This window comes from Papaver somniferum, chromosome 8 (assembly GCF_003573695.1).
Source record: "Papaver somniferum cultivar HN1 chromosome 8, ASM357369v1, whole genome shotgun sequence".
Taxonomy (NCBI): domain Eukaryota; kingdom Viridiplantae; phylum Streptophyta; class Magnoliopsida; order Ranunculales; family Papaveraceae; genus Papaver; species Papaver somniferum.
The window spans coordinates 96,564,673-96,636,761 of record NC_039365.1 but is presented as its reverse complement, the minus strand read 5'-3'; the positions used below and the strand labels follow the sequence as shown (position 1 = coordinate 96,636,761).

The 72,089-nt window shown below is 36.4% G+C and overlaps 4 protein-coding genes across 5 annotated transcripts; 2 read left to right on the top strand and 2 right to left on the bottom strand.

Annotated features, from left to right (window-relative positions):
- The first annotated feature begins 43,999 nt into the window (after positions 1-43,999).
- LOC113302184 (O-fucosyltransferase 8-like) lies at positions 44,000-47,887 on the top strand. Its single transcript, XM_026551035.1, has 10 exons — positions 44,000-44,644; positions 44,851-44,943; positions 45,034-45,136; positions 45,236-45,306; positions 45,468-45,556; positions 45,946-46,066; positions 46,167-46,310; positions 46,479-46,813; positions 46,959-47,199; positions 47,293-47,887. Exons 1-10 carry the CDS (start codon positions 44,285-44,287, stop codon positions 47,599-47,601), a joined length of 1,866 nt encoding a protein of 621 aa, XP_026406820.1. The 5' UTR covers positions 44,000-44,284; the 3' UTR covers positions 47,602-47,887.
- Positions 47,860-51,338, bottom strand: LOC113302185 (nucleobase-ascorbate transporter 2-like). Of its 2 annotated transcripts, none has more exons than XR_003336682.1 (14): positions 51,038-51,338; positions 50,850-50,947; positions 50,581-50,757; positions 50,218-50,318; positions 49,995-50,070; positions 49,822-49,881; positions 49,537-49,721; positions 49,354-49,450; positions 49,177-49,263; positions 48,996-49,054; positions 48,816-48,907; positions 48,638-48,719; positions 48,385-48,545; positions 47,860-48,296 (listed from the first exon to the last, which is right to left on the bottom strand). XR_003336682.1 is itself a non-coding variant. In XM_026551036.1 (14 exons), the coding sequence occupies exons 1-14, from the start codon at positions 51,135-51,137 to the stop codon at positions 48,084-48,086; spliced, it is 1,584 nt and encodes a 527-aa protein (XP_026406821.1). In that variant the 5' UTR covers positions 51,138-51,338; the 3' UTR covers positions 47,860-48,083. The 2 variants fall into 2 exon arrangements, 1 of the variants encoding a protein (XP_026406821.1); XM_026551036.1 differs by having other exon boundaries at positions 48,642-48,719.
- Positions 51,339-59,189: 7,851 nt separating this feature from the next.
- On the bottom strand, positions 59,190-62,262 carry LOC113302256 (SAP30-binding protein-like). The gene is made up of 6 exons (XM_026551147.1): positions 61,865-62,262; positions 61,639-61,702; positions 60,740-60,981; positions 60,279-60,480; positions 59,677-59,808; positions 59,190-59,552 (listed from the first exon to the last, which is right to left on the bottom strand). The coding sequence occupies exons 1-6, from the start codon at positions 62,198-62,200 to the stop codon at positions 59,446-59,448; spliced, it is 1,083 nt and encodes a 360-aa protein (XP_026406932.1). The 5' UTR covers positions 62,201-62,262; the 3' UTR covers positions 59,190-59,445.
- An 818-nt stretch (positions 62,263-63,080) lies between these two features.
- On the top strand, positions 63,081-64,531 carry LOC113302823 (60S ribosomal protein L23A-like). The gene is made up of 3 exons (XM_026551781.1): positions 63,081-63,142; positions 63,336-63,510; positions 64,218-64,531. Exons 2-3 carry the CDS (start codon positions 63,468-63,470, stop codon positions 64,529-64,531), a joined length of 357 nt encoding a protein of 118 aa, XP_026407566.1. The 5' UTR covers positions 63,081-63,142; positions 63,336-63,467.
- The last annotated feature ends 7,558 nt before the right edge of the window (positions 64,532-72,089 follow it).

The following is a 72,089-nucleotide window of genomic DNA, read 5'->3' as shown; positions in this document are numbered from 1 at the left end:
CGTGTCGCATGAATGTTGGGTTACCTCCCAAGAAGTGCTAAGTTTAAAGTCTTCAGCCAAACTTAGGAAAAGATTAGTCAACTCGAACCATAAAGTAACAGACGAAATAACTGCGGGTCTTTAAAACCAAAAAGAGCTGACAAAAGGAAACTGCAGTGAACCAAGAAAATGGACAAGAATAGCATGCCCTTACCTAGTTTCCTGATAACTATCGCTAATTGCGGTCCAGGTTCTATGAAAGGGTCTAAATAGAATATTTTCATTGGCTGCGTTTCTTCATAGATGGGATCCGAATCACTAGGTCTTAGAGTCTGTAGAAACTCAAATATGATCTTAGAAGCGCACAATAATAACCTAAATAACTGAGGATCCTCTAAGTCAATAAGATTTGACTTACAAAATTGACCACAATGAGAGTAGTGGTCACTCTTAAGCAAATGTGTCGATTCTAATTTCCTAAAGCATTTAGGTTTAGTCTCACAACTTAATATTCGACACATTTGGAATATAAACGTTCCCACATTTGGAAGAAAACTATTTAATGGGAAAACAAAGTCAATTTGGGTATCATAGCCTGGGAAAACCACATCAACCAGAGGATGGGTTTCTAACGACTGAACTTCTTCCTGGACATCATTAGGTTCGGGAAAACGAGTATGAAGGTAATCTTGTAAAATTGTCGAGGCAGAGATATCAAGTCCTAAGTGAAGGGACTTTCTGAGAGTTAAAGGTAAGGCACTAGGAAGGTGATAATCACCCCCAAACTTAGAGTTTTCAGTGTCTCTAGATAGACTAGTTACAATCTCCCTAATTTCTGGATCATTAGATTCTTGAAAATGGTCAATTGATTCTTCTAATTTATTATCAGGTAGTGCATCTTTACTCATCTCTACGGGTATATCTTCTTCATCTAAGATTATTGTTTTTAAGTCGCTAGACTCTAAAACAACATTTTCGGAATAAACCCGTTCCTCTAAACCACTATCGGCTTCGTAATCAAAAGGAAAAACTACATCGTCTAAAACGGTGGTATCCCTAATCATAAAAATTATTTGGATTTGAACTGGAAATAATATAATCATTATAAAGCTCAATTGTATTAATAGATTCCTGATCACTATGCCTACATATTTCAGATTCTTCATTACTACTATCCTCATCATCATAATAGTACAAAGATGATTGAACCTTATCTAAATAAGTAGTGTCTTTTATTCTAGCCTCGTCCTCTAAATTAGGCAAATATTCACTATTGATATCAAGGGTAGAATTAGAAACCCTATTTTGGAAATTTAGATTATTTCGAGCAACATTAGCCAACTGTTCATTTTCTGCCTCTAGATGTGCCTAAATTTCACTGAGCATAACACTTATACGTTCACCACTCTCGTTTATCATCTCAGAATATCGTGTACACTCAATACTACAGTGTTCCTGATTTTCTTGCTCGTAAGACCAATTCGCGTGTGGATAGTAATTGGGCTCACCATGGTCATAAAACTGATGATGTCCATATTCAAATTCAGGTCGATACTCATTGTATTGGCTTCTATCATACCAGTTCGACATTCTTAATTGCAAGGGAATTCTACACAACCACAAACAAGGCCGACTCGACTTCACCAAAGCAAGCCTAAAGATTTCTAGCAAACAAAAAGCATGATGGCTCCACTTAGATTGTTTTATAGACCAGCTTCTATTCCTTCGAAAAGGAATTCGTTACAATTTGAGAACACCCCTCTGGAATCAATCCGAGCTAATGTAAGTTGAATCGAGGCGAGGGAAGCTTAGTAGAGCTTTGATACCCAAGGCCTCACCGCATTAGAAGGCGGCGCAGTCACGCATTCAACTCACAGAAACCATCATGAACTTTGAAGTGTGCTTAAAGAGCAACCAATATTTTTCGAACGAGTTTACTATTAAGCTCGTTACCCTATCAGTCTCGTTCTATTCCAAATTTTAAAGCTTGGGTTCGCGTTAGGTTTCGTTTTCCTAAGGCGGGCAAGAAGGGAGCGGTGATGAAATCCGAACCCTTATCTTGTATTGGCCAGGCCTTGCCCTTTACTAGGAATTTAAAAACAGTCCAAATTCGTCCTCAATCAATGAATCACCTTAAGGAATACAGTAACTCGCTTACAGGAGATTCGCGAGTGTTTCGATGGACTTACCTTCAGTACCAGACGGGGGGTGAACCGTTGAAGTCTACTCGGGCCACGACTCCTATGTCATGTACGAACCCGAGGGGCCGAGGTGATATTGTAATCACCGTCCTTCCCTGCACATAGTTATATTTAAACCACCCTTCCGTAGGGTTTTAAAAAAATTAATAAAAAAAATGTCCAAAGTTCATAGTCCAAAAGTCCAAAAATAAAGTGCAAAAGAAAAAGTAAATTACAAAATATTTCCTAATACAATTCTAAAAAAAATAATAAAACTAAATCCTAAAACAAAAATTGTCTTGTTTTTCTTCTCTTTTAGCTTTAAGCTTTGTTCCAAGTCCTTAGTATCCAACTTCAAACCTGCAAATCAAAGACACACCCAAAGAAACGTAAAGAGGAACAAATAAAAATAAAAATAATAATAAAAAATAAATCTAAAAAAAATGCTACCTACACAAATCCGCGTCGGCGACGCCAAAAATTTGATGGATTGCAAATAGTGATTGTAGTAGTGGTAAAAAGGTTCTTTTCAGACTTGTGAAGAAAATAATTTTTTAGATTTAAATTAAAAATAAAAGATAAAACAAATTCAAAATTATGTAAATATTTTGGAAAGACCAGGGTTTAGGATTTCACCATTCACCAAAATTCATGTGATTCAATAATAATTATTATCATGCAATTCTAGACATTATAATTCAAATCAAAAACAACTGTGATTCTAATCATTGCCTAAATCAGATTTTCAAAACATCCATTGTTAATCGCAAGCATGAAATATCAAAAGCAATAAACCAAGCATATTTCATCAAGAGAAAACACAATTAATTAATAGAAATCATTTATTCAATTTTCATTCGGTGCAATTAATCATAAAAGGATTGTATAAATAAATTTAAATGAATTTTACCACATAACTTTTGGAAGAATGGCTTCCTCCATCACCCCTGGGATTGGGTTTAGCTCCTCATCCCAAAAACACACTCACAAGATAAATTCATGGCTAAAATAGGTGTTTTTATTGATGTATATAAGATGAAACAGGAATTAGCAACGCTGTAGAAGTGTTACAGCGTCACTGTTACAAAGGGGTAAGTGCTATTGAAGACTGTTGTAAACGATAAGCCTTTACTGCTGTAAAAGAACGACACTGGTATTGTTATTTAAGACTGGTAAAGAACGACTGACTATGCGAGTCTGTTCTTCGTGTTCTTGAAGCTCTTCAATGGCAGCAGCAGCAGCATCACTGTCTTCTCTGTAATCGCTTCTCCTCGGCTCTCCTGGACTCTAAACTCTCTCCTAAGGTTTTATAACCCTTTTATGATGAAAACACAACTATTTATAGCTATCCAACTCCCTAGAAACTCGATCAAATCCGAGAATAATCTCATTATTCTTCTCGGGCAGTTTGGAGAAAAATCACTTTCCTGTTGATTCACGTGGTTCTGTTGGCTATTCTCTCGTATCCAAACTATTCTCTGACTTGGAATGAACTGAATTGGTATATATCCACGCAAGAATATCCCATAAATCTCTCTGACCAATCCCAAACCCTAAACAGAGAAGCCGTATCCTGTTGGGACTTTGATCAATTATTCCGACTTATCCAGCCCAATTGGATGGGTCTATACGATTGAATTAGGCATGTTATGTCTTCTAGAGTCCGTAGGTACCAAATACACCCGTTTAATCTCCTCAGAACTCGCTAAGAATTCAACTCCAAAATTGTTGTCGCTGCAGCCAATTCTTCCCGCCAATTTCTGTTTTGAATTTTGAAGATGACCTCCCCCTATCCAGTTCCGGTGTCCCTTTAGTACATGCCCTGAAATGGGGTGCCCCTTATCCAAATTAGGGGTGCCTTTATCAATTCTTCTGGGATGTTTTTTGCACTTTTTCAGGGTTCCTCCGGGGTATTTCCGGTACACTTCAACGACAATCCAAGGGCCACATTTTTAGCCAATTTTGCCGCAAAGCCTTATTTATCCAAAAACACCTACAAAAGCATAAAAGACCATAATAAGTACAAAATCGAGCACTAATAAAATATACAAATGAGATATATTAGACACATAAATGTGTGTATCATTATGTTGCAGTGGAAGGAAAAGGATTGCAGTTATGTGCAATTGTAGAGGGATTGTTCGTAATGGAGATAATATTGTTGGTGGTGATTCATGTGGAGTGTTGAAGTATTGAACTGTAGCTAAGATTGTTACCGGATTGTAGGTGGTAGTGAAGTTGAATGCCAGAAGTTGGTTTGTAGTGGGACTGAACTTGCAGTTATAGTGGTGTAGTCGTGTGTTTGAGAGTTGCAAGTAATCTGAATTGATAGTGATTGTAGAATTGCAATTAGTGTTGCTGTGAAAAGCTTAAAGCCTTTTCCATTACTATGTTCTCATACGCAGGAATACCCCCTTCAGCCGGCTAATTGAAATTTGAATTATAATGTGAATGAATTAATTGATGTAATGTATAGATTAAAGTTAAACTTGAGTAGTGTTGTAGAGTTGTAGAGTTAGAGCCTCAGCTGTGTGAGAAGAACCCTTGGCCTGTCTGATTGAGTTTATTCAGTCTGACTCGGGTTTGTTATTGTATGACTTAGTATCTGACTGAGTTGAATCGGTGTTAACTCATTGAGTTTCCCTATCTTGACCTGAGTTGGATCGCTAACTGATCCCTGTTTGACTTATTTGACCATTGACCCTGGACTTTGACCTTCGACGTTGACTGTTAGTTGACCCTTGACCGTCACTTTGACCTTTAGGGACTGTTAGTTGACACTGTTGGATTGGGATTTAGATTATTGGGCCGAGTTTAGTGAATTTGGGCTTAGGTTTAGTTTTACTAGTTCGATGATTTGGACCTTTTATGGTCCAATTTAGCTTTCGGTTTCTTCTACGAAGTTGTAGATACTTATAAGACCTATCTAATGGACTATAGAACCAACCTAATTCAATTAGTAAACCTTAGCTATACTAAAGATAGATAAATAAAAGATGTAGAACCTTAAATGGGTCTTAGAAAGACTTGTATGATTCTTGTGTGAGCCTTTTGACTAGATTTTTAGAATTCTTGTGTGATTAACAGTTAGTCTATATTAACAACGATCGATTCAAAGGATCACCAGTGGATCGTGGATCTCGAGGTAGGCGTGGCTTGTCATCAAAAGAGGTGGGAATATATTTGACTCTTTTGTAACATTTGTTGTTTCTTTTACAAAAGTTTATATTTAACAAACCATGCATTGTCTGTCTATGCATTCCATGCTTTACTTAAATTGCATTATGATTATTCTGTTGATTCTTTGAATCTTTCCATGAAATGGAAAAGACTTGTAAGGTATGTCATTATGAATTGTTATGGGAAATGAGAATTTCCACTTGTGGTATATAGGCTACGCTCCTTCACATTTATATCTACATGAATTCAGCTTTTATGCTTATATCGGTCGATGGTTTGCGAGTTCGAAATTGTCGACATCCATATTTACGATTAAGTGTGGATTTGCGAGTTCGGAATTGCACAACCATAGTATACATTGTTTGAAGAAGGAGTTTGTCCATATACATGTTTGTTTACTTCTGTGAGGATATGCTCTTTCACATTTATATGTACATGAATTCAGCTTTTATGCTTATATTGGTCGACAGTTTGCGAGTTCGTAATTGTCGACATCCATATTTACGATTAGGTGTGGGTTTGCGAGTTCGGAATTGCACAACCATAGTATACATTATTTGAATAAAGAGCTTGTCCATATTCGTGTTTGTGTATCTCAGTGACTTGGTCACTATTTAATGTCTGGGAAAAAATTATTGTTTTTCTTAATCTTGTTTATGATTACTTAGAAGTTAAATGTTAATTATTCCCACTTTCAGTTTTCAGAGACAGATAAGAGTTGCGCAGCGAAAGCCACAAGTGTTGACTCCGTTAATTAGTTAACTTCTGCTATGTTTATTATGTTGTTTATTGTATCTGTAAACCAATTGACTATTGTATATGTATCATTTGAGAGAAGTTCATGTATATATGTTCTGAGCGGGTTAGTTTTGGGATAAGTTTTGTAGCATATTTCTTAATTGAATGTTTAAGTATTTGAAATAGATTCGTAGTGCCTCTTTATTTATCTAATCTCTTGGATTAGTCAGCTGCTAGCTTAGGAGGCGCTACAGTGTTGGTATCAGAGCTCACTATTAGACCTTACATGGGAAAAGATAGAAATAGCCAGTGCCAGTTAGTGAAATAGATTAGTTTAGAATTGGGTTGGGTTTGTGAGATAAATCTTTCACTAAAAGCTATCAATAATTAAAAGATTTATTTGATTGATTTATTTGCTTGTTTGGTTGTTTGTTTGTGTAATGAAGTAAAAATTGTAAGGTACACCAATAACTTTAGCTAATAGGGATTTGAGAAGAATTAATATAAAAAGTATGAACACGTACACAATCCAATATTAGAAAAGCGGTGAGATTAACTCAATCGATAAATCTTAAGAATCACATAGAAATTTATTGAGTACCTTGACTTATATGTAGAATCAACAGTTTATAATCACATAAATGTTAATAATACTTTTAGGACTCAATAATAATTGGAAGACTGGTTAGAATAAGAGTTCGACCATCCATGTTAATAATAAAAATATTATTATAATAATTGTAGGATGGTAACAACAAAATGTAATTTTTATTAATAGTACAACTTAGAGATTATTTATCAATAATATAAAATTTAATTACGTTTAACTTTTATCGGTCTAAGAAATAAGAAATAAATGTTATAATAATAATAAAATATTAATACCAAACGATTATGACAAATTGTTAGTGGTTATTTACTTATATCCAGTCACATAATGAAATGACAAATAGATACATTGAAGATAATATGTAATAATTTAGATAGCTAAATTGTTTAAACTGTTGTGAACTATTCATATATTATACGAAATAAATTATAATAATTACACCAATTACGATAAAATTTTAGAGACTAATTAATTTTAATAAATTAATAATTAGTTAATCCAGCACCGGGGAATAGTGAAGGTTGTGTTTTCTCTATTCGTAGGAAGGCATTGTTGGGCTTGGCCAACCTTGACAGGGCAACTGCATTCAGAGAGGACCGATCATAGAAGTTTAGTATAATTATTTTTAGAAACCAATAGATGACTGATCATAGAAGCTTGGTATAATTCTTTAGGAAACCGATAGATATAATTTCACTTAGGAAGACTCATAGGAATCTCCCTTGTAATTTGAGACTAAAACTTATAGTTTTCCCATTATATAAATTAGTGTAAGAAAATTTAGACTTCCCTATTTGGTAGAATTTAAATCAACGTAGTAGAACCTAGAGCCACAAATTTTAATTATACAAAGTCATATAGGTTTGTGCTTTGTTTCATGTTGTTTGCGCTTAGACTAGAGATGGGATGATTCTATAAGGTGGGGAATTTTGAAGCCTAGAAGGTGGTTTGATTTTCGAGGACGAAAATGCATAAGGTGAGGAGAATGTAAAGACCCTCAAGCTTGTCACCGCTATTAGACCAGTCAACTGGCGAATTAGTCGACACGAATTAGCCGATAATAACTCGATTATTTTAACACGAACGTTAATTAATATAAATTAATCTAACAACGATCTAGTACTGTCGAATAGGTCTCGAAAAGTTAGGAGAGATGGACTACTCGAACGTGTCGTTCGGATACTGGATGAAGAAGAAATCATCAGATAAGCATAAAGGGTAAAATAGTTTTTTTTCATGAGACCGGCCTGAGCTTCCCTTATCATCGGATAGTGGGTGTTTAGTATTCCCCGTTGGTATTATCTACCAAAACCAAACCGAAGAAAAATCATTTCTTCTTAATTCTTATCTTCTTTTTCTTCTCGTTTCTCTTTCTTCTTCTGCTCCTCCATGTTCTTCCTCTTTCCTTTCTGGCAATCTTAATTCAAGGATTGAGTTTGATCTTAGTCGAGTGGATCTTAGTCAGCGTAGTATGTGGATGATACGAGAGGAAAGATGGAAGTATTGGAAGTTGATTTAGCGCTGGAAGATGAAGTAAAGATGAATTAAATTAGGGTTATAAAGTTAATTTAGGTTCTGAAGTTCAAGAGATGAAATTAGAGCTACGGATGGATGAAGAATCATGGGTATTGGTTCAATTGAGGATCTGAAGTTGTTTTAGAGAAGAGTCATGGAATTAGGGTTTCATAGGAGTTGCGGAATAGAGTGGGAAGATGAAATGGATGGGTAATTGAGTTTCTGATACTCAAAGAATGAAGGGGTTATCGTTTAATTGATGATGTGAATCCGTGTTGTTGATGAATCAGAAAGTTAGGGTTTGGTTCTGTTTTAATGAAGGTTTGGGAATTTAATTAGATTTTGATTGAGAACTAGTGTTGCTGATGAAGGCTAGGGATCGATTAATCAGTAAGAATATGTTGAAGCTATTGTTGGTGTTGATTCAAGATTCAGAAGGAAAGGGTAAGTTAAATTTAAGATTCCAGAATTTATTCTTAAGTTGTGTGTGTATTTGAGTTTAAGATTGAAATTCCTTGGTTGGGTCTGTTGTGTATGGTTAATTTGGTTTCTTACTGAAATTGCTGAGATGAGTATAATTGTGGTGGTGATGTTGTTGATATGACAGTGGATGAGATGTATATATGTGATGGTTCTCTATGATGACTTGGTGGTGTTATGGAGTGTTTGTGGTTTTGTGTTGGTGAATGGTTTGAGTGTTTGAGTGGCTCGAGTCTGAGATATTGATTTGGTGGTGTGATTATGAATGATATAAGAACTGTAGGTGAAGGTTGTTCTGATTCACAGGGAGTTGTGTTGAATTAGCTGGAATGGGTGTTGGGATTTGGATGTCGTGGAGTTATTTGACAGTGCAGTTGAGAATGGAATGTGTTTAGAATTGAAGATGAATTGTGGTTGCAGATGGAGTCGAGTTCCATAGTGGTGTTCTGTAGCTACTGATGTTGATTTCATGGAATTGTAGTGACCTGAATAAGGAATTGTGTTACAGAGAACTGTTGGTGTTGGCAATAGAGAACATGAGATGATGTTTGGGTTAAAGGTAAATGATGGAAGTGGTGAGATAATTAGGAATGTTGGCTGTGTATGGTTGTATTACAGTTAGTGGTGCAAGTAGTGGTTATGCGTGCTGGGAAGAACTGGGAATTGTTATGTTGCAGTGGCAGGAAAAGGATTGCAGTTATGTGCAATTGTAGAGGGATTGTTTTTAATGGAGATAATGTTGTTGGTGGTGATTCATGTGGAGTGTTGAAGTATTGAACTGAAGCTAAGATTGCTACAGGATTGAAGGTGGTAGTGAAGTTGAATGCCAGAAGTTGGTTTGTAGTTGGACTGAACTTGCAGTTATAGTGGTGTAGTCGTGTGTTTGAGAGTTGCAAGTAATCTGAATTGATAGTGATTGTAGAATTGCAATTAGTGTTGCTGTGAAAAGCTTAAAGCTGCAGTTCCAGGTAATTAGAGTTTATAATTGTAATTGAAATTTGAATTATAATTTGAATGAATTAATTGATGTAATGTATAGATTGAAGTTAAACTTGAGTAGTGTTGTAGAGTTGTAGAGTTAGAGCCTCAGCTGTGTGAGAAGAACCCTTGGCCTGTCTGACTCGGGTTTGTTATTGTAAGACTTAGTATCTGACTGAGTTGAATCGGTCTTAACTCACTGAGTTTCCCTATCTTGACCTCAGTTGGATCGCTGACCGATCCCTGTTTGACTTATTTGACCATTGACCCTGGACTTTGACCTTCGACGTTGACTGTTAGTTGGCCCTTGACCGTCACTTTGACCTTTACGGACTGTTAGTTGACACTGTTGGATTGGGCTTTAGATTATTGGGCCGAGTTTAGTGAATTTGGGCTTAGGGTTAGTTTTACTAGTTCGATGATTTGGACCTTTTATGGTCCAAATTAGCTTTCGGTTTCTTCTACAAAGTTGTAGATACTTATAAGACCTATGGGCCTAGAATCATTAGAAAGACTTTATGATTCTTGTGTGAGCCTTTTGGCTAGATTCTTAGAATTCTTGTGTGATTAACAGTTAGTATATATTAACAACGATCAATTCAAAGGTTGACCAATGGATCGTGGATCTCGAGGTAGGCGTGGCTTGTCATCAAAATAGGTGGGAATACATTTGACTCTTTTGTAACCATTGTTGTTTCTTTTACAAAAGTTTATATTTAACAAACCATGCATTGTCTGTCTATGCATTCCATGCTTTATTTAAATTGCATTATGATAATTCTGTTGATTCTTTGAATCTTTCCATGAAATGGAAAGGACTTGTAAGGTATGTCATTATGAATTGTTATGGGAAATGAAAATTTCCACTTGTGGTATATAGGGTATGCTCCTTCACATTTATATCTACATGAATTCAGCTTTTATGCTTATATCGGTCGACAGTTTGCGACTTCGGAATTGTCGACATCCATATTTACGATTAGGTGTGGATTTGCGAGTTCGGAATTGCACAACCATAGTATACATTGTTTGAAGAAGGAGTTTGTCCATATACATGTTTGTTTACTTCTGTGAGGATATGCTCTTTCACATTTATATCTACATGAATTCAGCTTTTATGCTTATATTGGTCGACAGTTTGCGAGTTCGGAATTGTCGACATCCATATTTACGATTAGGTGTGGATTTGCGAGTTCGGAATTGCACAACCATAGTGTACATTGTTTGAAGAAAAAGCTTGTCCATATTCGTGTTTGTGTATCTCAGTGACTTGGTCACTATTTAATGTCTGGGAAAACATTATTGTTTTTATTAATCTTGTTTATGATTACTTAGAAGTTAAATGTTAGTTATTCCCACTTTCAGTTTTCAGAGACAGATAAGAGTTGCGCAGCGAAAGCCACAAGTGTTGACTCCGTTAATTAGTTAACTTCTGCTATGTTTATTATGTTGTTTATTGTATCTGTAAACCAATTGACTATTGTATATGTATCATTTGAGAGAAGTTCATGTATATATATTCTGAGCGGGGTTAGTTTTGTAGCAGATTTCTTAATTGAATGTTTAAGTATTTGAAATAGATTCGTAGTGCCTCTTTATTTATCTAATCTCTTGGATTAGTCAGCTGCTAGCTTAGAGGGCGCTACAGTGTTGGTATCAGAGCTCACTGTTAGATCTTACATGGGAAAAGATAGAAATAGCCAGTGCCAGTTAGTGAAATAGATTAGTTTAGAATTGGGTTGGGTTTGTGAGATAAATCTTTCACTAAAAGCTATCAATAATTAAAAGATTTATTTGATTGATTGATTTGCTTGTTTGGTTGTGTAATGAAGTAAAAATTGTAGGGTACACCAATAACTTTAGCTAATATGGATTTGAGAAGAATTAATCCATGTTAATAATAATTGGAAGACTAGTTAGAATAAGAGTTCGACCATCCATGTTAATAATAAAAATATTATTATAATAATTATAGGATGGTAACAACAAAATGTAGTTTTTATTAATAGTACAACTTAGGAATTATTTAGCAATAATATAAAATTTAAATACGATTAACTTTTATCGGTCTAAGAAATAAGAAATAAATGTTATAATGGTAATAAAATATTAATACCAAACGATTATGACAAATTGCTAGTGGTTATTTACTTATATCCAGTCATATAATGAAATAAACAAATAGATACCTTGAAGATAATATGTAATAATTTAGATAGCTAAATTGTTTAAAATGTTGTGAACTGTTTATATATTTTACGGAATACATAATAATAATTACACCAATTACGATAAAATTTTAGAGACTAATTAATTTTAATAAATTAATAATTAGTTAATCCAGCACTGGGGAATAGTGAAGGTTGTGTTTTCTCTATTCGTAGGAAGGCATTGTTGGGCTTGGCCAACCTTGATAGGGCAACTGCATTCAGAGAGGACCGATCATAGAAGTTTAGTATAATTATTTTAGAAACCAATAGATGACTAATCTTAGAAGCTTGGTATAATTCTTTAGGAAACCGATAGATATAATTTCACTTAGAAAGACTCATAGGAATCTCCCTTGTAATTTGAGACAAGTATTTTATAGAATAGAAAGTAGTGTAAGGAGTTTAAAGACTAAAACTTATAGTTTTCCTATTATATAAATTAGTGTAAGAAAATTTATACTTCCCTATTTGATAGAATTTAAATCAACGTAGTTGAACCTAGAACCACAAATTTTAATTATAGAAAGTCATATAGGTTTGTTTTTTGTTTCATGTTGCTTGCGCTTAGACTAGAGATGGGATGATTCTATAAGGTGGGGAGTTTTGAAGACTAGAAGGTGGTTTGATTTTTGAGGACGAAAATGCATAAGGTGGGGAGAATGTAAATACTCTCAAGCTTGTCAACGCTATTAGACCAGTCAAGTGGCGAATTAGCCGATACGAATTAGCCGATAATAACTCGATTAGTTTAACACGAACGTTAATTAATATAAATTAATCTAACAACGATATAAATACGAAATTAATACTGTCGAATAGGTCTCGAAAAGTTATGCGAGATGGACTACTCGAACGTGTCGTTCGGATACTGGATGAAGAAGAAATCATCAGATAAGCATAAAGGGTAAAATAGTCTTTTTTTCATAAGACCAACCTGGGCTTCCCTTATCATCGGATAGTGGGTGTTTAGTATTCTCCGTTGGTGTTATCTACCAAAACCAAATCGAAGAAAAATCATTTCTTCTTAATTCTTATCTTCTTTTTCTTCTCGTTTCTCTTTTTTTTTCTGCTCCTCTATGTTCTTCCTCTCTCCTTTCTCATAATCTTAATTCAAGGATTGAGTTTGATCTTAGTCAAGTGGATCTGTCAACATAGTATGTAGATGATACGAGAGTAAAGATGAAAGTATTGGAAGTTGATTCAGCGCTGGAAGATGAATTAAAGTAGGGTTATAAAGTTAATTTAGGTTCTGAAGTTCAAGAGATGAAATTAGAGCTACGGCTGGATGAAGAATCATGGGTATTGGTTCAATTGAGGATCTGAAGTTGTTTTAGAGAAGAGTCATGGAATTAGGATCTGAAGTTTTTTGCTGAAATCATAAGGAGAAAACTTACATGTGAACATTTTGGAGGCGTTTTTCATTTATCACCACTACAAAGATGCTTCAATCTTGGTCGATCAGAGATCATGTCAGCAGGAGGAAACTCTCGTACCAAAGACATAGCAACCATTGCAAAGTTGTACAAGCGGTCAAGTTGTTGGTGAAAAAGCGGGGGTCTAACAACCAGACCCAATATTTTTCTTAACAATATGTATGGACTAATTCCAATATACTATTAAGAGAATCAACTAGATAGTCAGACTCAATCTTAATAAAAGTATATCAGAGAGTTATATCTCTTTCTCGATTCAATACTCACTCAAGCAAATGGAAATCTGTGAGTGTAATTGAATACAAGAGAAATCACTTGAACGGTACCAAAGACCAATGTTCAAGTATCAATCAATTTTAATCAACAACCAAAGGTTGGATTTCCCAATTGATTGATTCAACGCACAACCTGTGATACTTCAATTATATAACAAAATATAATGCGGAAAGGAAATAACACAGGCACCAGAAGTTTTGTTAACGAGGAAACCGCAAATGCAGAAAAACTCCAGGACCTAGTCCAGATTGAACACACACTGTATTAAGCCGCTACAGACACTAGCCTACTACAAACTAACTTCGATCTGGACTGTAGTTGAACCCCAATCAATCTCACACTAATCCAAAATACAACTTCGCTCCTTACGTCTCTGATCCCAGCAGGATACTACGCACTTGATTCCCTTAGGTGATCTCACCCAAAACTAAGAGTTGCTACGACCCAAAGTCGAAGACTTTAATAAACAAATATGCATCACACAGAAAAGTCTACGGTAATGGATAAATCTGTCTCCCACAGAAATACCTACGAGTTTTTGTTCCGTCTTTTGACAAATCAAGGTGAACATGAACCAATTGATAAACCAGACTTATATTCCCGAAGAACAGCTCAGTATTATCAATCACTTCACAATAATCTAAAACGTATGATGGAGAAACTAGATATTATAGAATCACAAACAATGAGACGAAGATGTTTGTGACTAATTTTATATCTTTCCTATCGGAGAAATCAATCTCAATCCAATCTTACGATTGTACTTAGTACCATAGAAACAACAAGATCAGATCACACAACTACAAGAAAAGTAGTATCGGTCTGGCTTCACAATCCCAATGAAGTCTTCAAGTCGTTAACCTACAGGGTCTCGGTATAAACATAATGTTAAATGAGAATAAAGTCTAGCTAATACAACTAGTATCACACAGGAGGTGTGGGGATCAGGTTTCCCAGTTGCTAGAGTTCTCCCTTATATAGTCTTTCAAATCAGGGTTTGCAATCAATGTTAGCTTAGTAACAAAGCATTCAATATTCACCGTTAGATGAAAACCTGATTAGATTCAAGCTAATATCTTTCAACCGTTATATCGAAACTTAGCTTGTTACACACAAATGAAATACACGTTTATCTAGGTTTGTGTAACCGTACCCAAACATGTACATCTAGTTGGTTCAACAGTAGTTAACCAAATGGTTAACCACATGAGCACTTTCATATCAACCATATTCTTCTTTACCATAACTAGTTCAAATGACTCAAATGAACTAGTTAGAGAGTTGTTCAATTGCATAGAAGTACACAAGACACAAATGAAGCAAAAACGATTTGATTCACTCGAATCGATTCCTGAACTTTATAGCCACGGTTTGCAAACTTGCATTCCTTAGTTAATATAAGTTTAAGTTCACGAATAATCGTTTTTAGAAATAACCAACTTAAGTACGCGGACTTAAGTACCCGGAATGAGTTTGTTTTCAATTCACAAACTCCAGCAGAAATTCTCGGGAAGAGAACCTCCGACAGTACGCGGACTCTAGTTTCGGGAAGAGAACCTCCGAAAGCGAAAGCTTACCAACATATATTTCGAGAAATAAATAAGCGAGATAAACTTGGCTCGAAATAGCAAATTGATGTGTTTTCAAAGTTGTTGTAGTAATAAATAGAGTTCGTTCAAGACTTGTGAAGGTTGTGCTTTTAGATTTAAATTTTAAAACTAAAGAAAATAAAGCAAATTAAAACTGATTATATTAGAGAGACCGGGGTTCAGGATTTCACCATTCACCAAAATTCATGTAATTTAATGTTAATTTTTATCATGCAATTCTAGAAAATATAACTCCAATCAAAAAAAATTGTGATTCTAATCATTGCCTAAATTAGATTTTCAAAGCATCAATTGTTAATCACAAGCATGAAGTATCAAAAGCCCTAAACTAAGCATACTTCATCAAGAGAAAACACAACTAATTAATGAAAATCATTACTCAATTTTCATTCGGTGTAAATAATCATAAAAGAATTGCATAAATAAATTCAAATAAATTTTACCACATAACTTTTGGAAAAATGGCTTCCTCCATCGCCCGGAAGATTGGGTTTAGCTCATCATGATGTTGGAAACACGCTCAAAAATTGATTTCATTGCTCAAAGTAGGTGTACAAATGATGAAATGGAGAAAATGATGAAAATCAGGTGTTTGCAACGTTTATAATTGTTGCAAAACATTGTTACAAAGAACGATAAAAAAGAAATGCTGTTGTTGTATCTCTGCGACCCTCGTGTGGCTGTCGTTTTCACTGTTGATAAACGACTGCCTCTGGTGGTCTTTTGTTCTTCGTGTTCTTGGTGCAGCAACAAAAACAAAGTTCTGAAAACTCTTGATTCTCGCCTCCTGAGATCTCCTCTCGACCCCAAACTCTCCGTCCTGGTTCTATGTGATCCTATGAACCTATTTATACCTAGTAGCACCAAGAAATCTCGCTATAACTCAAGATAATTCTCTCTTAACTCTGCCTTGATGAAAAATATTATGGGAATATTTTCTTCCCATTTTCACACGTCTTCTGAGTTATATGGTATATCCAAATCTTCTCATTTAATTGAGCCAAATAATGAAGAGAATATCTTCAATTAATTCCGTGAATAATTCCTTCCCTGTTTTCGAAAATATCCAAAAGTATATGATTTCCTTCCATTCAAGACACGTACAAAATCTTACTGTCATGGTAAGAAGATAATCATGTCTTAAAGACACAAATATCCCCATAATATCATGACCAGAATCTCACACAGTTGAGATTTCTTTTCCCGCCAAATATCTTTCCCGTGAAGAAGAAGATGGGTGCCCCCTATCCGGTCCTGGGGTGCGAATAGCAGATGCCATGAGGGGTGTCTATGATCAGCTGCTTGGGTGCAAATATCCTTTGGGTACCCCTTATCATTTGTGCTCCCCTTATCCACAAGTGAGAGTCTGAATAACACGTTCCTTCCGGTGCTTTAGACGAATTTTCGAGCCGATTTTTCCAAGAATGTTTATTTCCAAAAATACCTAAAAACACATAAAATACCATAATAAGTACAAAAATCGAGTACCAACAATACATGAAATTAAGGACAACGTAGATACAAAAATGTGTCTATCAAATACCCCCAAACTTATTATTTGCTAGTCCTCGAGCAAAACTAATCTAGAAAATAAAATGACTACACTTAGCACGTGCAGCAAGCCGTTAGACCGCTAGGTGGCCCTAGCGGCGGAGTGTTTTCTCCGGAGGGTTTACCAGAGGTGTACCCACAAAAGCTTTACTACAGACCCTAGCTATCTATGCAGAACCTTGGAAGGCACTAAAGAATCTCCTTGGTTGGCGTACAATCATTGACTATAGGAGGAAGTACCCTGATGCGAAATTCCAATTGTTGTACACGAGTTTGCACTCAGCATACTAAAATTCATATATAAGTGACAGAGCTCTACTCAGATAGTTTCTGTACATCATAACCGGAGTCAACCAATCATATGGAAAGATTAAGAAGATGGATAAAGAGATGGTTAAAAGTGAACGGTGTTTCCCATATCTGTCTGAAGGCCTCTGCCAAGGTGAACCTATCCTAATGGACTGAGATACCGGTCTGACTAATATCAACACATCTGGCATATACAAGGGGACCAGTGGTCGATAAACCTAACTCTAGGTCAACACAACTGGCATATACAAGGGCACCAGTGGTCGACTTTATTGAATTTATTCCGGTTGGTCTAATGGTATGGTCTCTATTTTTGCTTCTTTTTTTTTTTGGTTGGTATCTCAATCACTCTATTCCAACCTAGAAAAGGTAACAACTTGAATCGTGTGCCCCACCAAATCACTTAAAAAAATAAAAACAGAAGGATTAAGATTCAACGAGATATGGCGAAACTACCATGTTTTTTTTAATTCTAACACCTGAGCTCTGTGCTTTTATGAATAGACTCTTTAGATGTTTCCATCTAATCAGATTGGTTCCTCAACTCCTACAACCAAGATGTCCCCATCCACTTAGATTGGTTAGTGCCAACCTTAATAAGCATAAATTTCTAGGCTCTGGAGTTTATTTGTTGCAGCTAAGAGCTAAATAAAAGTTTCTTCCCCACCCCCAAACTTAAATCTAACATTGTCCTCAATGTTCTAAAGATGAAATCAAAAGCATGAAAAATAAGAAACTGTTACCACTTGATGGATGGAAAAAGAAATAAGGAAGGATATTACCGTAAGCATGAGTACCTCCCAGGAAATGCTAAATTTAAAGTCTTTAGATAGACATCAAATACCTCAAAAAGGATTGTCACCTTCCAAAGTCACATATCAATAGTCGAAACAATTGTGGGTCCACAAGACCAAATAGAGATAACACCAGTATAAGACAACTGCACTGATTCAGAAAAATGAAAAGAAGGAGCACGTCCTCATCTAAGGTTTCTGTCAAGACAACTGGGTTTATCCGCGACGCGTAATTGAGCTTCATATGTGTGTCTCGATAAATAGATCCATCCGAAAAACGGGTCTCTAATACCTGGGTTACCTCCTGGACAGTATCAGGAGGATCGGGTTCCGGAGTCTGAAAAGACTCAAGTAATATCTCAGATGTACAAGGATCGAGTCCCAAGTTAGGGACTCTAATTAGGGATACGATACAATCACTACCCCCGAACTTAGGGTTCACAGACAAACCTCTAACTATTTCTTGAATTTCCGGATCTTCAGAGTCCTTAAAATACTCAAGAGATTCTTCTAGTTCTTTACCCCCAAACTTAGGGTCATCATTATTCTCCGAAAAACCTAAAACTATTGCCTGAATTTTTGGGTCTATAGAATCTTTAAAAACTCAAGAGATTCTTCTAAAGATTGATCACATATCTGATCTAAGAGAACAGTTTCCTCAAAATCATCTAAAGAATCTACCAGTAAAGTGTCAAGCCAATTATCCTGAACCAAATCCTCAACTAAAGTGCTAATCATATTCACTTCTTCTAAATCATCGTTCTCAGAAGGTTGTCTAGTAACATTAAAGACATTTAGTTCAGTGGTCATATTACCAAAGGATATGTTCATAAGCCCAGTCTTACAGTTGATGACAACGTTAGCTGTGGCTAAAAATGGGCGACCTAAAATCACTGGGATTTGACGACTTGGGTCCTGAACAGGATGGGTGTCTAGAACAACGAAATCCACATGATAAATAAACTTATCAAACTCAATCAGAACATCCTCTATGACACCACGAGGGAATTTGACAGACTTATCAGCTAATTATAGTGTCATTTCAGTCGGTTTCAACTTACCAAGACCTAGCTGGGTGTATACATGATACGGGAGTAAGTTAACACTAGCTCCTAAGTCAAGTAAAGCTTTATCGACCATGTGATTACCAATTTCACAAGATATGGTGGGGCATCCAGGATCCTTATACTTAGGGGGTGTTTGGTTCAGAAGAATGGAAATTACCTGACCAGCTAAAAAAGCTTTCTTATGGACATTAAGCTTACGCTTTCGTGTACAAAGATCTTTAAGGAACTTGGCATAAGCAGGCATCTGCTTAATTGCTTCTAATAGCGGAATGTTTATGTTCACCTGCTTAAATGTTTCCATTATCTCGTTGAAAGTCGACTCCTTCTTTGTTGGGGTTAACAAATGTGGATATGGGGATCTAGGCACAAAGGTAGACCTATCAGGAATTTCTTGGGAATCCTTAGAGACTGTTTCAGTTTCCTCGTCCACGGGCTCTTCTTGGGAAGTAGAAGTTGGAACTACAAAATGTCCACTAGGCATGGCTACCTTATTGTCTACCGTTTTACCACTCCTAAGGATTGTTATTGAGTTCACATGGTTTGATGATTTCTCACCAGCTAAAGATATTTGATGGACTCCCCTAGGGTTGGGTCGTGGTTGACTAGGAAACTTTCCCTTTTCACTCATGTCTCATTTATCTGACTAACCTGGATTTTCAACTCGGAAATAGCCTGAGAGTTAGCTTGTACCATATTTTTATTTTCATCTAATCCTTGTGCAGCCGATTGCTGAAATTCTAAAGTGTTCCGAGTTAACAAGGAAAGAGACTCTTCTAAACTCATGATTTTCTTATCTGAAGGGATCTGAAACTGTGCCGGAGCTGAAGGATTCTTAGTATAGCCAAAACCTGGGGGAACCTGAGCATTACTAGACTGACCTTGATTCTGGCCCTTGGACCAAGAAAGGTTTGGATGGTTTCTCCAGCTAGGGTTATAGGTTTCTGAATATGGGTCAAACTTCTGTTGGTTATCAAACCTAGTGTTATTATAAAGAGCATTTGCTTGCTCTTCAACAGCATGGCCTTCCCAAAAAGGCTCATTTCTTCCACTACTACCACTATAATGACCTAATTCTAATGCTTCTAACCTTTTGGCTATAGCTGCTATTTTGGCATCTGAATCATAAGATCCTTCTACCCTATTAACATTTCCTCTACTTAGAAGAATTTTTTTCTGAGGTTCCCTACTATTTTCCCATTGTTGGGTCTTATCGGCGATTTCATTCAAAAATGTCATCGCTTCATCAACAGTTTTATTCTCAAACCCACCTGTGCATAATGACTCAACCATGGTTGTTGTTGAATAATCTAAACCCTCGTAGAGGATCTGAACTAACCTAACCTTCTCCAAACCATGATGAGGACATTGAGATATCAAGTCATTGAACCTTTCTAAGTACCTATATAAAGATTCTCCCTCTTGTTGGGCAAAAGTACATATTTGTGTCCTAATAGACGATGTTTTATGCCTTGGGAAAAACTTATGTATAAATGCAAAAGTAAGTTGGTTATAGGTTTCAATTGACTCAGAGTCCAAACTATACAGCCAAGATTTGGATTTATCTTTTAAGGAAAAGGGAAATAACCTAAGTTTCAACGCATCATCACTTAGGTTTTTAATTTTCAAAGTACTACAAACTTCCTCAAATTCCCTAACATGAAAATAGGGGTTCTCATTCTCCTTCCCTAAAAACATTGGGAGCATATGTAAAGTCCCAGGTTTCGGTTCATAATTTGCCTCGGTTTCAGCTAACTTGATACAAGACGGACGAGAGGTCCTAGTTGGGTTTAGCAAAGCTCTCAAAGTTGCCATTTCTGGCACTACCAAAGGACTAGGAGTACTAGGAGTACTTTCCTCACAAAGAGACAGATTCTCAAAACTGAAGTTTCCAAAAACGGGGTTCTCAAAAGAAGAGTCTTCGAGCTCCCCGTCTTCACAAGAAGAACTACTAGGTTTTTCACTAATCAAACGCCCTAGAGTGTTTCTTTTCCAATCCCGTTTAAAAACTTCGGGCATACACTAGAAAAACAAAATCAAAAAGAAAAGTCCTAAAACGGAAGGGATGTTCTATGCAAACAAAATCAAGGCTGACTCCACCATAGCAAACCTACTGATTTCTAGCAAACAAAAAGCATGATGGCTCCACTTAGATTGTTTCTAGACCAGCTTCTAATCCTTCGAACGGGAATTCGTTACAATTTAAGCAAACCCCTCTGGAATCAATCTGAGTCAAAGTAAGTTGAATAGAGGCGAGGGAAGCTCGGTGGAGCTTTGATACCCAAGGCCTCACCGGTATTACAAGGCGGCGCAGTCATGCATTCAACTTACAGAAACCGTCAAGAACTTCGAAATATGCTTAAAAGAGTAACCAATATTTTTCGAATGACTTTCCTGTTAAGCTCGTTACCCTATCGGTCTCGTTCTAGTCAAAATTTTAGGCTTAGGTTCGCGTTTGGTGTCGTTTTCCTAAGGCGGGCAAGAAGAGAACGGTGATGAAATCCGAACCCTTATCTTGTATGGCCAGTCCTTGCCCTTTACTAGGAAATTAAAGCAGCCGTTTTCAAGTCCTCAACATATATGCATACGAAGGAAGACAGTAACTCGCTGACAGGGGATTCGCGAGTGTTTCGACAAACTTACCTCCCGTACCAGACGGGGGATGAACCTTTGTAGTCGACTCGGGCCAAGACTCCTATGTCATGTACGAAGCCGAGGGGCCGATGTGATATCGTAATCACCGTCCTTCTCTGCAAACAGTTTGTATTTAAACTACCCTTCCGTAGGGTTTAAAAAAAATAATGTCCCAGAATTTAAAGTCCAAAGTCCAAAAATATAAAGTGCAAAGAAAAAAGAAAGTCTAAAAAAAAAAAAAATCTACAAAAATAAAAATGTCTCTCTTTTTTTTTTCCTCTTTTTTTTATAAAAAAAAAATCTTCTTCTTTCGCTTTGCCTTTCACTTGAAGTCTTTAAGTATTCACCAAAAGCGTTGGCAAAATTTTCTTTCTCTCCAAATTCCGAATTCTGTAAGAAAAAGACAAAAACCCAAAAACGTAAAGAAGAACAAATAAAATAAAAACCTAAAAAAAAAATCTAAACACTCTAGCTTAAAGATAAATCCGCGTCGGCGGCGCCAAAAATTTGATGTGTTTTCAAAGTTGTTGTAGTAATAAATAGAGTTTGTTCAAGACTTGTGAAGGTTGTGCTTTTAGATTTAAATTTTAAAACTAAAGAAAATAAAGCAAATTAAAACTGATTATATTAGAGAGACCGGGGTTCAGGATTTCACCATTCACCAAAATTCATGTAATTTAATGTTAATTTTTATCATGCAATTCTAGACAATATAACTCCAATCAAAAGAAATTGTGATTCTAATCATTGCCTAATTTAGATTTTCAAAACATCAATTATTAATCGCAAGCATGAAGTATCAAAAGTCCTAAACTAAGCATACTTCATCAAGAGAAAACACGCTCAAAAATTAAAGAATTGCATAAATAAATTCAAATAAATTTTACCACATAACTTTTGGAAGAATGGCTTCCTCCATCGCCCCGGAAGATTGGGTTTAGCTCATCATGATGTTGGAAACACGCTCAAAAATTGATTTCATTGCTCAAAGTAGGTGTACAAATGATGAAATGGAGAAAATGATGAAAATCAGGTGTTTGCAACGTTTATAATTTTTGCAAAACACTGTTACAAAGAACGATAAAAAAGAACTGCTGTTGTTGTATCTCTGCGACCCTCGTGTGGCTGTCGTTGTCACTGTTGATAAACGACTGTCTCTGGTGGTCTTTTGTTCTTCGTGTTCTTGGTGCAGCAGCAGAAACAGAGTTCTGAAAACTCTTGATTCTCGTCTCCTGAGCTCTCCTCTCGACCCCAAACTCTCCGTCCTGCTTCTATGTGATCCTAGGAACCTATTTATACCCAGTAGCACCAAGAAATCTCGCTATAACTCAAGATAATTCTCTCTTAACTCGGCCTTGGTGAAAAATATTCTGGGAATATTTTCTTCCCATTTTCACACGTCTTCTGAGTTGTATGGTATATCCAAATCTTCTCATTTAATTGAGCCAAAAATGAATAGAATATCTTCAATTAATTCCGTGAATAATTCCTTCCCTGTTTTCGAAAATATCCAAAAGTATACGAATTCCTTCCATTCAAGACACGTACAAAATCTTACTGTCATGGTAAGAAGATAATCATGTCTTAAAGACACAAACATCCCCATAATATCATGACTAGAATCTCACACAGTTGAGATTTATTTTCCCGCCAAATATCTTTCCCGTGAAGAAGAAGATGGGTGCCCCCTATTCAGTCCTGGGGTGCGAATAGCAGATGCCATGAGGGTGTCTATGATCAGCTGCTTGGGTGCAAATATCCTTTGGGTACCCCTTATCATTTGTGCGCCCCTTATCCACAAGTGAGAGTCTGAATAACACGTTCCTTCCGGTGCTTTAGACGAATTTTCGAGCCGATTTTTCCAAGAATGTTTATTTCCAAAAATACCTAAAAACACATAAAATACCATAATAAGTACAAAAATCGAGTACCAACAATACATGAAATTAAGGACAACGTAGACACAAAAATGTGTCTATCACAAATGTGTATAATCAAAGTCTATATAGCAAAACGACTTTTGTCACAAGATAGGAGATAGAGTATATAGACTTTTGAGTGATAGATAAGTTCAAGTGTCCACATACCTTTTAGTCGATGAAGTTCCACCATTTCCTTGAGTAGTTCGTCGTCTTTGTACGATGATCGCCATGGAGTCTTGAGCTCAACTACACTTTCTATCCTAGTCCGAGACTTAGCTATAAGTAGACTAGAAATTAAGACTTATAGTTTTGATCACTAACATTGACAAACATGCTTAAGATAGCAACGCATGCGAGTTCGACCGAGCAGTGCTCTAACAATCTCCCCCCTTTTTCAATTTTAGTGACAAAACTATCAATACATATGGAATACAAAAATAGATAAATAAACTTTTGTAGCTTCTCTTCCACATGCCTGATTTTCTTGGTTCTTCAACATTACTCGAAATCTTTGTCTCTTCCAAGTACTTTAATGATCCCAAAGGTTGTAAGTATAGTATCACCGTTGTTGAAAATCCGTAGTCATAACAATGAAAAAACAAGAATTCTCAATCATTGTTATACAGTGTCATAGTATTATTATACAACATCAAAGTTCAATTGTATCACAACTTCGACAACAATACTATGGTGATATGTATCACTCCCCCTTAGTCAATACTCCATATCACTTGGAAACCACTCCCCCTTATATAATGATCTGAAAACCATATGTATTTGTAGTGTGAACTACACATTAATTCTCCCCCTTTTTGTCAATAAAATTGACAAAGGTACGAAAACTAGTGGGATCCTAATGAAATTTCCATAGAGACATTTCATGACCAAAAGAAAGCACATATCAACTTTTTAGATGCCATCATATAGCCGAAGCTAAATGCATTCATCAAGGAGTTTATAAAGATACAAGATAACCCCTATAATATTCCACAGCCGCTCTCCCCACAAAGATTTGGCAATTAAGCACAAGTTCAATTAAGAACTCCCCCCCATAAAATGTCATTCCCGAAAGAATAACAAGAGCGACCTTACTTTCACAAGAAAAGAAGGATTTAGTTGGACACAACAAATCACATACGAATATGAATTTGAATCTAAAAATACTTAATTAAATTAACCACAAGAAAACCCATGATTAATTTAATCGGAAATACACAACTAAATTACCACAAGAGTGTGATCAATTCAATTGGTCATGCTCGACATAAGAGAATTTACGGATCTACATAGTATATACATAAAATATGGATCAGGGAAGATCAATACTGCGGAATAGACAAGGATTCATTCCATTTTCCATCACTATTTGCATAATGACATACAATAGACATAATCCTTGTAAACAAAAGTCCATCCTATCTTCCATCAATATTTGCATATGACATATAATAGGCTTAAACCTTTTGTAATGTCAAAAGCGCATTCATTATTTTATTAATACATGCATATCGACATACGAAAGACTTAACTTTTGACAAGGTATGAGACAATCATAGTTCACGGACGCAAACATACATATCCCATAACAAATTTGCAATATATAAAACCATAAATATTAATACTGCAAAAATCATCTTCCAAACAATCTTTTAGAATTTAAACAAATAAACCTAAAAACATGAAGATGAAAACGTTGGACATAGCTATGTGTAATCACAATAATGGCTATTCCAAACACTAGTTATTCTTCCTAAAAACACAAGAATAAAATTCCCATAAGAAGATTTACTAGACAAAATAACTCTTGTAAAGCATTTCACTTACTTTGAATACTCTTCCCATATTCTTTGTATTCATCAGGCTCATTTTCAATCAGATCAATTCTTGATTCCTGATTATCCATCTTTTCTTCAAGTCTCTTGGAAGAGGCTTCAATTTCATTTTTCAGGGAACGAACTTGTTCAAAGACGAGATTCATGGTTAAAGGAGAGCTTTTCAAAATGATAAACAGAGGAGTTCCCATCTAGAGAGGAACCATGATTATCAGGGCTCATCACATTATCTGAAGAATCAAACCGAATCTTCTTAGAAGGGAAAAGAACAATCCAAACATCACTTTCTTTGCTCGAAAGACTTGAAGAGGACATGATAAAAGAGAAAGAATGAAATGCTTAAGCAAAGGAGAAAAAAAAATTTCATCTTAAAAAGAGCTGAGTATAGGTGATAAGTATCCAAAAAGACCCTTGACCAAAAACCCTAACTGAATTTGGTTAACCTCAGAACAAGTCTTAAAAGAGAAAACCGTTTGCAAACATAAACAGTTCTAAAACACATCACAAAAATAATAAAAATATTTCATCACAACCCTCCTGAAGATTATGATTTTTGTCTAAGAGGGATAGACAAAGATCATCAAAACAGAATTATAGAATGTAATTGTTCCAATCCAATAAAACACTGGGTGACTTCTTACGAGGGGATGAAGTGTTTATTGTTTCTTGTTTATGTCTTGTTTTTAAGAAAGAAGAGTTGTGTACATCATTCTTTCTTCCTTTAAGCACAGTTTTGACTACCTTGATTGTTGATTTTCGCAAACTATGCAGTCTTTTGGAAATCTCTTTTACAAGGGACGAAGGTTTTGTATGAGATTCCATTTTCTTCTTCTGCAAACAACGTTAGACAGAGGGTAGCTTCTCCTGTTTTTTTGTGCTAACCGTTTTAAGATGATCCTGATATTCATATGAGGAAATCACAAGATTAGGTACATTCTTGTGGATTTCCGTACAATCCTTGTCGTCAGAATGACTTAAGAAAGATATAAAATCATGAGGAATTTGCTGACACTTTTTAAGAGGCAAAGTCGAAGAGGTTTGACATGTCTTATAAAAATCACGATTGCAATTGATCACTTCCAATTTTAAATTAAGCAGTTGGCATTACAGATCTTCAATCTTTTTAATTAAGACTTCCTTTTCTGGAGAAGTAAGATTGCTTATCATGGAATGATCAGGACTGTTAGGAGGACATGCGTGATTATCAGCAAAAAGATCAAGAGAACCATCATAGATATCATCCTCAGGACAGTAGTCAAGAGTGCTCATCCATGCTTTAGTTATCTCACTCAACTCCGTATCAGGACTCTTACAAGTATCATGGACACTTCTGTAGCACTTGAAACTAGTTCCGCTAATATAGTTTTTCTGAACTTTTTTATTGATTGACCGAGCCTTCTTATGAGACTTTCTTTTACTCTGTCTATGAGTTTTCTTAAGCTGTTGTATAAACAGTGACAAAGTCGAATTAAAGCAATTCTCATCCCTTTTATCAGTAAATTTAGAACGTTGAGGCCTACTATCAGAAGCAACAACATGGATGCTATACTGGTGACGCTTCTCTCTTTGTTCAAGTTCAAGATCGAATTTTTTTAGCTTTCCAACTAGGGAATTTCTGGAAAGCGTATCAAGGTTATTTCCCTCAACGATGGCATGCTTCTTAGAATCGTATCTAGATGTCAACGATCTGAGAATTTTCATCACAATCTCCTTTTCAGGAACGGTCTTACCCAATGCAAAAGATGCATTAACAATTTTAGACACTTTGTGATTAAACTCATCAAATATTTCTTCATCTGCCATACGAAGGTTTTCCCAATCAGAATTTAGGTTTTGAAGCCTAGCTTCTTTCTCACTGGTATTTCTTTCAAATACGGTTCCTAAGATATCCCAGGCTTCTTTAGACTTAGTGCACGTAGTCACATGCTGCTGAAGATTCGAGGTAATGGAATGTATGATAGCATTTAAGTCGTCAGAATTTTGCTTTGCAGCAAGAATTTTTCTGGACTATATCTACCAATATCCTTAGGTATAAGTACATCGTCTTCTGTATTAACCGGAGGATCATAGCCATTAAAAACACGTACCCATGTTTGAAAATCACGAGCTTGAAGAAAAGCACGCATAGAAATTTTTTCCACTATAGGTAGTTTGAGTCACCGAAGACTGGTGGTACGTTTATGGAGATAGAATTTTTGTCCATAGAGTCAGATCGCTAGAAACACAGACTTATAAGGTCTTTAAACATGTTTGCCTGCTCTGATACCAATTGAAAAGGCGGGGGTCTAACAACCACGCCCAATATTTCGCTTAGCAATCTGTATGGACTAACTCCAATATACTTTTAAGAGAATCAACTATACAGTCAGAGTCAATCTTATCAAAGAGTTATATCTCTCTTTCTCGATTCAATACTCACTCAAGCAAATGGAAATCTGCGAGCTTAATTGAATACAAGAGAAATCACTTGAACGGTACCAAAGACCAATGTTCAAGTATCAATAAATTTTAATCAACAACCAAAGGTTGGATTTCCCAATTGATTGATTCAACGCATAACCTGTGATATTTCAATTTTATAACAAAATATAATGCGGAAAAGAAATAACACAGACACCAGAAGTTTTGTTAACGAGGAAACCGCAAATGCAGAAAAACCTCGGGACCTAGTCCAGATTGAACACACACTGTATTAAGCCGCTACAGACATTATCCTACTACAAACTAACTTCTGTCTGGACTGTAGTTGAACCCTAATAATTATCACACTGATCCAAGGTACAATTGCGCTCCTTACGTCTCTGATCCCAACAGGATACTGCACACTTGATTCCCTTAGCTGATCTCACCCACAACTATGAGTTTCTAGACCCAAAATCGAAGATTTTAATAAATAAATCTATATCACATAGAAAAGTCTACGATAATAGATAAATCTGTCTCCCACAGAAATACCTACGAGTTTTTTTTTCTCCGTATTTTGATAAATCAAGGTGAACATGAACCAATTGATAAACCAGACTATATTCCCGAAGAACAACTCAGTAATATCAATCACCTCACAATAATCTAAATCGTATGATGGTGAATCTAGATATTATGGAATCACAAACAATGAGACGAAGATGCTTGTGACTACTTTTATATCTTGCCTATCGGAGAAATCAATCTCAATCCAATCTTACGATTGTACTTAGTATGATAGAAACAACAATATCATATCACACAACTACCAGAAAAGTAGTATCGGTATGGCTTCACAATCCCAATGAAGTCTTCAAGTCGTTAACCTACAGGGTCTCGGTAGAAACCTAAGGTTAAAGGAGAATCGACTCTAGATAATACAATTAGTATCACACATGAGGTGTGGGGATTAGGTTTCTCAGCTGCTAGAGTTCTCCCTTATATAGTCTTTCAAATCAGGGTTTGCAATCAATGTTAGATTAGCAACAAAGTATTCAATATTCACCGTTAGATGAAAACCTGATTAGATTCAAGATAATATCTTTCAACCGTTAGATCAAAAATTATCTTGTTACACACAAATAAAATGCACGTTTATCTAGGTTTGTGTAACCGTACCCAAACATGTACATCTAGTTGGTTCAACAGTAGTTAACCAAATGGTTAGCCACATGAGCACTTTCATATCAACCATATTCTTCTTTACCATAACTCGTTCAAATGACTCAAATGAACTAGTTAGAGAGTTGTTCAATTGCATAGAAGTACACAAGACACAAATGAAGCAAAAACGATTTGATTCATGATGTAGTTTTGAAAGTGGTAGTAAAGTTCGTTCAACTCGGATTATGTAGACTCGATTTTAGACTCAAATTAAAATAGAAAACTTAAAAAGAAATTGTATTCAAGTTTATAAAAAGCACTGAGACTTTGGATTCCACCAATCTCCAATTTTTATGTGATTTAATCTAGTCAATATTTATGCAACTCTTTACGTTTAAAGTGATTCTAATATTTTCGCCTAGACTAGTAGATTCTCAAAAAAATAGTTGTAAATCGAAAGCATGGACCATCAAAAGATTTAACCTAAGCATGACCCATCAATTGAGAACACAACCACTTAATCAGAATCATATATTCGATTTCAGTTCAGTGCAAATAATCATAAAAGAATTACGAAAATTAAATTAAATAGAATTTACCACATAATAATTGGAAAAATGGCTTCCTCCATCGCCTCAGCAATGGGGTTTAGCTCCTCATATTAATCACTTGCTCAAAATACATGTTTATAGCCCAAAAGTTGATTAAAAGATGAAATAGTGCTAAAGCAGTGAGTTTAAGACTGCCAGAAAGGGTCACAGAAGAACGATAAATTAAAAGTGCTGCTACGTTGTTGTTTTAAGACCGTCAGCGGCTGGTCGTAGTCACTGTTGAAGAACGACTGTCAGTGAGGGTCTGTTCTTCGTGTTCTTCAGCAGCAGCAGCAGCAGAAAAATATTTTGATCAAACTCTGATTTCTTCCTCTATGGCTCTCCTAAGGTTCCCAAACTTTTCGACACCTCTTCTATATGACCCAACCAATCTATTTATATCAAAAAGACCGATTAAATCTCTCCAAAATCTTCCAAAATCTCTTCCTTTCTCTTCACGGCAAAGTTGCGGCAATTTCGTGTTTTAGAGTTTCTACGCGTTTCTGAGCTTTCCTTTTGATTCTAAACTCTTCCTTAGATATATATGAATCTTTGGGAAGGTTTATAGCTCTTTAGTCTCTCTAGAATTTCCTAAAACAAGTCACACACGTGACTTTCCATATTTTGCTGTTGATGTAAAAACCCGTCGATTGAGCCCAAGTTAATCGTTTCCAACACCCATATTAGATTCCTAGACCTATAAGGAGTCTATCCTATGAAAATCAGAGGTTTAGTCGACCTCAAACTCCTCCAAATCACGCACAACAAATCTGCCAGAGATGTTTCTCTTTTCCCGCCAATTTCAAAATTCAAAAGGTGAAGGTGACCTCCCCCTAGTAATTAGGTTACCCCTTATCTAGGGTGTTGGGGTCCGCATAACACTTGTCCCTTGGGTGCCTTTAGTAATTTTTCTGGGATGTTTTCAACACTTTTTCGGGGTTCCTCCGGGGTATTTCTGGGGTGTATCTGGCATACTTCTGGGGTGCTTCTGGTACGTTATCTACGGAGGTTCAAATGCCACATTTTGAGCCAATTTCGCCGCAAAAGCTTATTTCTCCAAAAACACCTACAAAGACATAAAATAACCAAATAAGTACAAAATAGAGCACTAACAATATATACAATTGGGACAAATTAGACATATAAATGCGTCTATTAAATACCCCCGAACTTATTATTTGCTAGTCCCGAGCAAATCAAAACTACAAAATAAAATCCTAACTCACTGTCGCAGGCATCGTCGACTGCATTTAGCGTATGCAATAAGCCTTTAAACCCCTAGGTGTCCCTAGTGGCCGAGTTATAGTCTCGGGAGGGCTTACTAGAGATATACCCACAAAACCTTAATACTCCAGACCCTAGCTATCTACAACGAACCTTGGAAGGCACTAAAGAATCTCCTTGGTTGGCATACTTATTGACTACAAGAGGAAGTACCCTGATGCGAATTTCCAATTGATGTACACGAGTTTGCACTCAAGCATACTAAAATTCATATATAAGTGACAGAGCTCTACTCAGATAGTTGCATTATGGACATCATATTCGGAGTCAAACTAATCACATGGAAAGATTAAGAAGATGGATATAGAGAAAAACATAGATGGTTTTGATGTTTACTAAGTGAACGGCGTTTCCCATATCTGTCTGAAGGCCTCCGCCAAAATGAACCTATCCTAATGTATTGAGGTACTAGTCTGACTAATATCAACACACTGGCATATACAAGGGAACCAGTGGTCGATAACCTAACTCTAGGTCAACACAACTGGCATATACAAGGGTACCAGTGGTCGACTTTATTGAATTTATTCCTTTTGGTCAAATGGTCTGGTCTCAAAAAAATTTTTTCCAACTTTTTCAACTTTTTTTTTCCATGGTATCTCAATCACTCTAATTCACCCTAGCATTGGTAACAACTTGAATCGTGAGCCCCACCAAATCACTTAGAAACATATTTAAAAATAAAAATAAAAACAGAAGTGAAAAGGACTCAACGAGATATGGCGAAACTACCATGTTATTTCTAACACCTGAGCTCTGTGCTTTTATGAATAGACTCTTCTAGATGTTGACATCTAATCAGATTGGTTCCTCAACTCCTACGATCAAAATGCTTCCATCCACTTAGATTAGTTAGTGCAATCCTCAATAGGCATAAATTTCTAAGCTCTGGAGTTTATTTATTCATACTGCAACTAAAAAGTTTCTCCCATACCCCCAAACTTAAATCTAACATTGTCTTCAATGTTCTAAAGATGAAATTAAAAGCATGAACAAGGAGAAACTGTTACCATTTGAAGCAAAAGAGATAAGGAAAGATATTACCGTGTCGCATGAATGTTGGGTTACCTCCCAAGAAGTGCTAAGTTTAAAGTCTTCAGCCAGACTAAGAAAGGATTAGTCACCTCATGGAATCATAAACTAATAGCCGAAATTTCTGTGGGTCATCAAAACTAAATAGAGCTATCACAAATAAAAGGAATGTGCAACCTGTCAAGAAAATAAACAAATAAAGCACACCCTTCTCTAGTTTCCTGTTTAAGACAACTACATCTAGCTGTGGTTCAGGTTCTATGAAAGGGTCTAGATAAAATATTTTCATGCGCTGGAATTCCTCTAAGCTAAGGTCCGGTTCAGGTATTAGAGTCTAGAAAATCTCAAGTAAAAACTTAGAAGCACATAATAATAACCTGAATAATTGTGGATCCTTAAAGTCAATCAGTTTTGACTCACATAATCGACCACAATAAGGGTGGTGGTCTTCCTTAAATAAATGTGTCGACCCTAATCTCTTAAAATTAAGTTTACTCTCAAAACTGAATAATTGACACATCTGAAAACTACACGTTCCCACAATTGGTTGAAAAATATTTGGTGGGAAAACAAGGTCGATCTTGGTATCATAGCCTGGTCTAACCTCATCAACCAGAGGATGGGTTTCTAACAACTGAACTTCCTTATGGACATCACTAGGTTCTGGAAAACGTGTATGAAGATAATCTTGTAAAATGGTTGAGGCACATATGTCAAGTCCCAAGTGAGGGACCTTTCTAATAGTTAAAGCACATGGAGAATGATAATCACCCCCAAACTTAGAGTTTTCAGTGTCTCTAGAAAGACTAGTCACAACTTCCCTAATTTCAAGGTCATTAGATTCCTGAAAATGGTCAATTAATTCTTCTAAGTATGGTTCATCCTCACTCATCTCTACGAGTTCACTTTCTTTGTCTAAGACTAATGTTTCTAAATCGCTAGACTCTAAAACAATATTCTCAGAAAAAACTCGTTCCTCTAAACCATTATTAGCTTCGTAATCAAAAGGAAATACTACATCGTCTAAAACGAGGTTATCTCTAGTCAAATCTTCGTCCTTTTGAATTGGTGAATAATTATTAAAATTATTTGCATTTGAACTAGAAACATTATCATTATTAAGCTCAATTGGAGTAACAAATTCCTGATCACTATGCCTACTTATTTCAAATTCTTCATCAACACTATCCTCATCATAATCATCATTATAATAACATGAAAATGGTTGAACCTCATCTAAACAAGTAGTGTTACCAATTTTATCCTCGTCATCTTGATTATGTGAATAACTATCTCCATTTTCAAAGGTACTATTGGAAACACTACATTGGAAATTAAGAGCAGTTATGTTCTGCGCCTCTAACAAAATATTTTGAGTCGACTCACATGACTTCCTGATTGAATCTAGGAAAGAAAGTTCACTTGTTGCATTGCTTTCGTCCATAACTAAGTTATTCATTTCTGTTAACTTACGTATCGACTCAGCTAACTTACGTGTTGACTCTAGTAGAGAGGAATTTTGCTCGTATGACCGGTTGGCGTGTGGATAGTAATTGGGATCACCATGGTATGGACCATAACCTTCAAAAGTCTGATGTTCCCAACCATTATTCACACTATGGTCAAAGTAGTAACGTCCATTTTGAAACTCAGTCTGATATTCATTGTATTGGCTATTGTAATACCAGTTCGACATTCTATTGCAGGGGTGTGAGTTGTCACACAAAATAAAACCCACTGACAGGGGATTCGTGGGTGGATAAAGTCTTACCTCCCGTACCAGACGGACGATGAACCGTTGAAGTCGACTCAGGCCACCGACTCCGATGTCAGTGTACGAACCCGAGGGGCCGAGACAGTATCGTAACTGTCGTCCTTCCCTGCAAACAATTGATATTTAATTTTGACCCTTCCTTAGGGTTTAAAAAAATAATGTCCAAGAATGTCCAAAAAATAAAAATGTCCAAAAAGGAAAAGAAAAATTACAAAAACAACACCCTATTTACAGTTACTAAAAATAAAACAAAATAACTATATACAAAATCTTCTTTTTCACTCCTTTCAGATTCCTCTTTGCTTTCCTTCTTTGGTGATGCTTTCCTTTTATAACACTTTTTCTTCCCTTGTAGCTTCGCTCCAAATCTGAAAAGAATCGAAAAAAATACCAAAACGCGTAAAAAAGAAAAAAAAATAATAAAAATAAAAAGAAACCTAAAACAAATCTAAATACAAGTCCGCGTCGGCGGCGCCAAAAATTGATATAGTTTTGAAAGTGGTAGTAAAGTTCGTTCAACTCGGATTATGTAGACTCGATTTTAGACTCAAATTAAAATAGAAAATTTAAAAAGAAATTGTATTCAAGTTTATAAAAAGCACTGAGACTTTGGATTCCACTAATCTCCAATTTTTATGTGATTTAATCTAGTCAATATTTATGCAACTCTTTACGTTTAAAGTGATTCTAATATTTTCGCCTAGACAAGTAGATTCTCAAAACAATAGTTGTAAATCGAAAGCATGGACCATCAAAAGATTTAACCTAAGCATGACCCATCAATTGAGAACACAACCAATTAATCAGAATCATATATTCGATTTCAGTTCAGTGCAAATAATCATAAAAGAATTACGAAAATTAAATTAAATAGAATTTACCACATAATAATTGGAAAAATGGCTTCCTCCGTCGCCTCAGCAATGGGGTTTATCTCCTCATATTAATCACTTGCTCAAAATACATGTTTATAGCCCAAAAGTTGATTAAAAGATGAAATAGTGCTAAAGCAGTGAGTTTAAGACTGCCAGAAAGGGTCACAGAAGAACGATAAATTAAAAGTGCTGCTACGCTGTTGTTTTAAGACCGTCAGCCGCTGGTCGTAGTCACTGTTGAAGAACGACTATCAGTGAGGGTCTGTTCTTCGTGTTTTTCAGCAGCAGTAGCAGCAGAAAAACATTTTGTTCAAACTCTGATTTCTTCTTCTATGGCTCTCCTAAGGTTCCCAAACTTTTCGACACCTCTTCTATATGACCCAACCAATCTATTTATATCAAAAAGACCGATTAAATCTCTCCAGAATCTTCCAAAATCTCTTCCTTTCTCTTCACGGCAAAGTTGCGGCAATTTCGTGTTTTAGAGTTTCTACGCGTTTCTGAGCTTTCCTTTTGATTCTAAACTCTTTCTTAGATATATATGAATCTTTGGGAAGGTTTATAGCTCTTTAGTCTCTCTAGAATTTCCTAAAACAAGTCACACACGTGACTTTCCATATTTTGTTGTTGAGGTAAAAACCCGTCGATTGAGCCCAAGTTAATCGTTTCCAACACCCATATTAGATTCCTAGACCCATAAGGAGTCTATCCTATGAAAATCAGAGGTTTAGTCGACCTCAAACTCCTCCAAATCACGCACAACAAATCTGCCAGAGATGTTTCTCTTTTCCCGCCAATTTCAAAATTCAAAAGGTGAAGGTGACCTCCCCCTAGTAATTAGGTTACCCCTTATCCAGGGTGCTGGGGTCCGCATAACACTTGTCCCTTGGGTGCCTTTAGTAATTTTTCTGGGATGTTTTCAACACTTTTTCGGGGTTCCTTCGGGGTATTTCTGGGGTGTCTCTGGCATACTTATGGGGTGCTTCTGGTACGTTATCTACGGAGGTTCAAATGCCACATTTTGAGCCAATTTCTCCGTAAAAGCTTATTTCTCCAAAAACACCTATAAAGACATAAAATAACCAAATAAGTACAAAATCGAGCACTGACAATATATACGATTGGGACAAATTAGACACATAAATGCGTCTATCAATTCACTCGAATCGATTCATGAGATTTATATCCACGGTTTGCGAACTTGCATTCCTTAGTTAATATAAGTTTAAGTTCAGGAATAATCGTTTTTAGAAATAACCAACTTAAGTACGCGGACTGGTACGCGGACTTAAGTACCCGGAATGAGTTTGTTTTCAATTCACAACTCCAGCAAAAATTCTCGGGAAGAGAACCTCCAACAGTACGCGGACTGGGTACGCAGAGTCTAGTTCCGGTTTTCGTGAGCAGCAAAGTACGCATACTTTGGTTCAAGGAATAAGGACTTATAGATGTATGAGTTACCACACAATGCTTATATCCAACCATGGTTATATAATCTAAACTCTCATTTCAATCATTGAAACATTCTTAGAGGACGTTATATAGTTGTTGTTCACACAATATTTTTCGTCAAAGCCATTTTCAAGTGATTGAAACTTAATATGACTTTCGTCACTAGTAAAGATGAACTTGGCCAAAGCGAAAGCTTACCAATACATATTTCGAGAAATAGATAAGCGAGATAAACTTGGCTCGAAATAGCAAATGTGTATAATCAAAGTCTATATAGCAAAATGAATTTTGTCTCAAGATAGGAGATAGAGTAGATAGACTTTTGAGTGATAGATAAGTTCAAGTGTCCACATACATTTTAGTCGATGAAGTTCCACCAGTTCCTTGAGTAGTTCTTCGTCTTTGTACGATGATCGCCATGGAGTCTTGAGCTCAACTACACTTTCTATCTTAGTCCGAGACTTAGCTATAAGTAGACTAGAAATCAAGACTTATAGTTTTGATTACTAACATTGACAAACATGCTTGAAATAGCAACGCATGCGAGTTCGACCGAGCAGTTTCTAACAGTTAGCGCCAGAAGTCTATATAACCCGAAGTTACATAAGTAGCTCGATCAGAGCAAGGAAACAAGTAATCATTTCCTTCCACGTGTGTGAAATCCAAATGAGCCTTCAGATGCGCAATCGATGGTTTATTCGTTCGATGACCTGGAGGACATTGATCAAGACCCATTTGTCGAGCTGCTCTGTCGATGTTTTATTCTTCCACCTGGAACTCTCCGTGCATCACTGACACTAAATAACCAGGAGTGCAACTCAGTATAAAGGATTTCTTTCCATCACTCAGACCGACGCCATATTTTAGCGTGGAATTTTCTTCAGCAGCATTGAAAGTGATCAATTGTGAGAAGAGAGGAGGAACCGACACCCAGGGGAGAAAATTAAACTCAGACTCAGATGTATAAAACACCGGTGCGGCATATCTTGTGTTGTGGCTGCTTTGTAGACCAACGCATAATCCTGACATTATCTTTCTCAAGGAAAGTATGACGAGTGTGAACATTCGGTCCTTGCAAGACGCTACGAGGAATCAGAGCATAACTCTCAAAGTGCTCCCATACCAAAGATTGGAGAAAAATCGTATTAGCTAATGTTTCAACCTTCATGAAGACGTTATAAATGCTGGAGTCCATGACTAAGGAGTCTAAATTGGAAAACGGCGAACCCAAGAACAGACTACCGATAGGAAGTTTCTCACCTTTAGCCATTTAAACGGCTTCAACAAATGCCCACTATCCTCAAGAACGTCTCTGGAGAGCCACAAGCATAAGAAAGCAACAATGGTTAATGTGCCATCAACAGGTTCTTCAGGAATTCTATCTCCCGGCCACCAGTGCTTTAACCATCGAGTATAGCGAAATTTGGGTGACTTGTTGAAATTATGCATTGTAGCTTTCAATATATCAGACATTGCAGTTTCCTCGGTTTAGAGCTCTTCGGGGAAATTACCAGTAACTGGGAGATGCAATAAAACGACTACATCTTCCAAGGTGATGGCGAATTTTCCCCATCTGCATATGAGAGTATGAGTAGAAATGCACCAACGAGCAAGTAAATCCACCATACATCGTATATCATGATGGATGACTAACTCTCCAGCTGCTTGAATAGCTCGTGTCAACTTTGCATGATCCAGCATATCCCTTACACGGCTATAACCCATCATATGTCTTGCCCATCCAGAAAAATCTGTCAAAGGATTTCGGGAGAGCTTGAATTCTACATGTGAAGCTAAATAGTGTTTCCCTTGCAAACAGAACCGAGTTATCGCTTGAGGAGATACTAATTTGTTCTGAATAGTACTTCTGGGATTTATGAGCAGCCGAAACGAGGAACCCGAGGGACGTATTTCGGGCTTATACAGAAATACGAAGAATTCATCATCAGTATTCAGAGTGTTCTTGGTTTTAGGAGTTTCTTCTTATTCCCTGGAAGCCTCAGAATCATCATTTCTTGAAGATACATCTGTAGAAGCATCCTCACTGGAAACATCATCTAGTGCTATCACGAGAATCAGTCATCTTCGCAAAGTTGCAGTAACATCCATATGCAAATTTCACCAGCACAACGGAATTAAAGTGCAACAGAATAATTAGGATGCTCACATCAGCATCTAAAAAAATGGTAATCCTCAACTCTTACCTATTTATGGTTTCACGAACTTAGTGATAATAACGTAAAACTTCGAAAATCTTTCTCGCTCCTTCAAACCTGCAAAGACGAGCAACACTCATTATTTAAAGTCGACACTTGACTTTTCACGAAATTGTGCGCAATTCACATAATCTTTTTATGTGAACATTCGCTGATTTTTTACCATGTGTGCACACACTATAAAATCACAAATTCATATAGACATTGTTTCATCATATACAGATTGTTTGTTTCCAACAACTACTCCAAATCAAAATTTGATTTTTGTTAATGAATTTAAAAAAATAAACTCACAGAAATTTATTTACATGAGTTATTAAAAAGAAAGAAGATTTTTTTTTATTTATGTGAGTTATTATTTTAAAGAAAAAAAATTATTTTGCTCAAACGAGAGTTTGTCTATGAAACGAGGATCTTTCTATTTTCTTAAATATCCACATATTTAAAATAAAATTTTGAAATTTCACAAACAAAATTTTATCATAAAGTGCAAGTCAATTTCAAAAATATCTTAGGACTATTATTTATTACTTTAACGAATGTACGTTTCTTAAAGGTATTTGTGTGAAAGTTCATACTTTGAAAGTAGAATTTTAATTTTCATAAAACCTCATAAACAAAACTTTCTCTACTGCAACCAGACCATGTCTATTCAAAAAAAAATATATATATATATATATCTTTCATGTTAAGGATTATTGTACGTTTCCTAAATCGACGGACAGACGCCTGTTTGCTAAAACAAATTTTCATAAAACCTACGCATACATGCACACATGGAATTTTGTTTTTGATCAAATCATCAACAACTGAACTTCAAAAAAAAAAAGTTTCGGCTTACCTTGGTCGGCGCAGACCAGAATTCCGCCGGCGGTAGTCGGTGTTGGTCGGTGCCGGCAACTTCAAACAATTTTTTTTTCACGATCATGAGAGGAAGAAGAAAGACATGGTCGGTCACACAGAAATAATAAATTTTTTTAGGGGTCTCTTCCCTTTTATAACAATTTTATTTCCAAAACCTAATTAAACAAGGATTCATTTTTTTGGGTCCGTAAATACTAAACTGACCAAAACTGGACTTCTGACCGACCAAATCAGCAGTATCTCGTCTCACCATAATCATGAGACGAAACTCTATCATACTGTCAGGGTCCTTACATGGGCATTTGCTCGTACATGACCCCATTGGAGCAAATCGAGGATTCTGAAAATACCTTTGTACGACTGAGTTCAACTGCTTATCTCGTCAGCTGGAAAATCACCATCTAATTCTTACTGCGGAACATGACTGTCCCTCACTAAGCAGGGGACTTAATGTTGATGGTGGATTTTCGAAAAAGGTCAAAATCGTAAAATCATGATACTGCATGTTTTTGACCCAGCTTCAAGATCGCATGTGACGATTCATATTTTGATCCGTGAACCGTTTCCGAACTCTGACCGAGTGAGTATTCCTCTCAGAGCCATGATGAATATGATTCTCGAAAGGCCTCCCACTAGTTGAGTGTTCGATGCTACGCATTTCATCGTGCCCTCTTTGTAGAATTACATAATTGGGCGGTCCTCTGGACATAATTGTTTGTCAGAGGTCTTAAAGCCTTCATGACGTCAGCGATACTCGATGTTCCATGACTACATAGAGAGACCGCCTCTACATAAAATAACGATTGGGGGGTTCTCTGGACATAATTTTTTGTCGGAGGGCTTAACGCCTCCAGGACGTCGATGATACTCGTTGTTCCCTGATTATGTAGAGAGACCGTGTATAGATTCAGACGGCTCTCTGAACATAATTGTTTGTCAGAGGGATAAACGCCTTCGGTACACCAAGGCTGCACATTGTTTCCTAACTATGCACTCTTCAGAACGAGTATGATGCTTCAACTATCTCATATCTCGATTATAAAATAGATTAATTCTACCGTGACATTCGCCACTGAATTCCCCGGCTGAATTCATGGATTAGTAATAGATAACCATTTTATCTCATTACTCCGTTCCTTGAATTCCCGACTAGAATTCATGGATTAGTAATAGATACTCAATTAATTTTATTACTCTGTTTCATGAATCATTCTCCGCTGAATTTCATGAATTAGTAATAATTACTCAACAATCGGGCATCTGGACTATCACCGAGTAAGCCCCAATAAAATGGTGCAGGTGTACTCAACTATGATGCACGAACGAGCACCCAAATGCACGAACGAGCATTCGAAAATATGGACAAACGAGGAATCCTACACAAAACAGGAGACCGAAAATAATAATAAAAAAATAAAAAAGAGGCGCCTAGGGACCGGGCCCACCGCCCGGCCGCCCATGCCGCCGTGGCTGGTCCCCCACGCCTCTTCCTTTATTTTTTCTTATTTTATTTATTTTCATGAACTCATGAAAACTCCTTCATTCAAGCAACTTTCCTTGTTTGAACAAAAGTCACGGTTTCTCCATATTTTCACGGTTTCATGAAAAATAATAAAAATAGAGAAAGGTGTTGCGGGACCAGGCTACCAGCCGGCTGCCCATGCCCTAGCCGTGTCCGGTCCCACACCTTGCAATACCTTGTTTTCATAATTATTATTTCCCTCATCTCATGAAACTCCTCCGTTTGAGCAAAAAAACCTCGATTTCTTCATATTTTCTCAAATATTGCTCAAACCATGAAAAAACCAAAAAGCCAAATGGTCACATGACCGAATAGGCTATTCTCGAAAATATTAAAATAATATTATTTTAATATTCTCAAAATACTGATCAAACGCGAAAAGTCCTACTTGCTCATTCGAGCAAAAATCAAGAATTTCAGTCAAAGATCGAACTCTTCTGAAAATCCAAGATATTGCTCAAACGCATACCAGAAAATGTCAAAACTCTCACGACTGAGACAGGGACATAATGGTGACACGTGCATGCTTCCTTGACCGACCAATGCCGGTCCTAAGGCTTGCAAGGAGCCGGTCCCACACATTCTTATAATTTTGACCTAATTTGCTCAATTGCTCATATTGGCTCCAAACTCTTTCCAACCAACTTGGAATTTGCTCGAACGACCATCAGATGGTCCCATGAACACCAAGGGCCGGTCTCATTCCCTCTTGGTCAGTCCCTCACTTCTCTATAATTAGGTTTTATCACCTAATGCTCAGACGAGCACTATCTAATAAATGATTAAACCAGCATTTAATCATCCTTTCACCAACTGGTCGGAAAAGGACTTTGGTGCACGCTCACTTGAGCACTTAGGCGTTACTTGGTCATCCATCATCCCATGTATCCGTCCACTCCTTCACTCGGTGGCCTATTTTCAATAAATTATCAATTGATGAACAATTGATCAAAATTAGGGTTTCGAACAAATGCTCTGCAAATCATGATTTCGAGCAATTTCAAACACTAACGAATTTATGATTGACCCAACAATAAACATCTGGATTAATTATATAATATTTGGTAGGCTACCAATATTTTAATTAATATTTTATCGGGTCACGTTACCACTAAATAATTCGCCGAATTGAGCAATACTTGCTCAGTTGCTCGAATATTGATCCAACTATCAATATTCAGTAATTTATCAAATTGAGCAATACTTGCTCAGTTGCTCGAATATTGATCCAACTATCAATATTCAGTAATTTGTCGAATTGAGCACTACTCGCTCAGTTGCTCCCGCCGAATATTACTCAATCAACAATTCGTCAAATTTACAATATTTGCTCAGACGAGCAATATCAACATTAATCCATGAATCACTGAGCATTCGTCAATCATGCTCAATTCAACAAAACCTATACTCAATGTCTAATCAAGTCAACGACTGACTAATCAAATACACGTCTGCTTTGCAGACTCCACGTTCGTGAGATATCAATCACGTCATATGGGGGATATCAATTAGGGTTTTGGTCTGGCGGCCTACAACACGTGTGTTCATCCACGATGAGAAATATGAGAAAGTCATGCAAGCGGTTGAGGGAGTTAGCAAAGTAGCGGGTGGACGACCAACCAAGTCTCCACACGACACGGAACTGGTTTTACCACGATCTCACACTTTCCCATTCTTTCACTCAAGACACCGTCACGCTTACTGGGATCAATGTGTTTACTATTCTGACAATATAAATAAGTTCTGAATCGATGAATAAAGACATCAACATTCGTCTACACAACAATTCTCGATTGAAACTTATTTCTAGAGCTCAGCAGTTCATCAATTTGCAGAAATCCACAACACATCCACAATCCTTGATCATCATTGATCCCACACAATTCTCAGCTTCCCTCCTACAGATCAACCCATCTCCCTCTTTGTGACCGAATTGACTCTGGAACGACCATTGACTTGGTTTAGGCCGGAGTCCTACAGATTGATCTCTTGAACTCAAAGCACTCCAGTGCAGTGCATCTGTGTGAGGTTAAGCAGTTTGCTCGGTTGAGGAGTCTCGTCTGAACCATCGTCTCTTCACTTTCCTAAAAAACCAGCAAATCGTTTTTCCCCGTCTACAACGATAGAAACTCTATATATTAATAATCTCCACATATTGATACAAAATATAGTCCCAATTTGTAAAGTCTTACATTATCGACCTCTATATATTAATACATTTGTGCTGCCCAGAAGTATTCATATACGGAGGTTTTACTGTATATTAAGTGTAGTAGTGGTATTAATCTTATTGTTGCTTAATTGGTTCCTCATTTTTGTATCGAATGTTCGACCTTTCCCCACATAGGCGCAAGAAAGGATCCGAGGAATGAATTCCCAACAAATTTCCCCATCAATAACACACGTTGGCGAGAAGCTGTGAATCAAGCAGAGACAAGAGGAGATAATCAAGTATCGTTCGGGTAATACACGACAATATCTCTGGATACGTTCACGTGACTATAACCTTGGATCAACTGCATCGAAACCCTATGCCACCATTAAAGTTCTTATGGACATTGTAGTCGTGCACTGGCACATTGATAACTTTTTGGACTCCCCGCCGGATATCAGAGAAAGACCACCAGTCTGTATACTCTACATGGCATATGACCATCACTTCTTCTGTTTTGTATGCTAAATTGCTCCGGACTATAAACCTTTCAGAGGCGCACAATTTGTATGGTAGTACTACTATTAAGAATACCAGAATATTGAGGGTAGATTGAGCGGTCGGCATTTTTGAAATCTTAGTTGATCTTATCTTGATATCTTAGAATGATTTTGTGTTGACTCTCTTGATGTTCATTTATAGCGGATAGAGAGCGATAGATTTCGGGTTGAGTAGTAAATTGAACAAGGATCGATTAAAAGCTAATAAAATCCGTTCACAGCTGCATGTGTATGGTTTGATGTTGCATTGCTGCATGTGAAAGGTTTCATTTCGAATTTATAAATTGATGAACATTTATCAATTGGCGTTTCGGTACCAGGTTTTACTCATACTGCAATGCATGTGTCAGTGTCATGGTGCATGTGTGAATGTCATGGGGGGAACAAAGATTTGCCATATGCCTTGTACACCCTTAGCCAACCAGGTTTTTCCTTGTTGGTTAGCCCCTTGCTTGTTCCCAGAATTGGGAATATCAAACTCCCCGTATAGTTTAGAATCTTTCAACGGTCTTACAGTTGATAGACGGTCCCACTCCCGCCAGATGAAACCCCCTTCCTTTCTGTCTTTCATCAATATTTTTTTAAATGCATAACAAAAGATTCTCATGTTGAATTAGCAATTTTCTTAATCATCTCTTCTCAATTATTATTATTATTGAGTTGAAGGATGAATAACCCAGAAAAGCTCAACATCATCAGTTGGATGAGTTTGGTAAGATAGTAGTTGTTAAGACGCATTCGGAAAGGTCAGCCTTATTTTTTTTTCCATTGAATATATTTTTTCGCTTACTTTTTACTCTTATTCATCAATACCTAATTCTTAACTTCTTTTCGAATTCAGTACAAGTCTACTTTGCGGTATTCTATTGAATTTTTTTTCGTTTGGGCTGTTCTTATCAGCTTAGTTCATTAATCCATGTCAATAAACTTCAGCTTGTATGCTGTTATTGGTTGTTGGCTTTTGTTTATTAAAAACTCCAGCAGGTATGGTTATTGAGATTTTTCTGTTTATCACTTTGTGTGCTTTTAAGGAACACAAGCTAAAATTGAGGAGTTTAGATTGTTCATTTGTGTTTCTGTTTCCAAACAAAGTCTGGGTTTATGGGTAAACAAGGTCTCCTAAAGTCGTCTTATGGGATGAACAATTGTCAGATTAGATGTAGTGAAAGTTCGCCAGGAGGTGATCATATAAGTGGGAGGAGACCATTAGAGGGAGAATACTTGTTAAGCAAAGCTGGAATACATCATGGGTCGAAAAATGACAGCATACCGTGTTCTTTTGCATCTAAAGGGATGTATTATGGTCGGAGGCAGATGTTTTTTCTTAGTCATGTGAGATCAATTGCTTTAGTTGTTGCGTTCATGGGTGCTCTTTTCTTGTTGGATTCTCTTATGTTTTCCATAATTCATTCTATGAATCTTCAAATTAGTCCGTCCCGGATGGAATCGGATGGGTTACAGGTGCGGTTTCAGCTAATTCGTGTTGTTTACCGAGTCATTACTGCCAACACTATTTTCTTATATTAGAATAGTCAGCGTCAAATTGTGTAGCTCGATCATGTTGGCTTCCCAATTTGGTTTTCATGGTTCTCTGCCCTTAATATGTAAACATTTGGTGAAAATTCTCAGTTAACTGAGTTTGTGTTTCCTTGCATGTCTTTCTGAAGGATGACGACCATGGTGCTTATGATAAACAAGAATGGACACCGATAGAGATGTATAGTCAGCTTCTTAATCTGGCTTCAACCGATCTTACAAAGGTTTGTCACATGAGAAACAGAACTTTAAAGGGTACTGTCAATTTGCATTCGCTTGTGTGAGTACATCCTTCGCCTTTTAATATGCTACAGAGAGGTGTGGAACCTGACTTATCGACATTGTGGGAGGAACCATATAAAGAACAGGCATCTGCATGGACACCTTGTGCAGATAAACAGGGTTCAACACATCAAGGTGTGCTTGAACTTTCTCTTGAGAATGCTATCTAACAACTGCTGATAATTCACAACATTAGAAGATCATTAACAATGTCATTACTGTTTATGCTGGCAGGGAAATCTCCAGTAAACAATGGATTTTTATTGGTCAGTGCAAATGGTGGTATCAATCAACAACGAGTTGCTGTAAGGCCCTTAAATTTTTTCTTTTTTTAGTTTTCATGGTTGGTGGATTATACCTGCAAATTGTGCCACCATCATATTCTCATTTCATTTCTCACTAATAGAAGTTTTCTCTCATTTAACTTATTAACATCACCGGACAGATAAATATTTGATACTTCCAGGTTTGCAACGCTGTTGCTGTTGCATCTTTACTTAATGCAACTCTAGTAATTCCCAAGTTTCTCTACAGCAATGTATGGAACGACCCAAGGTAATCATGCATGTTTAAAGTTCATAATGGAATTCAGGGTTCTTGTTCGCTTTCATTCTCTCTCATATGCTTATGCTCATTGAGACCATATGGAGATGCATCATAGGATATTTTTACTTTTACTTTTGAAATTGAATAATCTCTTCGCCAAAGTACTGCAACTTGATTCCGCCTCAAGGTGTCAAAAGTAGCAGGTTCAATTTCCCTGTGTCAAATGGACATGAATTTGCAATTTACAAGCCAAATAGTCTAACTATCAACCGATATCTAAATTCTAATCTGATAACCTCGTGGAATGCTCTCAGAAATTTCCATATACCAGCTTGTTTTCAGATGGTTTGTCAGTAGAAACTGGATGCTTAGAATATTTTCATATTTAATAAATGCAGCCAGTTTGGAGATATCTATCAAGAGGAGCATTTCATAAATACAATGAAGGATGAAGTGAATATTGTAAAGGAGCTGCCTTCTCATTTGCAATCTCTAGACATTGAAGAAATTGGAAGCCTGGTATGTTTGATCTCTTGCAGAATACCTTCCTGTATTATGTTGAGAAATTGATATCTCATGCAATGCGCTACCATCTGAAACCTTCTTCCTCTTTGATCAGATAACAGATGCAGATATTGTGAAAGAAGCCAAGCCCGCTGACTTTATAAGAATTATACTTCCAATCTTACAAAAAAATGGAGTTGTTCACTTTCTTGGCTTTGGCAACCGTCTAGGCTTTGATCCACTGCCCTTTAATCTTCAGGTTAGTGAACATAGAATAAGAAGACCAATGATTTCATGTGCACAAGAGATAACAGACGTGTAAACAATTTTCCAAGGAAAAAGATACAAAGAGTTACAATTCTATATTGTGTACACAAACACACACTCTTGTTATTGTTACTGAAGCACATGCTGAAATTTATTACAGAGAATGAGATGCAAGTGCAACTTTCATGCCTTAAAGTTTGCACCTAAAATCCAGCAAGCCGCATCATTATTGGTCAGTAGAATACGGAAGACGGATACTGCTAGGAGTCTACTAGACAACCAACTACTTGGAAATTTCACAGCAGATACTCCTTTGAAAGGACGCGATGCTTCAAGAGAACCTTCAAAATATCTTGCACTGCACCTGAGGTTTGAAATAGACATGGTAGCATACTCATTATGTGCATTTGGAGGAGGAGAAGATGAGGCAAAGGAGCTTGAGGCTTACAGGAAAATTCACTTTCCGATTGTTGTCGAGCGCTTGAAAAAAACAAAGTACTTTTCTAGTGTTTTTGTAAATCTTGATAGTATGTGGCAGAAACTAATTTTGAAGTGATTTGAACTTGGTATTAAACATAGAAAAGGGAATTATGATTAGAATGTCTCTCTGTGATTAGCTGTTGTCCTGACACGGTTGCAGGTCTGTTTCTCCAGCAGAACTGAGGAAGTTAGGTAAATGTCCACTGACGCCAGAAGAAGCAGGCCTTGTGCTCTCTGGTCTTGGTTTTAAGCGCAGTACTTACATCTTTCTTGCTGGATCTGGTATATATGGGGGAAATTCTAGAATGCATGCTCTGACTAGGCTGTACCCTAATTTGGTCACAAAGGAAAATCTTCTGACACCATCTGAACTTGCACCGTTCAGGAATTTCTCCTCTCAGGTAAATTTTCAAATCCAGTTCGACCATATTCATTTATCCTTATCTCTGATACTAAAACCAATAGGGAGGTTTGACTATACTTCTGAAATGCAGTTAGCAGCTCTGGACTTCATCGCTTGTGCAACTTCGGATGTATTTGCTATGACTGATTCAGGCAGTCAACTTTCCTCACTTGTGTCGGGATACAGAGTTTACTATGGTCGTGGTCAGACTCCGACAATAAGACCCAACAAGAAAAGACTTGCAGCACTTTTAAAAGAGAGCAGCACAATCAGTTGGAATAGATTCCAAGAAAGAGTAACGAAAATGATCCAGGAAGATCAACGGGTGAATGTAAGAGGCTTCGGTCGAAGCGTATACCGCCAACCAAGGTGCCACGAATGCATGTGTAAGCTTCACTAGTTTCTGTAAATATGTCAAAACACCAGAAATTTTTCCGAAAAATTTTCTCAACAATTTTTCCATTGTAGTTGTACATGATCATAATCTTGTATATGGAGGCACCATTTGTCCTTTAGAATACACAAATGTCATACCCTGTTGGCCCTGTTGTTTTTATGAACTTCAAGCATTGATCTTAAGTCTTGTGTTATAATTTCAGGTGTTAAAGTGCCATTTTCTTTGTTTCTTGACTGTAAATAAATAAATGTAAAATCTTGATAAAGAAATAAATAACCGTTTTATTGGATTAAACCACACTGATGTACAATAAAAATCAGTGCAAAAATTAAAGCAGCTATGCTACTTATGGCCTAAGAACATACAAAATTATGCCTTCATAATCTTTTCCATTGAGACGTCAGTGATCATTGATATCCTCTTTTTACTATCTAGCGAAACTAGTTTCACCTTTTTCTCAATTCATTCTTCTTTCATGGCATGAATCATGCCGGGGGGAAGAAACGGTTGAGGTTGAACGGTAGAGTGTAAAATTCTTCATTCCTGCTATCCCCTTTAAATGTTCGGAATTTTACCCACCATGGCATTCCTCTGTCTCTTGCAGCATCCTTATAATCGAGTGTATTGTCAAGGAAAACAGCGACCATCAGAGCCACAGTCGGGGAGGAAGAAAAGATGGTATTGATGATGTCGTTAAACTGCATAGAGAACAAATAATTTCAATACTTAAGTTCGCCAGAAATTTCAAATACTTTTAGATGACAAGTATTTAACTAGAAAACACACCCATCCAGCCCCAGTATGGGAAGGGCCGTGATTAGCCTGGGCAGTGAATTCGCGGAAGTACTCGGGAACGGATAGACCTAGGAAGAGTGACACGCCTACTATGAACAAGTTTCTCATTGAGTTCATGTTAGTGAACTGCAAAAATGACAGCCCAACTGATGCTGATACAAACAAAGAGAAAAACTATCAGTGTTGAAGCAAAAGAAACTGTAGGAATTGATGATTATACAGGAGCAACTAAAATAATACTTACTTACCGACAAGTCCAAACAATACACAGTAAATGGCGGCAAAAACGGTGAACGGAATTGACGCGAATAGTGCACCAAATTTCCCTGTTTGTTTCACAAATGGGTTGTGTCAGAAAGAGGTGAAGAGTTGTTTGTTGTTTCTGTTGTTTTCTCTCATAGAAGAGGGAAATTCTCACTTACCCAAGATTGAGAAGAATATCATGAAACCAGCTGCAATTTGAATAACTCTTCGACTCCCGACTCGTGTAGCTCCCAGAAGACCCACATTTTCACTATAATGGAAAACCAGCCCCACAAAAATGAGAAAATGAAGAAAACCCGATGATACGGTCAGTGTGTAGAAGTATAACAATGACTTACATAGACACGGTGGAACCAGTTCCGGTTCCAAAAAGCCCATCCAATAGAATTCCAATTCCCTGTTTGTCAATCAAAATTTATGTTGCAATTTAGACAATGTTTATTTTCGTGATCAAAACATGGTTTTGAACACAGACTTTCAGATTCTGTCAAAGCATAACAAGTTGGCGAACATTCTTACCTGCCACCCGATTCCACGGCTAAGAACATAAGCTGGAGGAGGTGTAGCACTTGCTAGCCTGGAGGCAGCCTTGTAGGCGCCAGTTGACTGCAAATTACAAAATCAAATTTATTATTAGGAATTTTCCCTTGTTTGTTTTCAATATATCTATACTTTGTAAGTATTTTCTTTAAGCACCTCTATCAAAGATACAAATACTGCAGCCATCATTCCAAATGCATGACCGGCATCAAATGTAGGTGCGCCCCATTGAAGCGGATATGGGATTTTGATCCTGCATTGCGAAAAATACATCAAGCTTACCATGGTGCCACTGACTTTAAATCGAAATTAATTATCAAGTCATTCTCAGTTTCATACCATGGGGCAGCGGAAATAAGATTCTCCATGTCAGTTCTGCAGTGAACTTGTGTCAAGTGTGGACGGTGTTTGTAAGCTCCACTTGCAGTCAACAATTGTGCATAAGCCCATATAATTGCGATTGACAGAATGAGGGAGAAACGCTCCATAATGGGCAAGTGTTTTGCCTGCAAGTTCTTTAAGTACTGCATACAACAACCAAACAAAGAGGCGGAAAAAAAATTAAACATCTTTTTTTGGTGGCAATTTTGTTCCAACAGAAGAAAAAAAAATGATTTCAATTACCTGCGATAAACCTACGAACAAAATGAGCATTGGAACCCCAATCTCTACACACCCTCCAATCTGATTTCAGCCATTAAACCAAAGTTTTCAGAACCAAGAAAGAAAGTAAAAAGGGCAATTTTGGAAATAAACTAACTACTCTGGTACAATTTGGTGTTTTTGCAGTACTGTACCAGTGGGAAGCCTTTGTCAAATAAGCCAAAACCCACTAATGAAATTACTGGAACCATTCCAAGTGGACTGAAAAACCTGCACAACAGAAAATGATGAAATTTACTTAGTTTCTATCAAAAAAGGCTAGAACCAGCTAGACTTAATCCTCCATTCAAACAGCATCTCGAATATGCAAATGCACAGTATTTGAGGTGAATATTAATATACTATGTGTTTGTTTACCTAGAACAAATCCCCCATAACTGACTGTAACCAAGAATGATTTGAATACTTGATGCTACTATCATAGCACCTTGAATTGCTCTCATTGTTGCCAGAAATCTCTGCAAAAAAAAACAAAAAAAAAATGTAATTAATTAATTAACTAAGAAAATTAGTCCTAGTTGTACCTGGATTCTGATGTCCTATCCTGGGATAGGATTAGCCCAAACCAGATAAAATGTCAAGATGCTCTAAAATTTAATTTAAGAAAAGAAATTGAAGAAAAAAGAAAAGAAGAATAAAGGTAAAGATTAAAAGAGAATCTAGGGATTATATATGATTCTAGTGGATGGGAAATGGAGATTTTTTTTGTAAAAAACTAACCTGTTGAGGATCAACAATTTGTCTCAAATTGGAATCATTGATAATAGACATGATTGGTACTACAAATGCATAAGAACCTCCCATGACAGTAGGTAATCTTGTCCCAAATAATGTTTGTATCAAAGTATTAATTCCTCCAACAAATAGTAGTGTTTGAAATACCCTCACTTTATCACCCTGCAAAACCCAAAACAATAAAGAACTAAGAACACCATACATGGTGGTGTAAATCAAGTGTAAGAAATACACAAGATAATTTGATTACTTACATCTGATCCTCCCATTGCTGGAACAAGAAGAGTTGGAATCATAACTGCAGTTCCTAAAGCTAATATATAGTGTTGGAATCCTAAAGCAATTGCTTCTCCTGTAACAACAAAACAAAAAACTGAGTAAGAATGAAAAAAATTAAAGAAGACTAAAATGACTTGTTCAGAAAGGGATGATTTAAACATACCCCATGAAGGATTTGAATCAATGCAATATTCAAACCCTTGAAGTTGATCCATGGGTTCATGATGACTTATTACTTCTTCAACTTTTGGAGCTTCAGCCATGATTTCTTTGAGTTCTTTGCCACTTCTCTCTGCTGAAACCTGGGGTATCTAAGACAACCCACCACTGAAAATGATTGTGATAGAAAGCTGAAGATGATGAGAAAGAAAAAAATATGAAGTCTTCGAGAGAGAGAGAGTAAAAGTAGTGAAGCAGTTGCGAAGGATAAAAAGAGGGAAAGAAGAGAGACCAGAGATGACAACACTTGCCGCCCACTTAACTCTTAATTTTATACTTCTCTCGTTTTTAGGGAGAGGGCTTCTCATACAACTTTGAATTGACCGTTGTCTTTTTCATTCCTAAATCACCCCTTAAACTCATCGAACTTGAAAAGTTACCGTTGCTTTTGTTTTGTTTTTTTTTACCCTTGTTGGTACCTTTTTAAGCCTTTTTAAATACTAATAAGTGTACTTGAACTAAAAACGGTTTTTAACTCAACACCAATTTATAACTTTTATGTGTTTCTGTTTCTTTCACTTCTCTTTGGTCCAAACTCTTTTGTTAGTACTACATGGTTTAACTAGATTCCGTTGAGATGAACAGATACTTATACAAAACCCGCACACACACATCTGACGGCTAGTGCTCTATTACAGGAACTCACTGTTAGCAGCTCTGAAGAGCTTTGAGTTGACATGGCAATGGTGAAAAGATTAAAGACATACTGTAACCGATTTTGTGGTTGTTGAAGATTTTATTGCTGAAGCATTTAAAAGATGGGGTAGTGTGCACTAAATAACGTTTGAAGAAACTACCCATATCTTTGCATTAAAAATGCATACTGCCCATCTTTAAAGAAAGACATATTCGTGCATGGCTTTAGCCTTTACTTTAAGAACCCCGGTTCCTTCCAAGAGTAATATTCTAATTATAATGAATAAATTTTTTTTTGGAGAATAAAGAAAAGCACTGTTAGCGAGGGTGTTGAATGTTAACCAATGACATGCTAATGATGCATGGGACATGGTTTTTTAGATGGACACAATCTAAGTTTAATAATTGTCAGCATTTTAATCTTCACCGTAATGCTCATCTTCAACAACACACCTTCGTTAGTCGAAGTGAATCAAAGTGATGGTAAAAAAAAACCTCGCGTTTTTAGGGGCCACTCAAAAGGATTTAGGGATCAATAATAAAACAAAAAAGGTCACCCAAAGGGAAAATATAGCCAGCCCTTATCTCGCGTAATTTGTAATGGCAAAATTACCCTTATATATTCGGAGGATATGATAACATTTTTATCCTCCGATTTCAATCGGAAGACAAAAATTTACCCACACTTCCGATTGTAGTTGATGCAGTATTAGAATGATTTCTGTTTCATTTTTTCCATTTCTTTTTCATTTCTGAGTTGTTAGAGTTATAGAGAAGAAGGTGAAGGAAAAAAGGGAAAACTCATTTTATCACTACAAAAATGGATGGATATGAAGAAGAAGGTGAGAATCATGGCGAAGACGATTTGGGGTATATGTTGAATGATCCAAAACACGTTTACGATTGAATGGGGTTTAATGGATCATGAGAACAATGTGAGTTTCATTTGGATGTTGGAGACGTTGAGGTCCATTTATAACGGTGATAATTTTCCAAGGGTTATTGTAACGGATAACGATCAAGCCTTAATGCATGCAATAGCGGTAGTGTTTCCGGAAGCCCAAAACTTGCAATGTACGTGGCACATTCAATGCAATCTCAAAACCAATTGCCATCATCATTTCCAAGCTAAAAGACCAAGGAAGGGTACCAAGAGGTCAAAGGAAGAGGATTAGCGCATTAGTAAATTAGCCGTGGAAGACCGTAAGGAAGAGGATAGGTTATTTGAAGAAAAGTGGAAGGAGGATGGAATTATTTTGAACTTGTAATATTCGGAGGATAATTTTTTTTTGTAAAGTCCCGAATGTACGATGGCCCAAAAATCAGAATTTGGGAAAAACTGATACTCTTCAAATTTTGAACTTGCAATAATCGTAAGTAAACTTAGTTACCCAAACTTCCGAATATGGGTTGTCTAACCTGCATGGTTTGTTTTGAACTTGTAATATTCGGAGGATAATTTTTTTTGTAAAGTCCTGAATGTACGATGGCCCAAAAATCAGAATTTGGGAAAAACTGATACTTTTCACGTTTTGAACTTGCAATAATCGGAAGTAAACTTAGTTACCCAAACTTCCGAATATGGGTTGTCTAACCTTCTATATTGGCCCTTGGAACCACCTAGAGCCATGGCATGGTTTGTTTTGAACTTGTAATATTCGGAAGATAATTTTTTTTTGTAAAGTCCCGAATGTACGATGGCCCAAAAATCAGAATTTGGGAAAAACTGATACTTTTCAAATTTTGAACTTGAAATAATCGGAAGTTAACTTAGTTACCCAAACTTCCGAATATGGGTTGTCTAACCTTCTATATTGGCCCTTGGAACCACCTAGAGCCATGGCATGGTTTGTTTTGAACTTGTAATATTTGGAGGATAATGTTTTTTTGTAAAGTCCCGAATGTACGATGGCCCAAAAATCAGAATTTGGGAAAAACTGATACTTTTCAAATTTTGAACTTGAAATAATCGGAAGTTAACTTAGTTACCCAAACTTCCGAATATGAGTTGTCTAACCTGCATGGTTTGTTCTGAACTTGTAATATTCAGAGGATAATTTTTTTTTGTAAAGTCCCGAATGTACGATGGCCCAAAAATCAGAATTTGGGAAAAACTGATACTTTTCAAATTTTGAACTTGCAATAATCGGAAGTAAACTTAGTTACCCAAACTTCCGAATGTACAAAACAAATCATTGTCATTTATCTGCTCTTCTTTACTTTACGACCGTGACTACCTCCCAGTCCTGCACGACCACGGGTTTGAGCACCTTCAGTTGGAGCACCTTCAGCGCTCGATGAAGCTCGAGTTCTTTTACACATTCGGACGTAAAAAGACACATACTGTTCCCGAATACAAAACAATCGGAAGCTAACTAAACATATTTACAACCGAATATGCATCAATTGGAGTTCAGAAGTTCTAAATTTTTCATCCTACACAATCGGAAGAAAAAGTACAAAACTATAACCCGAATAAACAAATTCAGAAGTAAGAAGACACATATTTTTCCCGAATGAAAAACAATCGGAATATAACTAAACATGTTTACAACCGAATATTCATCAACTGGAGTTCAGAAACTCTAAAATTTTATCCTACACAATCGGAGGTATAAAACATTATATTGTCTTCCGAATAAATATTGGCCCCAAAATGGGATTTTTCCTATATCAGAAATTTTGAGATTTTTTCAATATATATGTATATTCGGTAGTGAGTGTACTTCCGAATACTGTGTGTCTACTGAAATATATTCGGGAGCCAAAAAGTTCATTAAACTACCGATTATTACCAGTTTGTATCCAGGAAGATATGTCCAACAATATTCGGCCGATAACCATCAAATACTTCTCCCGAATACTGTCGATGTTCTTGAGAAATGAAGAACACGACTACATTCGGAAGTAAATAAGCATGAATATCGCCCGAATCTGGATAAATAACCGAAAACCCTAGAAATTTTTTTTCTCGATTCGTCGAATTAAACCCCAAAAATGATAGATTCTTACCTAATTGGGGCCATTTGAAGTTGACGAAGTGTTTGACTATCGGAATCGCAACCACCGACTACATCGACGGGTACTTCTTCTTCGCGTTATTCGCGTTCTTCTTCATTTGCAGCAACAATTTCTTTATTTCTTGCTAAAATCCCAATCTTTGGATCGATACCCCGAGCAACGTTTTTGGTTCTAGGTCTGTGGGTTTCATTTCCCTTATCCATTGCTTTATAAACGAATCGACGATGTTTTGATTTTACGATTCGCGACGATGTTTCGGTTGAACACAAGAACGGGGGAATTTTTTTTTTCTTCCACAATCGGAAGATAATATGAAACTGGAAGAAGAAGAGTTGAAATGAGTAGAATTCTTTTTGATTTGGTTTTTATACAGTTTTACCATAAGGGCATTTATGTAACTTCAATATCATATAGGGTACCCATTAACTAGAGTTTTTGGCTGGGTATAAATTGATGGCCCCTAAATCCTTTCGGGTGGCCCATAAAAACGTGAGGAAAAAAAATTAGAATCGTCACTATAAAATTGTCGTATATTAGTTAATACATATAGCTTTGTTTTACCTAGAAAACCAGTTTGAAGCATCTTCGAGTACTTTACTTGTAGCTAATTACTGTAATTAGTAGTACAAGATCTGTTTTAATCTTCTTATATTATTGACTGTATTTGGTAATTAGTGACTCAGACCAAACTCAGCCTCTCTTAAATTACTAAGACTCTAACGTCTCTATTTTCCTTTCATGCCAAGACAAACATGGAAAGCAGAACCAACCAAAAATTCCTACTCACCACTCAGATCTAAACACTATGGATACAGCTTGTGCAGTTGTATAATAAATTCACATTTCTCTTTTCTACCGATACATAAAGAAGTAAATAGTATCTTCTCTTAACTCTTTCCTGTTGTGGCAGGAAATTTGAATGTCATCATAGTTTTTATGTGGAGAGGAATTTGACGTTGAGATACATCCAATGAGAAAGGCCAGAAACACTTCTCAGGTAGAGAGAGAACATATCTTTCAGAAAAACGACAGCTCATGGATCTTGCAATTTAAGTATTTTATTTTTCAAAATAATTCACCACCTAATGAGTTACTAGTATTAACTGAGTGATTTTGTTAGCTTCTTTTAGTATTAATGTATAGTATCAATACGGGCTTTTGCTGCCAGATTTCTTCTTAACAGTACTAAACTTCGCGTTAAGTTACTAGTATGACATGTCAAGTTGCATTACTAATTTGGTGTTTCATGGATGATCCCATATACTAGTCCGGCAGTCCATATGCTATGATTGTCTTCCCCGACGAAAATAATTATTTCGTAGATAAATCTTTTATTTTGTCGGGTTACCTTCTGCTCTGAGGACTTTATCCAAGTCACGCTCGAGTCACAAAACAGTACTTTAAAATTTAGCTCAACCTGCGTCAAATTGTGGACACCACAATAGATCACGTTTTTATTTGCTACACTCGGTTTCCTCTTTAGAACACTTCTATCACGTTCTAAGTTTAATTTATATACGAAGAGGAAGGACTCTTTCACACTCTAAATCTCACACTTTATTCGTCATTTTTGTGTACAAAAATCAACAGTCATGAATTTGAAACTAATATTTTGGAGACATGATCATCTTACAAAGCTCTACGTATCTATCAAAAATGGAAAAAAAAAGGTAAACAAACTTTTTCTTTCAAAGTAAATTTATATATTTTTGTTTCCTTAAACATCAAGGATTGGATTTTATACACCGGGTCAAATAGGGATGTCTTGGCCATTTATTGGAAGTATGAATGAGGAAAAGGGAAATATCCCTCTTCTCTCTCTCCTCTTTCTCACTCATTTTTCTTCTCCAACAAAACCATCAAAAATAACCTTTTTTTGCTCTGATTAGTTCTTTATTATTCCTTGCTTTCTAGGTTAGCTAGTAAATTAGTTTAGTTTTTTATTATGTTTTCAGCTTATCTACACCGTTTTGGTGGTTTTATCTACTCTTTTGAGGTTTATCTTCGCTTTAATGGCGATTTTAGGTTATTGGGTTGGGATCTAAGATCAATAGTGATGCTCTCCAACGACGAAATCTCCATCTTTGTTGTCTCCGGCGACGAACTCTTCATCATCAACTTATCCGGCGACAAAATCATCATTGGTGGTCTTTTTGACGACGAAAGCTTCATCATTATTTACAAGAAATTTGAGCAAATCACTCATACTTTGGGAGCATTTCTTTCTAAAGAAGAAAAACAAACTAAATGGTTGGAATTTTATTCCGAGAAAAATCATCCTTCTTCCGATTTAATCGGATCTTATTCATACTTGTATTTGTCTTACTCCGGTAATCCTTCTCTTTCTCTTATCGTATTTCTCGGTATTGTACTCTTACAGTATGTTCTTGTTACTTTGTATTCTCTTATTTTCGATCTTAAACTCATTGTAACCTTAAATCCCATTAATGAAAAGGTTGCTTATTTATCAAAAAAAATAAAAATAAAAATAATAATAATAATAATAATAACGGGCCCTAGCTCAGCTGGTCATCCCCGTTCCCCAAAAGTTTAATGCGCTCCAGGAGGTCACATGTTCGAGTCCCCAATGGCGTAATATTGCAGGAATTAACATGGAAGATAGTGTTAGTTTGCCCCCCTTGTGACACAATCTCAGCCCCCCTCCCGCCGTTTCGGCTCCCTTGGTTAGGTTACCCATGAAGCTCGCTGGTAGATTAGCACAGCAACCTGTTCAATTAATGTATTAGTATGTCGTTGGAGCTTAACTTGTTAGGCTTCCAACTAGTTTCATGTAATAATATTGATCCAATAATATAATAATAATGATAATAATAATAATGAGGAAAAGCTAAATGCATCATAATAAAGTCATATACACTTTAATCGTTCGGAATTGCTTTTCTTTATTCCACGTCCTTTGTACTCCTTTACATGGATGCTCTCGTTACTCACTTATCCTTTAGGTATCCTGAAATACCCTGCCATCGTGACACCTTGACTGAGCCGTGCAATAGCTTTTCTTAACCACGACAAGTCTAATGAGCCAAGGAAAGAAAGTGTCCTTCCTTTTTGCCCCTCCCTAGGTGATTTATGTAATGGTGACTAAGAATTTGGTCACTGTTCCTCTACTATACAAAAAGCACAAGTAGTTGCCTAGTCAAAGTTTGATCGAGAAACCAACAGTTCCATCATCTACGAATTGCTTCTAAATGGGGTTGGTTTTGAAGCAAATTAGGGGCATTATATCTCTGATAGTAGTGGCAGTGGCACCATATATCCAACATAAATGCGCCACCAAGGAAAAGAGAGATATTCTGTGGGTTACCACATCAAAGATACAAGTGTCTACGTAAAGTGGAAAGCAAGGGAGCAGACTTTCTAGCTTGCATACTTTTCAGCTCAGGCGTCACCCTACACCAAATGGGATAGGGACAAAAATATCTTTTGCCAAGGATCCCCATGCTAACTACGTAGACCTTAATGGTAAAGAAGACAACGGAGATAATGTGTCACCAACAGCAAAGAAGAAAATGAAAAACCTTGCGGAAAATAAATGCCAGTTTTGCTAACTTACAGCATGCCGTAGAATTTCACATTTGCAATGACAAATTGCAACCAAATTTGCAGTTTTGCAGTCATTTTCAGTGTCTTAATCTATACATAAGATAACAGGTTAAGAAGACCCAATATATGCATCCGTCGTCATTACAATGAGACAACAATTTTGATCCATTAGTCGGTTTTAAGAGGTGACCAAGGTAACAATGAACATGGGAAGAAGAAAAAAATGGTAGTGCCTAGCGGCCTCAGGGTGTTGATATAACTTGTGATAGAGAAACAAAAACTCAAATTTGCCATTCAAAGGAATACACGGAAACATTTGCAATCCAATCATTAGGGTTAGGCCAAATTACGTAGTGATGACGTGATTAAGATACAAAGGCCTTCTTTCTCACCCTCTGATTATTTTGTCGCTTAAGAGATTCCTTCAGGCTAGGGTTCATTAATTGTGTACATGAAAAAGATGATATTGACATTGGAGCGAAAGAGATGACTGCTAATGCTGACTGCTACCGCAGCAAAAGTCCCGAAAACGATAAGATCCCTTTACTCTTTTTCTTTCTTGGTCATCCGATGTTCACTGGATTTGGCTCTACAAGGAGAAGTAGAGCCAAAACTTACCGACTTCTCCAAGGCCTTGGATAAATTATCATAAGTCAAAAATAACAGTGACACCTCGATTGCGAAAGATGCAGTGTCTCATCAGGAGAACTGTGAGTTCTCGCTTTGTTTTGATCAGTCAAGCACCAAGACTTGCAAGACCAGTACATGTCCATGTATTTGATGGAAGATACAAAGCCATTTTTCTGCATATAAAGAAAAAAACCCTCGTCAAAACCAACATGTATTAAGCTGATCAATAACATTTTCGGACCCTCTTGGTGGAATGACTTGACCAAAATCTTATTCACATAATCCTATCATTTCTGTATTGGAAATGTTAGCGATACTTAAACAGACAAATAATGTAATAGACAGATAAGATTACAGAGCTGAACCAGTTACTTTTTCTAATTAGAAAATTGGTATAAACGATTACACATGAATGTACAAAGGTTTAGAGGCAGGAAGATCTGTAAAAGTTTCATCCTGCCAAGAACAAAAATTCATGATCTCCATCTAGTGTATCTGCAGTTAGACCTTATCCCACTTTGATTTCTTGTTCAGCCTACTCTCACGTGCTGCACCATCAGTATGAGTTAACTTTGAGTGCAGTCCAGTAGATGCTACTGTCGGAGCACCTGCATAAATTGACAGTGAGGTAAAAGCAATAAGAACAGATATATAGTGTACTCCTACTCACGGAAAAAAAAAGCCAGAAAAAGAATTATACAGACATTAGAAACGACCGGTAATTCTCCAAACCTTGAAGCAGCATGTTGAGTTTTGGTGCCATGGAAACCGTTCCAGGTTGTGCCCCACCGGGAGTGAACTCTACTTTCTGATTCCTTTTCCTCTCCTGTTCTTTTCTGTCTATTTCACGCTTCATATCAGCCTCTGCAACAGCAAAAATATATTAACATTTGGTTCGAAATCATATTTCCACAAAACAACAGGAAAGAATATGGCATAGAGATTTCTCTGCAGGTGCAACACCACAACTCTTTCTCTTCTTTTTTTCACAAGTTTGGAATTTGATCATTATTAACAAATTTTAAGGTAAACTAAACAATGCAGTTTGAGGCACGGGTTCTAAAGTATAATCACAAAAGGATAAAACTTATAAATTATATCAGGGTATAAACGCAATTGCAAGGTCTGATATTTGAGATGTGCTGAAATCCTTGGCATGGACACCAGAGGGCCCCATATCAAGAATATAAATGAACTACTTGTAGAATACTAGGCTCTGGGGATATCTGTAAGCCTTTAAGAGAATCTTATTACTTTAAGAAATGCATTTGGGAAGCTAATACATCTGAGAGTACAAAAAGTGAAAACCAAGTATCAAAGGAAATGTTAATTACCTAATTCATCACAGTAGTCACTCTTGTCATATCCATAAGGGTCAAACACATCTTTACTGAAGCAGCTTCCAATCTGGTCTATCCCTTGGTAACTGACAGCGCGTACCAGGAAATCGGGGTTTCGGTACTCCTTCCTATTGCGTACTTCTGCGTTGAAGCTTTTCCCAGCTCTCTTAAGTGCGAGAAACTTGTTTATTCTTTCCTGCACCCACCAAAAAGAGAAGTTAGGATTCAAAACTTATTAACAAACACATAGAAAGATTTCCTAGAGAACAAGACTGTTGATCCTAATCCACCAATCTAAATTCTAGAATGACAACGTCTAAGTCGACACAGGTATCTTGTCTGGTATTAGTAGAACCCACACATGTTTCCAAGTATACTTCATCAGTTTTATGGGGCAAGGTATCCTTGCAAGTCTGCAATTAACTTATGATACAAAGTTAGACTATGACACTTACTTGCAGTTCTTCAGAGCACTTAGTGTTTGGTGGGGGAGGCAGAAACTTTTTCAATGCATCGATATCTCTTTGTACTTCTTCTGAAACTGTAGCGGTCTCCTCATTCTTTACAGATTCTATTTCCATATTATCACAGTTCACTGCAGTACCGTTATCAGATTGAGAAGGATCTGGCTGTTCAGATGGTTGAGGGGTTGCCTGAATTTGACCAGTTACTGGTGGCGTTCTTGCCTGCAAAGTAACTGAATAACAAACTTGCTGTCAAACATCTTTCTTTACTGCGCATAAATGATAACTTAATGACAACAATGTATGCCATGAATGAGATCAACCGAGACAACATCGGACGACGAAAACGTATACTACAAGGATGAAAGAATAGAATAAATAAGGATATGAAACATTCAAAATTATAAAGAAACAGTGAATTGGTCCATGAAGAGAAAATTCTACTACTTTACGGTGGCAAGATCAACCAGAAGTTGCAAACTTTCATAATTTGAGTTAGTGAAGATGCGGAGAAGACAACCTGAACGAATCCTTAGCAGCTAACCAGGTGGCCAGGTTCATGAGGACTGACAATTACGCTCTATGGTATTCTGGCAATTGACACATCTAATTAACTATAACTAATTCAATTATGTTATGCAAATGAGAAAGGAACATTAATTGAACACCGTATTACAGTTCAAATTTTCACGTTCGTTATAAATTTTGTCAAAAAAATCTGATTATAGTGCTAAAATGCAAAGACTCCAAGTAAATACTAAGATAAATCAATTACAATGTCATTGTGTAGGTTTGGATTCAGCGCATATCAGCATTCATATAATCTTTATAGAGTTAGAGATCTAATATCCTAAATCACAGCATTAGATATTCAGCTAAGCAAGACATACCACTTGTAGTTTGAAGCTCTGAACTGAACATAACACCATCACCACCAATCGAAATTTCACCTTCCTGTAATTGAAATACACGAAACCCATCACTACTTTTCACCCCATATAATTTCTTGTCAACCAAACCCTAATTTCGTTTTTCACCAAACAATTACAAATTATCAATTAACAAGGATAAAAAAATCTATTAACACTAAACCACAATAAAATTATAATGTTTTACCTCTGGTTCAGGTGACATTGCAGTTTCATCATGCCCATAGTCAACAATCATCGTCAGGGTTTCTTTTTTCACTCTCTTCTCATATGCAAAAGATACCTGTGTATTCTGCGATTGAGGAGGTGTTGGAGTTGAAACACTTTCAATCAAACTATTAGGAAGTGAAGTTTCAGACTGGAGAGGAATAGGTGGAGATATTTCTGAATTAACCCTAATATCTTCACCGTTATCTGTTTTTTGTTGCTCATCTTCTTCCATATCATCAATATCTTCATCTTCTTCATCATTATACATAGACAACAGAGCTATTCCTTCTGATTCTTTCTTCTTCGACGCCATTAAAAGCCCTAATTTTGAGAAAACTTCCCTCCTGTAAGAATTTTGAGAAGTGAAACATACTAGAACCCCCAACTATATGGGTTCAAACATATAGAAGCCCCACTAAATGGATCATCCACTGTCAACTACATACTTTAAGAAAATGATATTACTAGGCCCAAAAAATCAAATTTTCTTCAGATCTGGCCCATAATTAATTATTACGAATTTTAATAATACCAAGGCTACCCTTTAATATTTATACAAGAGGAATAACAGAAGATACTTTCATTTTCTATTTCATTTTCTTTCTCCGTCTAAAACCAGAGTTGCTCTCATAGATTCATTTTCTAGGGTTTTATCTATTCGGTTGTACAAGATCTAATCTTCTGATTTGATTTCACATCAACAATTTGCAAGCAAATCGATCTGTGATTTAGAAAGAATCAATTATGTATAGAGATTTTTGTTCTACTCTATCTTCTGCTAAAAGAATTTAGTGGTTTTCGATCTATGTCATCTATGGATGCCGATGTACGACGAAGAGGAAAAAATGACATCAATCTCTACTTCTGTATCTGTATCTACTGATGATGTTTGTAGATCATCATTTGTTTGTGAATAAGTCGAAATCGAGATGCAGAGACAATGGAATTCGTCATCAACTATTAGATCTGAAGATTCAACAACAAAAAGTGAGAAAGATAAGTTTCTCCCTTCTAATCCTGTTTAATTCAATTAAAATTCCTAGTTATGTGATCCGAAAATAAAATTGACTCTAATTTGTTGTTTCGAAGCTACTTCAGGTAAGGTTTTCTATTTAATTCAATAGGTTTTCCTGATTTAGTAGTTCTACTTTCTTAGTTTGATAAGGTTCTGATTTTTGTTTCGTTGACTTTATTCAGATCGGAGAAGAACATTATTTTTATTGAATCAACAGGTTTTGAATCTAGGTATGTTTAGGTTTGTTGTTTGTTTCTGCCGCCGATTTGTTGATAATACTAGTTAAATTCTCCATTTAATAAAAACGCTGATCTCTCATAATTCTAATGGAGCTAGTTGTGGACTCTTGTTGGTGTTTTTATGTTGCTTATCTTGACTATATATGTTGAGTTTGGTTAACGAATCTATGGTGGTGTTGATGGTGGAGATGCAGAATCTGGAGGAGTATGAGGAGGATGTGGTGGTAGAGGTGGTGGTATTGGAGCAGGTTTGAAGGAGGATTTTGAAGTCAGTGGTGGTGTTTTTCAGAATTGATGAATTGAAGGAGATGATGAGAAGATAAAGGATGAACTATTTTAAGTTTCTACTACTGGTGCTAGTGGTGACAGGTAATTAGCTGATTTCACAAGGTTCTCTTCTTTTTTAAATGTTTATGTTTTTTTTGTGATCAAGGTTAACTTGTTCTGATAAATTTACTACGGTAGCATCCCTGTCAATGATTGGTTTTTACTGTTGACTTATGCATCCTTGTAAAGGTAGTATATGGATTTTGTAATGTATATCAAAGGGGTCAATGCTTTCCGTTGAATGAATGTATATCAAAAGGTAGTATATGGATATAGGTCTGCACATTACATCTGTTTAACTGCACATTAGACAAGCCATATGCATGACAGTTTGCACATTTAACTAGCATTGGCAGACTATATATGTGTAACTAGTAGTTACACATCTAATCAAATGTGTAACTTCTAGGTACACAAGCTAAATGAATGTGTATCTACTAGTTACACATGCAAATTAGATGTGTGACTTATAGTTACACATGTTAATTTGATGGTATATGCATATGTAACCTAATATGAAACTTCTATCTAACTGTAACATTTTTAATTTTACCTTCTTTTTGTAGAGTCTGTAACTCTGTAAGGGTGAACTATTAAGTTTTGTATACTTGCTCTAGTTTATTCAGTTATGAGATAGATTTGACTATTCTGTGTCCATTGGTTTTTGATTTTTGGATGTCCTGTTTTGTTCATTTGTATGAGAAGTGTTCTAGCTGCTATGGTACTGATATCATTTGCTTGTCATGTAGTTACTAAGAAGGCTGACCCCAAGGTGCTGGCTAACAAAGCTTCCAAGGCTGTCAAAGCTGGAGCATCAACCATTAAGAAGAAGGCTAAGAATATCTGCACATCAGTCATATTTCACAGGCCAAAGACATTGCAGAAGGCAAGGAATCCCAAGTACCAATATATTAGTGCACTACCAAGGAACAAGCTGGACCATTACCAGATCCTGAAATACCCACTCACCACCGAGTCCGCAATGAAGAAGATTGAAGACAACAAGAAGAAGAAAACAAGGATGCTTTCAAGAAGATGTACAACATCCAGACAGATAAAGTGAACACCGTTATCAAGTAAGCCTTCTTGATTACTTACGACTAGCTACTTCTTTTTCTTGAAAGGTAGTATATGGATATAGGTCTGGAATGGTTTCACTTAACTCATACATCTGTTTAACTGCACATCACACAAGCCATATGCATGACAATTTGCACGTTTAACTAGCATTGGCAGACTATGGATGTGTAACTAGTAGTTACACATGCTAATTAAATATGTAACTTCTAGGTACACAAGCCAAATAAATGTGTATCTACTAGTTACACATGCAAATTAGATGTGTAACTTATAGTTACACATGCTAATTTGATGGGATATGCATATGTAACTTATAGTTACACATGCTAATTTGATGGGATATGTTATAGTGGTTATATTTATGAAATTGAGAAAAGAACATCAAGTCCTAGTAGTAGGGAGTAGTAGTGGATGCAGATTAGACTAATTAGATGCAGGTTATACTTATAGTTACACATAATAATTAGATGTGTAATTTCTAGTTACACATGATGATTGTATGTGTAACTTATGCTAATATGCATGTGTAACTATTGTTTACATGTGTAACTACTGATTACACATGCATTTTGTTTTCCTGGGTTCATATCTATACCCTGCTGAATCAGTTGTGTGATCATTTTTTGCGATATTAATGTGCTAGCACAAGGTTCCCAGGTGTTTGTATTATTCTGCCAGTATAATTACTGTCTGAAGCTTTACTTTCTGTTGCTTAAAATGTCCTTCGTCATCGATAATATGAAAATGGCTTAGGTACATCTAGACTAGCGCTGTAAAACGTCTTTCTGTTAATACAGTGCTAACAACGTCTTTCTGCTGAAGCAGTGATATCTTAATTAAGAGCTTCTCATTCACTTGCAAGGTTAACTGTATTATTTTATGACTGGTAATTGCTTGATAGTCACCTCTCGTTTTTGCTAGTGTTATTCATTTAGAGATGGATTTGCTGATTTTATGTTGACATATCTAAGTCAGATGCATGTGTAACTCCTAGTTACATAATTCAGATGCATGTGTATCTGCAAGTTACACATGTTAATTAGATGTGTAACTTTTACTTACACATACTGATTTTGGGTACACATATCAATATGTATGTGTAACTCCTAGTTACACTAGTCATATGCATGTGTAACTGCTAGCTACACTAGCCAGATGAATGTGTATCTCCTAGTTACACATGTTATATGCATGTGTAACTCTCAGTTACACAATTCAGATGCATGTGTAACCGCTAGCTACACTAGTCAGATGCTTGTGAAACTGAAATATACATTGTTTTATGTACTGTTCATTTTAATCGTATAAATACTGATTGCTTGTTGTTATATTTCAGGTTTTAGATAACTTCATAAAAGCTAATTGCTTAAACGTGGTAATGGTCTCGCTGGAACTGGAGTTGACGCTGAATACACAAGTCAGATGCATGTGTAACTCTCAGTTACACTAGATAGACACATATGTAACTCTCAATTACACTAAACAGATGCGTGTGTAACTTCTAGTTACACATGCTAAGAAATTATTGTAAATGAATATTAAAGTAATAACTTTTTTTTTGTGTGTTTTTTTTTTGATGTCTATTTATTTGCATATATATACAAGTGTAACTTTGCATTACACATATCATAAGGATGTGTAACTTCTGGTTACACATGCCATATGCATGTGTAACTTCTGTTTACACCTTCGCACTGTATTTTAATAATTTCGGGCCTAGATTTAATAATTTTGGGCCTAGATTTAAATTTTATTTAATTATGGGCTTGACAATATGCATAAGGGTATCAAGGTCTTTTAAAAACTCGGGGCCTAGATTTAAACTTTTTTTAATTAAGGGCCTCATATTATGGGTTATCCATGGGTTGGGCCTGAGCCTAATTTCCCCTTTTGAGAAAGAAAACAGAAATAACCGGATAACAAAGTGAATAAACCGGATTTCCTTCCGAGTCTCTGAAGGATCTACCTTATGATGTTGGGTCTCCTATGTAGGGGTGAGCATGAGCCGGTATGGACCGATTTTCACCTCATCCACATCCACATCCAATCCAATCCACTACGGATTTCAAATTTGACATCCGCATCCAATCCAACATCTAACGAATTTGCATCCAATGGATGCACGGATGAACGGATTGGGTGTGGATAATCTAATGAATTTGTGTTAGTTAAAGTTTATAATGAAAAAATAAAACCAATATAGATGGCTTCCTATAAAGCCTGCACATTTTATATATGTATATAAATATAGAAGTGCCATGGACAACACTTCAATGAAACACCTTAAGAATTGCTAAATTATCTAGATATTTTCTAAAAACTATATAAATGCTCTTAATCTAACGGATATGGATGTCCAATGGATTTTCAAGGTTGCATCCGGGCCCAATCCGTAATCCGTTGGATTTCAAAAATCCCATCCACATCCAACCCATTAGCGAACGGTCCGGACATCCATCCGCAAAAATACGGTTGGTCTCGGATAAATTCGCGGATTGCGGATAAAATGCTCACCCTACTCCTATGTCACGAGCTCTTTTTGAAGACAATTCTGATTAGGCCTGTTACATGTTAACGTCAACTTCTTCTTTGGAAGTGAAGGGGTGAGCCCGGTCCAGACTGGACCGATCTTAGCCTCCTAAGTGTCCAATGATCCAATTACATGAATTAGGCACAGGCCCAGAAAAAAAATCTTACCGTCAGGCCCACAATTAATTTTGAATCCAGTCGCACCCAGAATTATTTAAAAATGTTTAAAAAGTGCAGAAGTACACTAATACCCTTCAGCGGTTTTGTCAGTTTCATTAACTGCCTGAACGGTCACAACATTTACTTTTCACCCGTTACTTTCTTTTCTTCTTCACCAGTTTTTTTTCTCCTTCTCCATTAACTCCGTAACGGATTTGCAGAGAGAAACTCTTCTCCATCATTCGAAGAAATCGATCATTTAAATCGATTATTGAAGTTGATTAAACACTAGAAATGAATTTCAAATTCTATAAAACCCTAGCAACTATTTACAGTTTACAAACCCTAGAATTCAGTTCATCAAAAATGGATGAAACACCAACAAAAATTCGACTTTAGAAGTCGAAAGAGAAAAAATCAGGTATTAAAACTAGTTTAATTGATGGTATTCTTGCATGCATTCAGTCGATTTGATTTATTGTTTTTCTGTTTTACTTTTGTTCTTGATATTGATGACCTAAAAGACGAAGAAGGAAAAATCAAGTCGAAGAAACAGAGAAAAAAACGGTGATTTATCATTAACTTCATATGTTAGTGTTTGGTTTTGTTTTTTTTTTAATTTTAATTTATGTTGTAGTAACTGCCGATGATGAACCAGAAGACGGTAATCCAGAAAAAAAAAAGAAGAAATCTAAGAAGAAAACTGTTTCTGGTGAGATTTTCATCCTGAATATGTTTGCCCATAATTTCTTTTGCTTTATAACTTACCGAATCTTCGATTTTAACATCATTTTTACCTGTTGATGTTCAAGATGAAAAAGGAGAAAGTGATAGTGAACAACTACTGAAGGAGAAGAAAATGAAGGCAAAGCACGATGTTGTGAAGAGAAAGGAAGTCTCTGGTATGCATCTTCACCAGTTCATGTGTGATTCGTGTTTGTATAACATAACAAGTTATGCAGATAAAATAAATGTGCATAACTTGTTATGCAGTTGCATGACAGGTTATGCTTACCAAAAAAACCTGCATAACACCCTGTCAAACTTACCCATTTTTAAGTTTTACTTTTTCATTTTAATCTACTTCAGTTTTAACATCATTTTTACCTGCTAATGATGATAATCTAGAAGATGGAAAAGGGGAAACTGATGGTGACCAGCAACAAAAGGAGACGAGAACCAACGTAAAGCATGACGCTGCCAAGAAGAAAAAGAAAGTCTCTGGTATGCAACAAAAAAAAATCTGAATAACATGTAATACATAATAAAATAATTATGCAGGACAGGTTATGCTTACCAAAGTTATTGCATAACCTGATATGAATAACTTTTTTTTGTGTGTCAAAAAGATCCTGAAGCAACCACCCCATCAAGGAAGTCACAGATATTGAAAGATCAGGTATCACCTAGTTCACCTAAGCCTGAAGAAAAAAAGAAAACAAAGACTAAAAAGAAAGCTGGTGAGAACTTAACTTGCATACATCTTTCATGTTTCTGAACATTCCTTGATCTTTTCTGTTATGCATGATTTTGTCCTTGTTTGCTATTAAATTCTGATCGGAAAGCTGAGGAGCAATTAATTGCGAACACTAATGCATCTAGAGTTCAGACTGATAAAGCTACTAAGCGAAAAAATAAAGCATAGAAAGCTGCACCAAAAGAAGTTTTGGATGATGATACAGAGAATGAGGATGATACAGAGAAATCTGCACCAAAGGAAGCTGGTAAGATTTGCTTGTAATTTCCTTTTTGTGTGATATATAGTTTCTTTGGTGTGATTGATTTGTTTCAATGTTGATTTGGTCTGTTTTAGTCAAGCAAGTTGTTGATAAGAAGAAGAAGAAAAGAAAAAGATGTGAACCCAAACAATCAGAAGACCTGAAAAGGAAGAAGAAGGAAAAACAAATTGAAAGATCCGAAAGTGAAGAAAAAGATGGAGAAAAAAATAACCTGTTCAGCAATGTGTCATATATAAACCATGTGTGTTGAATTCCTGTTATGCATCAGTTAATAAACTTCTCTTGATCATTTACCTGCTAGTTTTGTAGTTAACAGCTTGTAAAACACATAATGCTTATTTAAAAAAAATGCATAATAGTTTATGCAGACAACTGGGTGTGCATAATATCTCATTTACCTATCTGCTTACATTTTAAGAAGTAGTGCATTATAGGTTATGCATGGTAAAAAATGTGCATAACAGTTTATGCAAATGCCTGAATAAGAGACATAGGAGGTTATGCAGTCAAAATAGCGGTTCTAACTTAGTTAAATGCAAATTTTTTTGTTCTTTTATTTATGCAGCTAAACCTAAACCCAAACCTGCAACTCAGGGAGGTACTTATAGAGCAGGATTTCTAAGGGTGCATACCTTATTGACAAAAATAAAGGAAAGAGGTGGTTTTACTCCACTGCAGGCTAGTATGATGAATGTGAGTCCATTTTGGAAATTCTATAACTGGTTATCTACTGCGGACATGTCATTGTTGGATGGTAAGAGCAGCCAACTGATGGATGAGGTCCTTTTATCATATAACCATGATGATTTGAGTCAGCATTCATTCAAGGTGTCCGAAAACAAGTATATACAGTCAACGACTAGTGAGGTTGCTGTTACTTTTCAGATGCCAAGAGTTGAAGGAAATAGAGGAAGAAATATTCTGACTTTAAAGGAAGAGATATAGCTGACTCAGTCACTTGCCATCGTTAAGCAATTCTCACTCAAAACAGTGGCAGGTAAAGTGAGTACAGATCCCAAAACACGGGTAATAAAGGTTTGGGTAGATGATATTCAAAGGCTTGTGTTGAAAAAACTTGATAAGAAAGGTCGTGAAGAGGAAGTTGTCTGCCTTGTCTGCCTCTTACATGCTAGTCGTCTTTGTGAGGGTAAAATATCAACTCGACACGTGGCGCAAGATCTATACGGGTGCACCATATAATACTACAAACAACTACACAATAATACTACCTTTTATAATCCTTATCCTATCTAGTCATTATCTAGTCAGCCCTAAGGGAAGGAATGTAATTATATGTATAATACCCCCTATATAAGAGAAGGAGATATAGGTTAAAAGGGGTTCCTCCTTCTTCTTCATTCTCGCTGCAAGCTAGACTCTAGCTCCTCATCTTCTTCCATGGATGGAGTTTCAAGTCCCATGAGGACCTCCATTCATGGATCTTTGTGTATCGCCACCAGTAATAGTGAAAACAAAGTGGATGTAGGTCTTTTAATGGCTTAACCACTCTAAAATCCTTGTGTTAATCTTTACTTTTATGCACTTTTATCTTTTATATTTTATTTTCAATGATTCATGTTCATTAGATCTTGTTGAGTGTAGTCATCAGAAAAGATGCAACTACAGTCTTGTTCCTTTGTGGGTCAATGGGAGATAATTTGGACGTCTCATATGTTGGTTTGGTGAAGAATTTGGAAACCATGGACTCTGTATCATTTCCTGATCTGATTCACGAACACCTGATGGACGACATCAAAACTGTGAAAGAAAGGAATCGTCTTATCAGGAATTGCACTGGTTGCACTATATATTCTCTTGTGAGTTTTTTTTTCCACTTAATCTCTGTCAATAAATCAAATCTATATAATATCTAATTAGTTATTTTTTTTGCATCTTTGGTTGGCTGAGCTCTCTAACATAGCTGAGTTGGCATCCGATATGAAGGTCAGCGACACTGCTACACCAAGAGCTGGAAGGTGGGACTTTGCAGCAATGAAGAAGGCAATGCTCAAGAAGCATATTACATACTTAGAGGTACTTGTTTATGAACCTTTATAAATTACTGCATAACATCTTATGCAGATGCAATTGTGAATGTATGACCAGTTATGCATTGTTTAAAAATGACAAAGTGTTAAGCAGGGTTGTGAAATATGAGTGCATGATATGTTATGCACCTTAAATGAGTGCATAACATGTTATGCACCTTAAAAAATAATTGCATAACTAGTTATGCAGCTCCAGTGTTTAATGCATGATTAGTTATGCATTGTTTAAAATATCTGCATAACATTTTATGCATATAATAAATATTGTTATATTTGTTATACATTTCCTGATGAGTGTTATTAATCATGTTGCAGTTTCATGAGAACTTTAGATAGTACACTCCAATGGAGTTGAAACTCTATGAACCAGGAGAACCAAGAAACAGGAAATATATATATGAATTCATCAGAATGGATCTTGAAGAGAACATGGACAAGTATGAAGCAGCATTTCTTGATACGTTGCAGATAATTGAACAAGAAACGTGTCTCGATAGTCCTGTAAAAAGGTTGAAGATTGTTCAAGAAATGCTACAAGACATGAAACAGACTCAGGAAACAAAAAGAAAGAATGGAGAAGCATTCAATTCTGACTGGTATGATGATCTGAAGAACTTGTTCATTGCTTCAGGCATAAAATAGGAGGTGTGAGTGGAATCATAAGGTGGCCCTAACGTCGATGCATCATCAGATGAGACTAACGTCCCACTGATTCAAAATTTTCCAAGGAATGAGACACTTGTTGAACTGGTATCTTCAACTGATCAACCTACACAAGAATCATTGCCGGTAATTATTAGACTTGATAGCCAAGACCAAACTGCTAGTCAGGGACTCCATTCTTCACCTTACAAGTTCATGGACCTGGAAAAAGCTGTTAATCTCTCCAGCGACAAGGAAACAGACACGCCATAGGAATTGCAGACAACACCAAATATAGCAACAACTCAAGAAAGAATTGAAGCACATGAAAAATAATTTTTGGCGTGTGATGATGGTGCTGGAGGAGAAGATGATGAACATCTTCCAGAAACTCAGAAGAAAATAGAAGTAGTTGAAGGGCCCA

What these genes read in the sequence shown, in the direction of transcription:
- LOC113302256 (XM_026551147.1), bottom strand. Translation starts at nt 62,200, where the DNA reads ATGGCGTCGAAGAAGAAAGAATCAGAAGGAATAGCTCTGTTGTCTATG. An exon ending in AGTGCTCTGAAGAACTGCAA is followed by an intron (nt 60,481 to 60,739) that starts GTAAGTGTCATA and finishes TGGTGGGTGCAG; the next exon opens with GAAAGAATAAACAAGTTTCT. An exon ending in ACTCAACATGCTGCTTCAAG is followed by an intron (nt 59,553 to 59,676) that starts GTTTGGAGAATT and finishes CAATTTATGCAG; the next exon opens with GTGCTCCGACAGTAGCATCT.
- LOC113302185 (XM_026551036.1), bottom strand. Translation starts at nt 51,137, where the DNA reads ATGGCTGAAGCTCCAAAAGTTGAAGAAGTAATAAGTCATCATGAACCC. An exon ending in TGTTCGTAGGTTTATCGCAG is followed by an intron (nt 49,722 to 49,821) that starts GTAATTGAAATC and finishes TGTTGTATGCAG; the next exon opens with TACTTAAAGAACTTGCAGGC. An exon ending in GATATTCTTCTCAATCTTGG is followed by an intron (nt 48,720 to 48,815) that starts GTAAGTGAGAAT and finishes TGAAACAAACAG; the next exon opens with GGAAATTTGGTGCACTATTC.
- LOC113302823 (XM_026551781.1), top strand. Translation starts at nt 63,468, where the DNA reads ATGAACTATTTTAAGTTTCTACTACTGGTGCTAGTGGTGACAG. An exon ending in ACTGGTGCTAGTGGTGACAG is followed by an intron (nt 63,511 to 64,217) that starts GTAATTAGCTGA and finishes CTTGTCATGTAG; the next exon opens with TTACTAAGAAGGCTGACCCC.
- LOC113302184 (XM_026551035.1), top strand. Translation starts at nt 44,285, where the DNA reads ATGGGTAAACAAGGTCTCCTAAAGTCGTCTTATGGGATGAACAATTGT. An exon ending in TTGAAGAAATTGGAAGCCTG is followed by an intron (nt 46,067 to 46,166) that starts GTATGTTTGATC and finishes CTCTTTGATCAG; the next exon opens with ATAACAGATGCAGATATTGT. An exon ending in GAGCGCTTGAAAAAAACAAA is followed by an intron (nt 46,814 to 46,958) that starts GTACTTTTCTAG and finishes ACACGGTTGCAG; the next exon opens with GTCTGTTTCTCCAGCAGAAC.